Below are 72,089 nucleotides of genomic sequence, written 5' to 3' on the forward strand. Positions count from 1 at the left end.
ATCCTTTCTTACTGTCCACTGACCTTTATCATTTCACTTCTTCAAACTGCCTTGTATCCTTTATTTCCGCTGCCCAAACTCAGGTGCCGCCGCCGTAGTGGTGGCAGATGCCGGGGTTAGCAAAAATCTTTTACTTGCCTTTATGTTTTTATTTTACATTAAACACTTACTACTACTTACTACCATTACGGTACCTGTTTCTTCCTTTCTTCTCTCAGTCCTTAATTTATGCCTCCTCTTACGGCGCGGTTCGGGTGTTCGCCGAAATGTGAGACAGATACTGCGCCATTTCCTTTCTTCAACAACCGATTTCTTTGCTACAGCGTGCCACAAAGAAAAAATAGGCAACGGGTCTGAATCAATCATAGCATTGCATTCAACCTATACTCATTCACTTTTGTCCTTACGTTGATGGTAAGCAAAAAATAACATTCCAAGACTCTGCCACGCTTTGGAAATGAAGAAAGCCGATTATAGATGGTTCGTACTTCGTTACTAGCCCGAACACAGTGGCAGCTTAGTTACACCAGTGGTACCATACACTATACGCTCCGCAGTGCCCACACTGGGGAGAGGTAGCATGCCCACACCACATGGTGTGGGCATGCCAATTTAATCCCATAGTTGACCCCATTCCAAACCCCTCAGAGGAACAGTGGGAGGCTATTCTGCTCAGCGATGATCCTCACCGTCAGCACTGGCTGGTGGGGAGGGCCAGCGCAGCAGCAATAACTATAGTGGACTACTGGACTAGGCGGCCCACCCAGATGTTCTACGAATATTCAGTAAATAAAGATGTGTTCAATCAATCAATCAATCAATCAATCAATCAATCAATCAATCAATCAATCAATCAATCAATCAATCGTTACTAGCAGCCGAATTGCTTTGTGCGCGATGAAGTTCGTGATGGTGATGTATGTTCATGTGGCTGAGCCGTCGAAACATAGTGCCATGTGTTATCCAGGAGGTGCTTTCTAGAAAATACGGATGAATAGTTAGTTAGCTGCATGATCTGTATGTTACGCCCAAAAAAATTCTGGGGGACACTTAAGTCTGCTTACGTGGAGGAATGCGAAAGTTGGAACTTTCTAGAACGTTCTCCTACAGCGTCTTGCCTTAGACCTGCTAATATCTCTTACAGAGACCTGAACATAGCGCCAGAGCAGCGTTTCGAAACGTTTGGCGGCGTCTTTCTATCGTGCTAAACAACATCGGCACAAGAAACACGCAAATATCGTAACTTAAAAGCATTAAAATTCATGAGAAGTTCTAGTTTGTACATTTGAATCCCTGAAGTTGGCCTGAAAATTTTATGCCCATTTTATTTATTTCGGCATTTTTTCCGACCTTGGGTCTCTTCCACTGTCTCACCTTGCCCTAACCCGTGGCTCTAGCAGAGTAGCGTCGGCAATTTCAAATACGCTAGCTAAACATTATTTTCGTCAAAAATAGTAAATGAAGAAGTCCTTGTTTCACTCTGAAAAACAAAAAAAAAACAAAAATATCCTAGAGAAAGCAGAGGGGTCCACGCCCACATTTTATTGTCCCACCAAAAATGATTCAAATGATAATTTAGCCGACTGCGCAAGTACCATAAGCTGGTGTTCTCGATAAATGTTGAGGGATATTGTTCTCGGTGGTGCTATAAAAAAATGTTTACTGCCTGCTACTATACCCTTCTACGGAATAAGAAATTTTGGATCTCTGTCGCTTGTTTTTCTTCTAGACAGGAAATTACTAGGAAAAAGATGGGATCCGGACATCGGACTAAGACCGCATTAGTGGCCGGAAAACAATATCTGACGCTTCCGCTTTCACATCATAGTCTACTAGAGCAGCGGACGAGCATAAGCCTAGCGTAAAAAAGAGATAAACCGACTTCTTTACGTACGTAACCATTTGAGAGGAATGAAATCGCAAGTGACGCGGTTTAACGTCAGAAAGCGACACATTTGCTGTGAAGGATGTCGCAGCGGAAGGCTTCGAGCTACCTGATTTAGACTGCCGGCGGTTCATATAACGTTCGCTGAGAGCGCATAACACACGGGCTAGGCGGAAAAGTAGTGAAAACCCATGGCGTTGGACAACAAGGAGAAATGCACACAACTATGAGTGGAGTCGTAGTTGTGTGCAGTCCTCCTTCTTGCCTCTTGCCTTTTTTTACAGTTTTCTGCCTATGTATCAACTGGCCCAGACCTCAACTCTTCTGCAAAGCGTTTTCGTATTTCGTCTCCATCAAATTAAGGGCACAGGGTAAGCCCTATACTTCCGATGCATTTTAGGCCATGTTGAGGTACATGTTTCTCACTAACTGATAACAGTAGCCTAATAATACATATATCATTGTTTGCCAAATTTTGTGCTCTTTGTACTGAACTAGAATATTTGAAATGTGTTGAAAATTCGATTTTTAATAAAATTTTTCCGGTAGTACACAAATCCGGCCTTTCTTTGCGCATTTCAAAATTCATAACAGAATAACTGCTCAGTGAAATTGCTTAATTCTAGTTCAGTAGTTGGCAACACTTATGTAGATGATTGCAAAAAAAAATCAGCCGTCTGTCTTGAAAGGCATTGGAAATAATGGTACCTTTGTAAGAAAAAACACTGTTTTGAGATAATAGAGCGTAAAGATAAAAAAGATGTTAAAAACCATTTTTTATTCGCAGAAACGCCTCCATAGTAATTGGTTTAATAGCCCCCTGCTTCGTAGTCACTGTCGCCGTCATTTCTTCGCTTTTCGGCTTGTCGTTTTGACTGTCGGGCCTCTTTTGTAAGCTGTCGTGTTGCTCGGTCCGCAAAGTACATGCGCTTATGGTCAGCTTCCCTCAGCCACTTGATGGCGTTGCTCCCTGGGTTCAATCCACACGCCTTCAAAACGTTGGCCCGTGCGATGCTACCATCATTAAATGAAAGAACAGCATCCAGTGTTGCCATCCGTAGGGTCCGAAGCCTAACAAACACATTCTTTGGCGCGCGTTCCCAAACAACATGGTTGAACGACTCATTTGCATTTTGAGTTCGCCCATGCAGGCACTTTTCTCTAGGAGCTCAGCCTTCGATAGCTTCCTATAAATGGGTTTGATAGCCTCCAAGACAGATGCAGGCAAACTCTCCTTGTGGAAAAATGGCTTGCCCTCTGACTGACTTCTGTTGAAGGCACACCACGTATCAGGTCCCTTTGGGCAAAGTCCATGGCATGGGTCATCGTCTGTGGCCGATAAGTGGAAGAAGGTTGCCCAAACGGCCTTTCGCATTTCATCCAGGTTTCCTACATTTCTTCTGATGGCCAAACCATAGTACGTCTGGAGCTTGTCTATTACTGCATCAGTCAGTCGGCCTCGGCCTGAGAGGCTCTTTCCATCAGAGAGTTTTCCTGCTTTGTTTCCTTTTTTTAGCCTTCGTAACCTTGTGCCCATCCTTTTTTGCACGTGCCCTATGCACACAACCTTGGATATTTCAACGGAATCACCATATGGCATTTGTGCCTTCACAGCCATAAAAGCCTTGCTGTCACCATCCCCAAGGTATTTGACGTATCGAACGCCGTGAAGCTCCTCACTCCTGCCGAAAATTTTCAGTGCTCCTGCGACTTCCATTCCACCGCTGGTGCCTTGGTAGTTGCTTTGGCACACCTCTCTATGAAGGGGGTCACTGTTTGTACCCTTGATGCTGCACTTTGGACAACGTTTAGACAAAACCTCCACATCCAGCACTTTCCCAGAGTCTACACTGGTCGCAGAGACTATGCCGTTATTGGAAGTATGGCCTCGCTTCTGCCAGCTTCCATCAAGAGCAACTGCGATGTCTTTATCCCCCTCATTCAGCTGCACAGCTTCGTCAGCTGCCCTTTTCATCGACTCCTGAGCAGCAGCTTCGATGTGACCTAGAAGCTCTTGATTGTATTTCGCAAACCTTGTCGGCGGCTTAGGAAGGTTTAGCATAGCACAGAGTATATTTCCTGCAGCCATTCCCTTACCAATGGACCTCAAGGCATACACTAACCTGAGGTTGGCTTCATAGAGGTCAGAAGTAGTTTTCTTCGACGTCTCAAATCGTTGTGCGGCACTACACACTTCACAGTTCAAACTGTAAACGCTTGCAACACCTACCCGTTTTGTCACAATTTCGATGAGCTCAACACTTCCACCGCACTCTCTGCACACACAAATCTGTGTAATTGCGGCACAAATGCCGTCCATGTCCATTAAGGCATATTGGCTGCTGCTCTGTAGCACATCCTCTTCCTGGAAGCACAGAGAAAATCTTGAAAGCTTCGATGTCGAGGAGCTGGCGCGTTCGGCGTTCGGGATCTCATTCGGTCATGGACATCCTTTTGCTTTTTCACGATGAGCGTAGCGGTTGCCGTGAAATTCACGCCTGACGAAGGCCTTCTTTGCCCTGGGCATCTCAACTTATCAGCAGCAACCAACACCGGCACAATTTACAATACTGATCGAAAGGGATAGCACTCGGACGCAGCTGCATGAAGGTTGCAGAAACGTGGAAAAAACGTGCAAAGCGTCTCAGGATTGTCTTGGCTAAAAAAGTGGAGCTGTACAATAGTTGCCAGACAATTTTTAATATGTAGCTGATTTTAGACAAGTTTTGAAATCAGGTGGTGGACTTTTTGGTTGAAAAAATTGACGTTAATCCTGAAAGGGGGCTTGGCCGCTCACTACTTGGTTTCGGAAAAAGCGTTTTTCAGCCGTAAATATGGCTTTCTGAGGAAAGTGCGATCATGGAACATGTGTAGAAAGAATTGAACTTCTAAAATTCCAAAAGAAAAAAAAACGATTTTTTTCCTAATTTTACCTTACTCTGTGCCCTTAAGGCAGCTGCGACCTGGATCGAACTAACAACCTTGGCATCATCAGCCGAGCATCAATGTCATTGAGCCACCGCGATGGGTTCATTTGCCAGAAAAGCTACTTTCTTGTTCCCGGGTTTGAACCCGGCAGTGGCTGCTGCGTTTCGATGGATGCGAAGTGTAAAGGGACCACATATATGGTATGCAATATCAGTGCACGTTAAAGATCCCAAGTGGTAGAAATTATTCCGCATCCCTCCACTACGGTACCTTTCATTATTTCTTCTTTCAACCCCACTCTCCTTTCCTTTACAGCGCGGTTCGAGTGTCCACCGAGGTGTCAATTACTGCACCATTTCCTTTCCTCAAAAATTAAAAACCAATCTTGTTGAGAGCAACTATAAACGTTCTATTCTCCCGGGACATATGAGCCAAATGCTTTGCAGATGTTACCACATAAAATACTTTTCACTATAGCAATAACACGTAAACAGATTCTCTGTGTGACGCAAAACGAAGGAGAAGCGCAGTCATCATCAGCCCGATTACGCCCACTGCAGGAAAGAGGCTTCTCCCATTTCTCTTCAATTAACCTTGTTCTTTGCCAGCTGCGACCGCCCTATATATTACCACAAAATTCTTAACTTCATCCCCCAACTTAACTTTCTGTCAGCCCCTGCTGCGCTTACCTTCCCTTGAAATCCAGTTTAATTACCCTTAATGACCAGCGGTTATCTTGCCTTCGCATTAGATGCCCTGCCGAAGCACAATTCTTCCTCTTGATTTCGACTAGGATGACATTAGGCCGTGTTTGATCCCTGACCCATTATGCCCCCTTCCGGTCCCTTAACATTACACCTATTATTTTGCTTCCCATAGCTCGTTGCACTGACCTTAGCTTCATTTGAAGCCCTTTGGTTAGCCTTCAAGTTTCTGCCCCATAGGCGAGTAGCGGTAAGATACAACTTATATACTTTTCATTTGAAAAATATTGATAAAATGCCATTGATAATCTGAGAGAACCTGCCAAATGCGGATCTGCCAAATGATTTCGCCAAAGAACCTAACAAGTGATTAGGAACAGCAGTCACTACCAGACCTAGGTAGACGTATTCCCTAACCACTCCCAGCTCCTCGCTACCATTACCTCGTTACCACCTTCTTTCCCAGACCGCAGAAAACTACTTTGGTTTTCAGCTTATTAATTCTTGACCCACACTACTGCTGTGCCTCTCTAACTAATTGATCATGTTTTACAGTTAATCTGCTGAGTGACTCAGCAAGGAAATGTTTTTAGCGAATCGCACATTACTAATTTATTCTCTATTAACTATCATCCCCAGGTGTTCCCATTCCAGGCCTCCGAATACCTCATGTAAACAGGTGGTGAATAGTTTTGGCGAGGTCGTGTCTCCCTGCCTGGCACCCTTTCTTAGTGAAATTTTATTGGTGACTTTATGGAGGACTATGGCAGCTGTGCACCCGCTATGAATATCTTGCAGTATTTTTACGTAAGGCTCTTCTACACCCTCTTGGCATTGAGCAATGCATGTATGATTTCTGAAGTTTCGCCTGACTCAAATGCTTTCTCGTAATCTATTAAGGCAAGGTATAGAGGTTGGTTATATTCTGCGCATCTGATTGATAGTTTGAATATGATCTATCATCCAGTACCCTTTAAGAAGCCTGCCTGATTATTTTGTTTATTGACGTCTGAGGTTATCCTGACGTTATCAGCGATTACCTTAGTAAATATCTGATAAGTAACGGGCAGTAAGCTGATCGCTCTTTAGCTTTTTGATTCCTTGATATCTCCTTTCCTATGGATTAAGATGTCAGCGTTCTTTCAAGCTTTTGGTACGCTCAACCGCAACAATGCAGGTTTAGAAAATAAGGAGCGTCTAGCTTCGAAGCTGCAGACTGAAATATGAGCCGATCATTTCTGCATACAAATGCTAGCCTTGATTATGTAACATATTACTTGCTTTCGTTAATCCGGGCACCACTTGTTAAGTCACACTTTCCTCTGCCACGTGCTGCCTCTCACTTTTAGCGAAGAAGTCGAGCTCATTTACATTGCTTACATCAATTTTCGTTTTATTCTTATGTTTTTTAAGCAATACGCCCCGCCGCGGTGGCTCAGTGGTTAGGGCGCTCGAATACTGATCCGGAGTTCCCGGGTTCGAACCCGACCGCGGCGGCTGCGTTTTTATGGAGGAAAAACGCTAAGGCGCCCGTGTGCTGTGCGATGTCAGCGCACGTTAAAGATCCCCAGGTGGTCGAAATTATTCCGGAGCCCTCCAATACGGCACCTCCTTCTTCCTTTCCTCTTTCACTCCCTCCCTTATCCCTTCCCTTATGGCGCGGTTCAGGTGTCCAACGATATATGAGACAGATAATGCGCCATTTCCTTTCCCGAAAAAACCAATTATTATTATTATAACCATAAATAGGTGCCATCTTCATTTTGTTGCAATTCCTTTCTAATTAAAGAATGCACTGATTAATGAGAAAACGTGTGAAGATGGCGATGGTGCCCTTTTATTATATTTAAATGGCATTCTCTTCCTTGTGGCAAAAAAGCAGGTATTCATCATAGCCTGTTTCCTTGAACCATTAATGAAAGAAAGAAACAATGCAATTTATCCACCTTTCTCGTGAGCGCATTGTGCTCACAGAATAGATAGGCGTTCAAGAAAGAAAAGAAAGCAGCTGCGCTATCTCTGACGCACGGACTTACGGCGTCCTTGTTAAGCGTCAGTCAAGTACCGGGCCGGGTTTCTGATAACACTGTGCCATGCGATCTGCTTTTGCATCCAACTGGCGGTTGTTTACTTAAGCCGCACGTAAAGGGCCCTGAATGCACTTCGCAGCATACCATCAGGTTTGTTGAGATTGTTAAATTTCTGATTAATAATTAAGATTTATGAGGATGACCGGGACAAAGAAAATGGAACAGATAGAGGCTGTCAAGCAATGGCGAAAGGCTCCTGCAGAGGCTGCGTAAGACACTCCGTAAATTTATTCTACGGGAATGTTTCATGAGATAAAACAATATTAGTGAAGAAAGTAAATGAAAAGCTGAAGGCCAAACTTATAAAGATGGTGCTTCACAACATTACCTCTATTTTAACCGCGGACCTAGAGGCTGTAGATAGATAGATAAAGAGGAGGAGAGAAAGGCAGGGATGTTAACCAGAAAGGGGTTCCGGTTGGCTATTCTGCACTGGGGAAGAGGGATTAGGGGACTAAAAGGGGGAAGAGAAAAGGGAAAAAAGGCATAACACACACACATGCACAACGCTATCACAATTTGTCCCTCAATCCAGTCGCTCTCAAGTAGGCAAAGAGTGCCTTGTATGCCTTGAGGGCAGTCGACTGCTGTGGCCACGGACAGGGGATCTTTTGCTCTGTTAATGGGCGAGGATCGAGGCGGTCCAGGGCACAACAAAGTGTATGTCTTGCACTCGCAATGCAGGGCAGTCACAGAGAAGATGAGCGATGGTCTCCTCAGAACCACAGCTCTCACAGGCAGGGCTGTCGGTCATCCCCATCCGGAAAGCATAGTAACTAGTGGCTGTAAAGCAGTGATGAAGGGGTACAGGTACAAAATTTGGAATGCAGAAAACAATATCATTCCCTTCATGGGAATAAGGAGGCGCCTCCTAGCAAGGTTCAGTCGCAGGCGTAGGGAGAAACATAATTTAATACAGTTTTGAGTGTTGTCCGAGGAGCAGCCCGGCATTTCCACCTGCACTGAGTGACACCGAGGAGCACATGTGCCAGTTATTAGCACGTCATAAGACACCGTGGTTGTTCTATGACGTCACCGCCATGTGGTGGTTCTAACAGGAACAACGCCTTGGCGGAGACGCCGACTTTATCAGCAATGTGGTAGTCCAGGCTGGCCGGGCCACTTTTCGTCTCCCAGGCCTGCGTGCCGGGGGCGGGAAGTAACGTCTTTTCTGGTAGAAATTAAAGCTGTTTTCTCTCTCTCTCTCTGGCCGGGGCACTGTGACGTCACTATGAACTTCATCCAGCACTGGCGCTGACCGAGGCCGAAAAGGCTGGTGCAAAATTGGTTGTTATTTGTTAGTAACACCAGAATTGGGCATTGGACCTCAGAAATCTGGACCTCACCTCAACCTCAAAAAGAATTTGCTGACCTTACTCAACCTCAACCTCATCAGTTGAGGTTGAGGTCTCCTTAGACGCCCTCACCTCACTTTTCCTGAGGCCACTGCTGACCTCACTCAACCTCACCTCAACCTCAAATTGTGAGGTGAGGTCGGCTGCTCAACCTCAGAAAAGAAACGAAAAACAAAACAAAAAGCGATTAAGAAGTTTTTCAGTAAAAAACAATTCTGGTAATCATGTGAGACAGGAAAGCCAAAATGATGATGGTATTATTTAATTAGTTGTGTACAGGCACTATTGATGTTCACGCTATAGGAGAAGCTTATAATCTGGGATGAACTCTAAGAGAGTATATGGCCTGCGGGCAGGGGTGTCTTATACGCGGTTACCACTAGTACGTCGGTGAGTACATGTGTCAATAATTGGCAACCTGCTTCGTGCATACTTGTTCGTATTAGAAGCCTCTAGCTCATTCACGCACGAACCGAAAATTGACAAACACAGCCCTTCTACACCATCTACCAGAAATTGGGAGGAGGGGGAAGTATTCACGATACTCTTTTCAGGCTTGAGAATAGTTACCGAATGTAAAGAAACTGGTCGTCGATGTACTTTCCAATGCAACGGATATGCAGACGCATACCAGAATATTTCGATTTTCTAGCTCTATCCGGCATAGCGAGAATGCTCTTTTCAGTCCTCTGTATGTTGCCTTCGAAAACACTTAACAAGCTTCGACTGTAGTACACCAACAGAGGCACGTTGTATTTATGTCTGTGTAGAAGCGAGCGGCTTCTGTTATTAGAGCGAAAGCATTAGATGGCCCACTTTCGAGGTGGTGGTGGTAGTGGTTTTATTAAAAATAATAGTAAAAAGGAAGGAAAAGATTTTTGCTAGCCCCGGCATCTGCCATCGATACTGAAGCACCTGAGCTGGGGCAGCGGAAATAAAGGACAGCAGGCAGAATGGAGAAAAGAAATGAAAGAGGTGAGGGGACAGGAAGAGAGGATAGGGGGAGTAGCAATATGTACAAACTATTTACACCATAAAAAATGTGTCCAGGTTGTGCGCGTGATTAGTTCATTTTAGAGGAATTAAATCACACACGCGCACAGCACTGTGCAGGTTACAACTGGAGTGGGGCGTCCAGTTATTAATCGTTCAAGGTAGAACTCGCGGAGCGTTCGGTCACTGCGTGTAACTACCTGACGGAGATCAGACGGGACGTCAAGCCCGTGTGTTCTAGGAATGCACGGAGGCTCACCAAAGCTCGCTCACGAGTGCGCGCACTGCCTTGCGGCCACAATAGCGTCTTGATGGAGTCTGGTAGTATGCCCAGCGCCCTATAGGCCGCGAGCATATCCCGACGAGCATCGGCGAACGCGGTCATATCCGCAAAAAAGTGCCCGCAAGTGCGTATGAGCCGACGAGTCACGTGACGAATATGATGACGACACGTAATTAAGTAATGCTAATTAATATAATTAGGCAAAGCTAAGGCCAATTAGTATAATTATTGATGCCATCATGTGAGTGTGACGTCATACCAGGTCAGGTGACAGCGATGTAATGTGCCATCAAACCTAGTCACGTGATGACGCTTTAATATGACATCACACCTACTCACGTGACAACGATGTGATTTCTCATCACACCAGGCCCACATTCGCACCCCTTCCAGCCCCATTTCAAGATCCATATGAATCCCACATTACTACACATGCGCGCATGACGCATTACAAAGAGCGCCCACAACCCGCTCCACATTAATGGCATTCGGGTTGTCCAGCAGGTAAACGCGCCAGTTCTCATGTATGACATACTGCAAAGATCATGCCTTTGACTCTTGAGATGATGGCAACGATGATGATGCTAACAGTGTATCCTTATGAGCCCGGGGAAGTCTGATATACCACTACCAAATTAAATGTTGCCAGAATATTGAATAAATATTGTACATTAGCCAGCAACCGAAGACAATTATTGTGCGTGAAAATAGGAATACCTGCAGCTAATAATTAGGGATGATGATGTTGATGTTCCTTAGAGGTCAGGACCTTCCCCCGTTTCCGCCACTTCCCTCGGTGGCGATGGTGATGGTTTCGAAATCCTGGGAATTCTCAGATGACTCGGTGAACCAGCGGCATTTTGCAAGAAAGGGCTAGATTACGTCTTCGAACACTGTGATATTCTGTAGTTTTTCTGTCTTTGGCGAACCGCTAACGAAGTCAATCAGTTAGGGCATTGAACCCTAAAACCTGCCGTGTGTGCAAATGACTCCAACTTTTTCGATAAGTGGAAACGATCAGCGGTCGGTTCATTTTCATAAATATGCCGAAATAAAAGGTTCGTTCATAATAGCGTTTATCACGAAAATAATTATTACGAAGATATGAAACAATGGCTATATTGTTCCGCTGTCTGAACAGAGTCGGTGACCTATGCAAACATGAATTCTGAGAAGTACATATAGCATGCTCAGGCCGGAAGGCAGTTTTGGACTGGAAGAGTAACTGAATTTGGCAAAGAACATTTTTGTTTCTGCATTAGCATCCTGCTTTAAATCATTACAGAACCAAACGGACTCATTTTGACAGACAAAAGTTCCCAGAGCTCGAGTTACGAGATTATAATAAACACTTTTCCGGGTAATCGACCATGCTGGTTCTCGTTTGTAACTTAACCATTTCGTAGACCTTGAGGCTTTTCACACATATCTGTGCTGGGGTTAAAAACAAACCTGTACGAAGGCTTCTTTACGAAGCACTTTTTTTTCGTACAGCAACAAAAAGGAAAATGGGAAAGGAAATGGCGCAGTATCTGTATCATTTATCTCGGTGGACACCCGAATTGCGCTGTAAGGGAAGGGATAAAGGAGAGAGTTAAAGAACAAAGGAAGAAAGAGGTGCCTGTACTGGAGGGCTCCGGAATAATTTCGACCACCTGGGTATCTTTAACGTGCACTGACATCGCACAGCACACGGGCGCCTTAGCCTTTGGCCTCCATAAACGAGGAATTTGATTGTTTTACTTTCACGCCTTAATAACCTTTCGATCCTGAAGGCGTCCACTGAGATCTCTCTGCCAGCAGCTGATGCGAAAAAATCTGGCATTCAGTGAGAGGGAGAACATGATGCCTTTCTTCTCCGAAGAACAGAATTTTTAGATCCTCGTTTCTTGAGCCTTTAAAAACGCTTTTAAAGTTGCTAGGCAAACTTTAGGCGTCAGTCCTAACTTCCCGGATCTCGGGGGCCGAAAAAATTGCGCTCAATAGGAAAAGGATGGTAAGGGTCAGTAGTGCGCCAGTGAAGTGGTGATGTGTGGAGTTTATTCACACAGATCCAGATTACGGGACCAACAATAGCCTGATACTTATACGGCAGGCTTAAAGAGGCTGAGGGTGTTCGAACAACGCACATGAAACAGCGCCGAGAGTAAACTTTATTATCGAACAATGGACACAGTCTGGAGTGCCTCTAAGAGGGACGTTGCACCACAAGAGCACCGCACCATTTGAGATATGATAAGCTGCAATATATGAGATACGGCAGGTGGAGTGCAAAATAATCGGCTGGAAAGCACTTCACAGCTATACCTCATTAAAGAAAATATAAACCTTCCCTAATCATTTGTTGCTGTTTTTTTTTTGAAAAAGAAGCTATTAGGCTTCAACTCTCTGAAAGCAGTATAAGATTTTTCGATTAGATTTGCGCCTTCGAAAACAGGTCTCTGTCTTCAGCAATGTTTTAGACTTTTTTAGTAGTTCTCTCATTCAATCACGAACTATAAACAAAACTTCGTCAGTGTAGAAAAAGACTAAACTGCTTCAAGAGTGATTGTTCTTATAAACGGAATTTTGTCGCTATGTTAATGAAAGACAGGACAAGTTTGCACAACTCCCCCTGCTTGAAGCCGCCGCGGTGGCTCAGTGATTGTGGCGCTCGGCTACTGACCCGAAAGACGCGGGTTCGATCCCGGCCGCGTTGGTCGAATTTCAATGGAGACGAAGTGTTAGACGCCCGTGTACTGTGCGATGTCAGTGCACGGTAAAATACCACAAGTGGTCGACATTATTCCGGAGCACTCCACTGCAACGTCCCTCATAGCCTGAGTCGCTTTGGGATGTTAAACCCCATAAACGCATCAACAATCGCTTGAGCGCGGCGTATTTTTTCAAAACACGTTGCACCGCAGCTTTTATCTTGTAATATTATCGGACACTTTTATCGGACACTTCATATATTGTCGGATATTATTGGAAACCTTTGATGAATAATAAGCGGTGAAATAAGGAAAAATATAGAGTCAGTGACCTGTCTTGAAAGTTTGATTCCGTCAAACAACAAACCACGATACAGTTCCTAAGGTCAGCACTGAAATTGGTTCAGTATCTCCGGAAACCGCTTTCATATTAACCCCTGCGATCCTGATGCGCATTTCTTTGCTGTGTTAATTTAACCCCAGACTGACGTGTTGGTGCGTTCCCCCCCCCCCCCCCCCCTTCTTCGCTTAACGTTTACTTTAGCGGTAGTCGCTCGCCATGCTTTGGTTTTGCTCTTTCTTTGTGACCTGCTTAAGAAATGGCCACCAATTGTAACCGAATGCAGAGTTTTCTAACTCTATGAAGTTGTTAGTCGTGCTCGCATTTGCCTCACATTTTCGTTCAGTGGCAGGTGCTGTGGCGCGCCCCGCTCCATAAACCCTCTGACACAAATATTTTCTCGCATAAAGGTTGCTGGTGTCGCCATAGCCATAGTAGTTCTAAAATTTTCAGCTCGGTGCGACTATAGAATCTCTCTTCTAATAGAAAAGTATATTAACAACTAATCACCACGCGGGTTCGATCCCGGCCGCGGCGGTCGAATTCCAATGGAGGCGAAATTCTAGACGCCTGTGTACTGTGCGATGTCAGTGCACGTCAAAGAACCACAGGTGGTCGAAATTTCCGGAGCCCTTCACTACGGCGTCTCGCATAGCCTGAGTCGCTTTGGGACGTTATACCCTCATAAACCATAAACCATAATCTAATCACCATTCCCGTTCAGCTCATTTATTCGCGCTGTTCGCAACACAATACAACAGGACACGCTTCACAGTAATTCAAGTTACTTATAAAACGTAAAAATAGATACGCTGAAGGTATGTTGAATTTATTGGGACGAAGGCCTGGAATATGTATCCAATAAAAATAAAGCTTGCCGGGAATTATTGCTTTTTTCGAAGTTATGTTTTTGTACAATCAAGTAAGGATGTTATTTTCATGTTCTATTTGGCTGTTTGCATTGTCTTTGGATCTAGTGTGATATTTTGTTCAAGTGTTGCTTTGCATTTTTCTTACGCGGTTGCCCAAATGCAGTGTTTTGTACCAGACACCAGATGATTTCGTTTTTTTTATGTTGCAGTGCTTTGTAGCAGACACCAGATGATTTCGCTTTTTTATGTTGCTATTTGCATTTTGAAGAAATCTTAACGCATTTCTTATGCGGTTACCCAAATGCTTTGTTTAGTATTGGGCCGAATACTAGCAACGTAGGCTATTAGTGCAAATATTTTGGTCAAATTTTCCTTGAATCAGCAAACAAAGTTTCCTTTGATTGAATGATACCATGTGGCTCTCGTTAAATGCATAGCAGTGCCTCAAATTGCGTATATCAGCAATATATAAATAGTATTTGACACATTTAGTTTCTTGGATCAAAAATATATTCATTAATGGCTTTCATAAATATATGGCAGAAGCGAATATTTTACATAACCAAAATAATTTAATCGTGATCAATTTTTGATCTTGCATCGTCTGGTTCTACTTGTCGTGTATATTCATACAAATGAGATCTTCTTTTAACAATGCAAACTTTTTCTGTGCCTTCAGTACCTTACAACTCGATTTAGACTTTCTGGTTTTAACCCGCCGGGATGGCTCAGCGGTTAGGGCGCTCGGCTACTGATCCGAAGTTCCCTGGCTCGAACCCAACCGCGGCGGCTGCGTTTTTATGGAGGAAAAACGCTAAGGCGCCCGTGTTCTGCGCGATGTCAGTGCACGTTAAAGATCCCAGGTGGTCGAAATTATTCCGGAGCCCTCCACTAAGGCACCTCTTCTTTCTTTCTTCTATCACTCCCTCCTTAACCCCTTCCCGGCGCGGTTCAGGTGTCCAACGATAAATGACACATATACTGTGCCATTTCCTTTCCCCCAAAACCAATTATTATTATTATAATTATTACTTTCTGGTTCAAACTGAAAAAAGGGGAAGTTATATTTATATTATAAAGTACACCGGATTCAGATCTGGAAATTCGGTTTCAACCGATGAAAGTGATTATTTTTACATGCCCGCAGCAGCTAGCTGGCTATCGAGTAAGAGTTTCATTGAGTAAAAAAAAAAAAACACACAAACTGCGAACGCCAGGAACTCGCGAGAGAATGTGACGTACTGCTGCGGTATCCTACACTCCTCTGCAAGGCCCCATCTCGTCGCCGATTATCGTCTGCTAGCGTGGTGCTGCACACTGTCACCACCTGTGTTGTGCTGTTGCTTGTAGCAGCTTTCTCCACTCGATGCATGGACACTAGATACCATGCATAAGTGTTATGAAAAAGTGTCATGTTATGGCTACCGCAGCAGTTTAGCGGCAGTTCCCGTGGGCAATATCCTCGGGCAAAAATTCTGAAAGTTGGAAATTTTAAGGTACTCTTATGGAATACTGTAGATAATGATGCATTCTTCGAATATGTAGCAAAATCTTTAAAGCGTTTCCATCAATCGCATCGAGCAGCTAAGACTGCCGTAGAAAACCAATGGGGAACGCTTTTGACGATAGCAAGAATGTTAATAACAAAAAAATGTAATACTGCCGTCGGGTGATCTGAAGATAACCTGACTGTTAGAGTGAAATCTTACATTACATGAAAAAATTGCGTTCATATATGGTTTCCCGCTCAAAAATGGTTGTGCCCAGAATTATTCGGTATGCATTGAGTGGTCGACTTGCAGATCATGCGACGCCCCACCCTCTCCCTCAAGATAGCTTAGCAACCTAGTGCTAAAATATGCGAACCCACCTCTTAGAAATGAATTTTTTCTATAGGTGTTTGGGGAACTAAATGACGCAGCATCTGTATCATATATCGGCGGACACCTGAACCACGCCGTAAGGGAAGGTTTGGTTGATGGGGGTCTAACGTCCCAAAGCGACTCAGGCTATGAGGGACGCCGTAGTGAAGGGCTCCGGAGATTTCGACCACCTAGGGTTCTTTAACGTGTGCTGACACCACAGAGTACACGGGCCTCTAGAATTTCGCCTCCATCGAAATTCGACCGCCGCGGCCGGGATCGAGCCCGCGTCTTTCGGGCCAGCAGCCGAGCGCCATAACCACTCAGCTACCGCGACGGCTAATAAAGGAAGAAATAAAGGATAGAGTGAAAGAAGAAAGGAAGAAATAGTTGCCATAGTGGAGGGCTCTGGAATAATTTCAACCACATAGGAATCTTTAACGTGCACTGACATCGCACACCACACGGGCGCCTTAGCGTCTTGCCTCCATAAAAACGCAGCCGCCGCGGTCGGGTTAGAACCCGGGATAGAAATGAACTTCCACTTGCGTTTTAGCCGACAACTTCCACTTGCGTTTTAGTCGACAACATTTTCATCTGCAATTAAGCGCAGCTATGAATTCTTTAATTTGCCAGCACTTGGCGACAACGTTCAGCTAATTACTGGTAAATAAAATACTGAATGCTTATATGAAAGCCAAGATAAACTCTGACTTTTGTCTGCGCAAGAATACCTAACTATATCACCGAAAGAAACAGGTAACTGATGCGGTGAAAGTTATATTCGCCGAAAAAAAATATCGAAAACGGTTTTCTGATTTAAACGCCGCCCCGCCGTGGTGGCTACTACAGGGTTAATGTAGACGTGAGGGTATCCTGGGAAAGAAAATCTAGAAGGATGAAGTAAATAGCGGCTCGACGTGAAAGCGACCTTGGCGCTTACGGGCGATTTCCCAACTGTCGCGCACCTTTGCGGAATTCTCGTCACGTGTAGGACGCGTAGCCGCATTTTTTTTTTTTGCAGTGACGTCATATACTCTGCGGACTTGTTTTTGAGGCGGGGTATACTGTGTGACAAACGGTCACTTGTCTCGCATGGCTGCTTACTTTGCTGCTTGAGAACACCAAAACGTTTCACGTTTTTACTTGTCGACCCGCCGCGGTGGCTCAGTGGTTAGGGCGCTCGACTACTGATCCGGAGTTCCCGGGTTCGAACCCGACCGCGGCGGCTGCGTTTTTATGGAGGAAAAACGCTAAGGCGCCCATGTGCTGTGCGATGTCAGTGCATGTTAAAGATCCCCAGGTGATCGAAATTATTCCGGAGCCCTCCACTACGGCACCTTCTCTTCCTTTCTTCTTTCACTCTCTCCTTTATCCCTTCCCTTACAGCGCGGTTCGGGTGTCCAACGATATATGAGACAGATACTGCGCCATTTCCTTTCCCCAGAAACCAATTATTATTATTATTAAAATCAATAAAAACTGGTAAGTCCAGCCTCTATGAGTTTTCACAAGTAATCATTGGGTGATCGCTCAGACTAAACCTCTCAGAATTGAGCGAAAAAGCGTGTATTCGTACTTAAAACGATGGAAAACATCGTTTTAGAGCGAAACGAGCCAGATTTAACCCCTTTGTTCCACGTCACTGTTGGCTGTGGGCTGAAAAACTGTTCATTGCTGCGAAATTCCCTGTACGATGTTTTTCGAGTTTTGTGTACGCATGCCATTCATGTTTTCCTTCACCCTCAACGCCCCTCGTGATTAAGTCCAGGCATGCAGTATTCTATGAGTAATAATAGAAAAATAAGCACTTCTCTGTCTTTTGAACAAAGCCTCATTGTGCTTGTCTTTGCTATTGCGAAGATGGAAATTCGTAACGTTTATGTCGCCTATTGTAAGGCCCGTATCGCAGCGAGGCACATCGAAACGCCCCTCGTCATAGACAACCGTCCTATACGCTTTCCCGGATGGGAGGAGGCGCGGTCGGCAGTGGCGTCTTGTTCGAGCAGATAACGATGTGGCGGGCTCGGAGGGTTGGATAAAACGCGGAGTTCCCGCTTCCTGCTCCGTGGCAGCTCGAGAAACTGAGTGAACTAAGAGCGTTTCGCTCCATTTTCGAAGCGGACACTCAGGGTGCTTGCCACGCAGCAGCGAATGCGTGTACGTTCCGAATACGTGAAGAGGAAAAAAGTAATAGTTTCTGGCTAGTCGAGGCAACGTTTTGAACAATTATCGAGACCCTGGCTCTACTGCTTCATCAGGTAAGACATGCACGTTTTATGGTCTTGTACTGAAATAGCAGGATTGGTTCAGAACCATAACTGCAGGCATTATCAAAGAATAGAAGACAGAGAGGAAGGGTCATGATGTCTATGTCTCTTGTTCTGTTTACTTGGAATATATTTTAAAGTCGTGGCGAAAGAAGCCTTTTCTGGCCACTCAACTACAGGCAAAGAACCAGGGATGGCTGAAATGGCGTATAAAACATTAAACTCTTTGCACTTTTGGTGAGTACAGGTGCGTTTGGGACAAGGCCATTCTTGCACAGTAAGCTGCCCATTTGAGATCCGATATGTGGAGCGCTTCTGGACCAGCCCAGTGGATTTGTGGACTATTTTTTTCTGTTAGTAAACAAACTGTACAAATGATGATGACCACAGCTTCCCAAAAGTTTTCTGGCGGAAGAGCTGCAGGAAAATTTGGCGCGATTTTTTAATTCGTTCTAGTAGGGATGCGACAATGTTTGCGCCTTCCCTTTTTTACCCTTACCTTTGTTACCTCCTTAAAATCTTGAGTAAACATTTCAAGCTTCCAGAGAGCCAAGCTCAGAAGCGGGAGCGTAACAGCAAACGGGCCTAGAGCCTTGAATTATGCAAATCACTGCTGACAGTTAAAAGCAAGGAGTAGTGGGGAACCGATCCCCGCGTTTGAAGAGAGTGCGGACATCACTGTCTGTTATACAGTAAGCGCGGCTGTAGATTAACAGACCACCGTCTGACTGCAAGCGGCGGTTTCGCGTCGCCAGTCACACCTCTTCTTTCAAGTGGGCTGAGCAGTAATGCTCGATTGGATACCCATAAGGGCTCCAGCGTAATCGACTGAAACTGTAGCTCCTAGCTTGGCGAGCAATAATAATAATAATAATAATAATAATAATAATAATAATTGGTTTTTTGAGGAAAGGAAATGGCGCAGTATCTGTCTCATATATCGTTGGACACCTGAACCGCGCCGTAAGGGAAGGGATAAGGGAGGGAGTGAAAGAGGAAATGAAGAAGGAGGTGCCGTAGTGGAGGGCTCCGGAATAATTTCGACCACCTGGGGATCTTTAACGTGCACTGACATCGCACAGCACACGGGCGCCTTAGCGTTTTTCCTCCATAAAAACGCAGCCGCCGCGGTCGGGTTCGAACCCGGGAACTCCGGATCAGTAGTCGAGCGCCCTAACCACTGAGCCACCGCGGCGGGTAAGCAATAATGACAAGCAATAACCGACACGAAAAACAAAGCATTCTTCCGTTATTAGCCGCCTTTATCATGCGGAAATATGGAGCGTGGTTGTGCGTTCTACAGAGAAACGGATGCAGCAGTCGTTCTAATCAAGCGAGTGAAACTTGTCCAAAGTAAGCCAGCCAACGAAAAAGGTGCGGCAGAGATCCCTATATTTTCTACAGCAAGCGCCTCAAATAGTGGATACCCATTTGGCGTACCCATATTCAAAGCGGAAGTTGTTTGGGAGCACGATTACAGTGTTGCCAGACCATGAAGTGCGTCGTCAAAAAAATCGATAAATGGCTACGTCCGGTATAGGGTACTTGAAAGGAGTATTCTTCCCAGCTGCACGGAGGTGAAGCTAGCACCGCTTTTTTATTTTTTTAGGCAGACATGGCTAGAAAGTGATGTGTACGGTTTGTTGAAAAGGAGAAATCATGGCAGTGGTGAAGATTATACCAGTAAAGGCGTGCACATTCATGCTTATTACGCGCAGGCACGTTGTAGCTGCAACTACGGGTGAGCGCCATTTGTTATCGTTACAACTCAGCTCTATTACTGGCGCGTTCAAAATTGGCCTCCCGCAGTTTGCCTTGTACACAACAAGCATAGAGGGCGCTTACATGTATATAGAAGAGCGTTTATTTGGTCTTCACAGTATGTTCTTAGTACGTATGACTGGGCTCACTGCCTCGGTAGCGTTGAAAAAGTTTTGGCTATGTTTACGAAAGCTCGACTAATAGAGAAAAGTGGTCTTTTTTAGCCCGGAATAAAAATGGTGCGGGCAAGGTTGATGAATCTCGGCACGAATAAATCTTCTTATTCACTTCGAAAAAAAAAGAAACTACCGTAACTTTTATGGTCTCCTACTAATTGCGTCTTATTTCTTAAATATTTTTCCTGATTTCAGAAGCATGTTTTCCAGTCCTGCTTCATATACTTATTACTCGCTATGCTCTCAAAGCATTCTCGAGTAATCCGTGCTGCTCGAATGAAAGAAAAATAGAGATATTTAGGCGCAAGAAAATAGACACTATAGGCGTCGCTCTAACGTATTTCTCATTCTATCCACAGCCGATAAAGCATAATGGGGAAGTATGGAACAGTGCTGCTGTGCGTAGCATTCTTAGGACTTCAACTGCTCATCGAAACGGCCGGCAGTCCCCGAAGGAATAATCGACCGTCCCAGAAAAGGTACCTATTATGAATGATTGAAAGTGTTCTAGTATGCTCTATGCTAACACGCAGTTGAATGGAATTTTTTAAGAGCCACGGTTTCAAGATGTTGCGCTTCCTTCAGTGTTCTTTTAATTTGTTTTCTGACCAAGATACGACAAAAAAAGAGCTTTGACACTTCGACGACATATTCTCTGTTCTTTTTTAATACTCTTGATTCTTGTTCCGTACGGGTTTAAAATTATCTCCTTTTTTTATTTGCACACACTACACAAAATTTCTATTTTTTATATCAGCTGAAGATTTGCTTAAGTTGTGGGCAGCTAATAATGAGCACTGCCCGCAGCAGCCGATTACCACTGCCTGAATTCTTCCTGGCTTATATCTAGCAAATTTCACTTTTACTAATATGTTCCCAGGGTGAAAGTCCCAAGTGCTTCTGCGAAGCAGCCACAGCAAATGATGCTAGAACAGGGGCCGGAACATCATACCCCACTTTCAAAGACACGGATCTTGGGTGCCTGAATGGCTATTAGTACAATCTGACAGTAGCGCCTAATTACTACGGGAGACAACGCGTGATTTGTTATGCTGCGAATTGAACGCGTCGAGCACTCGGGACAATCGATTAATCAATTCGCATATGGCGCAGTTTATACATGAATACACGATAGCAAGGAATCGGTGCCAGATTTTCTGAAATGTTTTGACATGTGCATTTCAGATTAAAGCCGAGGGCACAGGAAAGCTATACCACCTGTACACTGCGCTTATTCCTGTTTACCACCTTCTCTGCCTAAACTAAAGCAAGACAAGGATTAATATATGACGATTGCTTCCTTGTCGCAGCAAAACTGAGACTTGCTTTTTCCTCTGTAATAGTATTCATTTTGTGAATGGTGTCTCATTATTTGTTGGCGTGTGATAGAAACATATTACATGATGCAGTGATGTCACAATGGGTGTGAAGAGGTAGAAATATTTCGCATGCTTATAGCGCAACTATTATTGTGAAACGGCAATCTTGCCTTCCGTCAGTACAAAATACATCGCTTACTCAAATAATCTGCAGGCACACCAAGAAAATATTTCACTTACCGCTGAGTGCCCAGAGAAACGGAAACGTAAAAATAATAAGTATAACCTTATAATTTTGCAAGAAAGGTTAGCAGGCCATTGAGATTATCGCGCTTTAAACTTACTTTCAGGGGTGAAGACGACAAGCCATTGTTCCTGACGCCGTACATTCAGAATGGAAGCATCCAGGCAGGTCAGAGGCGAAGCCAAGTGGAGCTGTTCAAGAGTCGCATTGGAGCCAATGCGCACTCTGGTTACATTACGGTGAACGAAAGCACCGGAAGCCATTTGTTCTTCCTCTACATAAAGGCCAAAAGAGTAAGTGCTGCCAAGTTGAAACTTCAATGTGTTTCCTGTGCGCACATCTCTACCGATGCAGTAAACTTTGATTGCGAGTTGACTAGCTAAGCCGTGCTGGTTTTATGGTTTGGTTTTGGGGGATTTAACGTCCCAAGGCGACTCATGCTATGAAGGACGCCGTAGTGAAGAGCTCCAGAAATTTCGACCACCTGGGGTTCTTTAGTGTGCACTGACATCGCACATAACACATGCCTCTGGAATTTCACCTCCATTGAGATTCGACCACCGCGGCCGGGATCGAACCCGCGTTTTTCGGGCCAGCAGCAGAGCGCCATAACCACTGAGCCACCGTGGCGGCTCTAGCTAAGACGGCTGAGACCAGTAGACTTGTACAAAGCAGGCAGCTGACCATATTAGGTGCTTTGCACATTCGTTTTTAAGAAACGGCATGCTCGTAACAGCACTGATTTCCGACCGTTGTGTGTTTGTCCGTGCATAGATGCCTAGCACGAAGTGCACCTATGTGAAACCAAATAGCTGAGCACCGTAGAAGACTAACAGGTACGCTTAATGTTCTTGAAATTGTGAATGTGCCTTAGGTTCATGAAAAACTTCTGGCTTTCAGAAGGGGATAGATCAGTGCAGTAGTTCATACCATCAGCTCAGATTTCATCCCCAACTATGGCTGTGCAATTAGATTTGAGCAGCCTCTCCAGCTGCTGAGTGCAAAACACTTGTGAGGTCTCCGGCTCCTTGCTGGTCCTCAAATTTCAGTTCAAAGTGCGATCATATAGTATATATCCCCAGGTGGTCGAAATTATTCCGGAGCCCTCCACTACGGCACCACTTTCTTCCTTTCTTCTTTCACTCCCCCTTCATCCCTTCCCTTACGGTGCGGTTCAGGTGTCCAACAATATATGAGACAGATACTGCGCCATCTCTTTTCCCCAAAATCCAATTATTATTATTATTATATATTTTGAGCAAAAATCAAAGTACATTTAAAACATAATGCCAGCAACATCTCCGGTCAGTGGTGCTTTGATCTGCACATCTTTACCGAGCAAAAATAGCGAAAAACTAGATTGTTTTTGCAGCGAATCAGCGAGACTTGAATATAAGAATACTCCGCGCATAAAGAGAAAAAAACATGTTTCTACCTCTCTAAACTTTGTCGCTGTATCTCAGGTGTTTGCCCACTCCGTTTCTTTCCTTCCCTCGAAGGATCCCCGAATGGAAGCGCCTTTGCTACTGTGGCTTGAAGGTGGTCCAGGAAAGTCGGCGCTATTCGGTCAGTTCCTGGAAGGAGGACCGCTCGGAATAGCGGCAGACGGTCACCTCTATCGGCGGCAGCTGACGCTGCAAGAGGAAGCGAACATTGTCTACCTCGACCAGCCCGTGGGAGGCGGCTACAGCTTCACGAGAGACCCGCGTGGCTTTGCCCGCACTCTAGACGACATCACCGGTTCTATCGAGGAATTCCTGCGCCAGTTTCTCGAGCTGTTTCCCGAAAACAAGAACAGACGCTTCTACGCCATCGGAGAGTCGTACGGAGGTAAGCGTCCCAGCCAAAACTAATTGAGCAGAAAGAAGGGTTCAGAGCTATAAAGAACTGAATCAATGAGCGATGAATGAATGGACCAAATGGATCAATAACTAATCGAACTACTTACTGGTTAAACTTTACATGCGCTTAGTGAGTGAAAAAATGATGGAGGCCAAAGCTCATTGAACAGAAAGAAGGGTGCAAAGCTCTGAAGAGCGCATAAATACAAGAACCGAATCAATCAGCGAGCAATGAATGCACCAAAAGGATGAATAACTAATCGATGAATTTACTGGTTAAACTTTACATGCGCTCAGTGAGTGAGGAAATGATGTAGTGAGCGTGCAAAACTAGATATCAGTCGATTCACCGAAATAAAAGTAAACAAATAAAGTTAGCGCAAAACTTATTCAGTGCCTACAGAAGGCGCTCATGTTGCAGTAGACGAGGCGTATCGTTGCAATCTTGGAAAAGGGTGCGATAGAAAGCTTTATTGAACGTCTGAGATTCGTGTTAAAAAAAAAAAGAAACGAATGCGTTAAACAGTGTAAAACAATACTTTGTTCTCCGAGTCGATTCGAACAGAATAACTTGAAGAATGTGCGAACGGTTAAATCATACACACTTTGAAATGCCTATATTTATAATTATAGAGACCACCAGACCGCCTCAAGGTGCCACAACATCTGCAGGAAAGGACTTGAATGTTAAAACAATGCTCCCAGATTTAAGCCTTTCAGTGAGGCCGGGATAACTGCCCCACTTGATAAATGTGTAAAGCGATACTTTAACGATCGATCGAGTTTTTAACGGGAGCTTTCTTATGTTTCATATTTTCAGGTCGCTCAACACTCGGGATTGTGAACCGGCTTCGAGTGAAGGGGAGTTTGCCGCTTAGAGTCTCGGGAGCGATTCTGGGAGTACCTTTTATCGCCCCTCTTCTGGAGCTGATGGACTCCTCGGATTACCTCTACAACACTGGGTTGCTTGACGGCCGGGGTCACGAGCTTTTTGCCGAGCGCTTCCGACAGATCAAGCAGGTTGTCGAGGTCAATCGCACGATAGCTGCAGGCCTGCTGCTCAAGACTGTGTTCAACGCTAGGATAGACGACGAACCCAGCCTATACCAGCAGCTGACCGGTTACACGGACCACGGAAGCGTGCTGCGAATGAGGCCGGAACCGGAAGCACTCAGATACGCGGAGTACGTCACAAGCGACGCCTTCAAGAAATCCATACACGTAGCAGGCGGAGTTTCCCTAGAGGCGCAGAGATTCCACTTGCAGGTAGGCCTCGCACAGGAAGACTACTTTACAGACATTAGTGACACGGTCGCTAAAGTTTTAGACTCGACCAGGGTTCTTTTATACACGGGACAGATGGACACGGTATTTCCGGCTGTGAACACCGACCGGTACTTAAGGCAGTTGGACTGGAGCGGACGTCAGGATCTCGAGAGTGCCGAGAGGGAACCGTGGTATACCTTCGTGGACACCCGCACGCCCGCCGGTTACGTCACTCGCGCGCGAAATTTGACTTACGTGCTAGTTTCTCGGGCTGGGCATCAAGCGGCCTTCGACGAACCACTTGCTGTGTTCGACCTGATGTACCGTTTTATTCACGGTAGGACCTACCGGAGATCTAGGGCGCGAGGTGTTTGAGTCGATGCTCCTTTTCTCTCCTTTACTTCCTCTCCTCCTCTCCTTTAGATTCTCTCCTTTACCTGCACGTCATGTATCGCCATAAACCCATAGCAGAGTTCCGGTTTTAATAAATTTATCTGTCATCAGTTATTACAGCTTTCCGTCATTCATAATAATAATTGGTTTTGGGGGAAAGGAAATGGCGCAGTATCTGTCTCATATATCGTTGGACACCTGAACCGCGCCGTAAGGGAAGGGATAAAGGAGGGAGTGAAAGAAGAAAGGAAGAAGAGGTGCCGTAGTGGGGGCTCCGGAATAATTTCGACCACCTGGGGATCTTTAACGTGCACTGACATCACACAGCACACCAATTATTATTATTATTATTATTATTATTATTATTATTCATTCAGAGTCCCTTCGCAGCCGGTTGTTATATTACATTAAACGGCTAAAAACCACGAGCTTCCCGCTGCAATAATTATGCTGCGAAACCAGGGACCAGACTTAAGTTACCCGAACTTTTTCAAAGCGGCATTCAAACTTCCACTAAATAATATCAGGATAAGCAATGTTTTATTTACCATTCTTGGATTGAAAAGCATGTTTTAAAAGCAGGAACCCAATAACACAACACAGGAAATTTGTGAGGAGTGCGTAAATTAAAGAATGTGGAAACGTCGCAAGTGATAGTGCAGGTAAAAATTAAAACAAAAAGGAACCAAGAACAAAATAGAAAGGAAGATCTTTATATTCAGTTCCAACTCGGCCTCTTTCGTACAGCAAGAAGCATGACTCATGTATACGACGAGTGTACGGCACACTTTCTTTAATAGTAGGAGGTTTGCGAAAGTCACTCAGTCGGGAAACCATAGTATTAAAGAGTGTCTTTTCTGCCAAGGCTGTCTGGCGTCTGCGTGTCCTCCTTGGGAACATTGATCAATCTATAGTGACGCGCTCGTCTCTGATGATGAACGTGCGCATGTCTTGGCTGGAGAATTATACTGTGACGGACTTGAAGACGATGAAGAGGGCAGTGGAGTGTGCAGGAGCGTTCGTGCTTGGCCCACAGGCATTAAAACATATCAGCGCCATCTGTGATCACGTCTAGTTTTTCGGCTTGCCGTCACGTAACGGCACGACCAGACAGATGATAAAACAACTTTCGGGATCACCGGATGAAAACAATGAAAATACCAAGCTCGTCCGCTATAGACCAACTCCTCCCCCTCATCTCTGCTTTTTAGGCACGCCATCTTATGCAATGACCTGAGACATCCAGCTATTTTCGTCTGTAGAAATATTGCGAACCTCAAGCATACAGTATGGCAGTGCCCACACATTCTGTTGCACCATCTCCCGCACAAACCATTTCCACAGCTTGGACGGTACAACTCACCAATACCTTTCTAGAGCGAAAGCTCTACTTCAAGACAAAAGCTGCAAAAGCCGGGCCACCGCTGTAGCCTTGACCTTGGCCTTGAATCAATAAACATTACCGTGACTGGGATTCGAACCGAATCGGTTCGAACCGACTCGAATCGAGCCAATTCGAATCGAACAGATCAGCACCGCCGGCCACTACACCAGAGCACTATATGCTATCGCCGCAGCCGACCACGCCTCGCGTTAAACTGCAACACACTCTCGCTTGTTGTTGTTGTTGTTGTTGTTGTTAGCCTATCAAAAGATGGCACATACCCACACTGGGGGATCGGCCAAGAATCGGGTTGCTGTTCACCTGAACGCAGTTAATAAAAAGGAAAAGCACGTGGGAGCGCACCACCGGTGAATTCTTCCTCATGAACAGAAAAGGGATGAGAGTTTTGATTTCATAATTGTAAGAATAATAATAAAGAGAGGGATGAAATAATAATGATTAAGTCAAAATGTAATAATTGATAGAAAAGAAAATTTTGGAACACTTAGCAAGGTAGTCGATGAGATTCTATCAGGAAATTTAGAATAGCGGTACAAACAGATCTGTGGCTGAACCCGAATGTGGTGGCGCCAAATGATAGCAAGAGCGAGATGCTGCAAGGGCTCCTCCAGCAACCTTTTTCTCAGAGAGTTGAATAGGCGACAATACAGCCAAAAATGTTTCATAGATTCAGACTCACGGCAAAATGCACAAAGGGGAGAGAGCGCCAAACCCGACCTGTAAAAAATAGAAATTTAGAGGGGGGATGTGGCAGCGCAGCCTCGTCAGTGATAATTCAAGCTGCCGAGAGCAACAAATTTTCCTGTTCCAATAATATTTAAGGTGCTCATAATCCGCCGATGTTAAAAGTGTTGTGTCTTGCGTGCTTAAAAACGCACGTCGCCGAAATCTAGATGCTCTAATATAGGCTGTAGCCGGGATGATTGGCAACACGGGGCCGCTGAGGGAAGCCTTTGCGAGATTGTCAGCAATCTCATTTACTGCCACACTGCTGTGACCGGGAACCCATACTAAATGAACAAGGCTCAATTGCGGAGGAAGTACGGATAAGAAAGTTGTTAAAATGGGACCGTCAACATGTGCAGCGAGGGAGGAACACAAAGATAAAGAATCAGTAATTACTGCAACTGCTGTAATAGAGGGGTCTAGCTTGCGTAGAGCAAGTACAACTGCTAAAAACTCTGCTTGAAAAATAGAGGTGAAATTTTGAAGGCGCAGAGAAAAGGACCAGTCTAAATGCGAGCAAAATATTCCCACACCTGCTTTTTCATTGCATTGCGATGCATCAGTGGCTATTGCTATATCTGTAGGTAGGGTCCTCAGATGATCTTCTAGAAGACCATTTAGAATACTCGGTGGCCAAAGTTTTGCATTTTTTGGGAATATGTCGTCGAAAACAATGTAGATAGCGGGCCCATTGCGAAGCGCAGGAAGGATATCATAAATGTTTACATCTAAAGGCTGAAGTAATCTTTGCACAAACACTACCTGAGGGGAATTGAAACGAGACCAGGGGACACCAAAAAAGGAGGTCGGCTGACAACAGAAAATGCTTTGGGAACGGTGGAAATGGGATTCATAGATCCTGAGGTAAGCTTGCACAGTTAAAAATTGAAGTCGTGATAAGAGAGGCGGATTGCGGGCTTCAAGGTACAGCACATTGGTAGCCCCAATTTACGGAAGGCCGAGGCACATGCGAAGTGCTTCCCTCTCTAAAAGGACGAGAGGACGAAGTTTATATGCAGCCGAGCCTGAAAACAACACTGATCCAAATTCTAAAATTGACCTGACATACATTATGTAGATCATTAATAGCGCATCTCTGCGCATGCCGTACCCGTGATGACATAATCTCCGTAACATGCCCACGGCACGAGCCCCTTTCGCCGCGACATGGTCAATGTGAGGTCGCCAGGTGAGTTTGTTGTCATAAATGACCCCTAGGTATTTTAGGGATTGAACCTGCGGTGTTATTTTCAACTGGCAAGTGAGAGAGACCACTACAGGAGTGTATAGAGGGAAAACAAGAGTGGCGCACTTGCCAACATTTAACTTCAGGTGTAATGCGCTCAACCAGTGCTCAAGTGTATTCAAATATGACTGCAACAGACCATACAGGGAATGTATATCCGGCGCAGCAGCAAAAAACGCAGTGTCTTCCGCACAGACGTAAGTGCGTACATGGCAGTGGAGAGGAATTGAGCTCAACAGAATATTAAAAAGCACAGGAGAAAGAACAGCTCCTTGCGGTACACTCTCGCGCTGTGAATTGCACGTCGTCATCTTCATACACTTCCATAGGCGGCCCGAACAGATCACCCATGCAGATCGCCTGAGATTAATATCATCGCCAGACGTGCCGACGGCCCAGAAAATCAAAACCACGATCTAATCAGGCTAAACACATGCTTTCGCACGTCCACAGTGTTTAATTGCGTTAAACTCTTACCATTTCCCACCTCCACCCAGTTAACCTGTGCGTGATAGACAGGGCTGAGGTAGGCTAAGGTAGGGGCTCTGTATTTTAGACTGGATGCTCGCTTTCATGCTTCTGCATGTTTTAATATTTTCCTTAAATAAGGCATTTACGAAGACTGCTAAAACATCGTCTACGTAACGTTAACGTAACGTAGCATTCAACGACAGCAGTTCCCGATGGGGAATGAGCTGTTTGGGAAGCTAATTGTCGCGAAACGTGAATATCCTTTTCGCGGAGTCAAAACCACAGAAAAAAGCTGCAAGTAGTTGTATATTTTAAAAACTTGAACTAGACACCAGAGGAAAACGCCAGGTTGAGGTGAACTCTGAGGCTAATTCTTTAAAAATCTACCAGTGTCCTTTTTGAATCGCATAAAGATTACGCAGAATAACCGTGACCAACTGAAAGATCAATTTCCTTCTCTTTTACACCGACGCCAGCACTGGAACAAGTGCTTTGATTAGAGCACAGATAAAGGGAATTAATAAAACAATGGATAAACTAAGAGCCGATGTCCCATCATTTTGACACGAATACTGGAATGCTCGTGTCAGAACCCAGAGTCTGTGATCGGAAAGTGAGTAGGAAGCGCCGCTGTTACGTATAAACGAATGAAGCCCGCGAGCCTCTCGAAAGCGCATGCATTTTGTCGCGGTGCAGACAAACTTTGTTGGGACACAGTGCCGAGGGCAACCGTGTTTTCGAAATTCTAAGAACTGATATAGATATTACTTACGGTGCACTACACGCCCATCAACCTACTTGCCCAATCCTATACGCTTCTCAATAATTACAGAGCATAACTGCAATAGTTAAACATTCAAGTGTTCAATATTAGTTAACCAGCTTGCTAATCAGCATGTCTTAGCTATATTCGGTTTAGTACACCGCTGATAATGCTATGACGAAAAAGGGCTCTTCTAACTCAAGAAGCTTATTTTTAAAAAAATTGAGTAAAATCTTAACTGAAATACCCTGTACAGCTGAAACGTGAGCCCTGTGGTCTGAAAACTTCTGAACAAGGGCGTACATGGCCAAATGCCCTGCACAGGCATGTAGATATGACTGTCCATGCTGGCTGCCTCTCGCTTCCGACCTGGTACCAGTAGGCATCCAGCACTTAAAAGGGATATTTTTAAGCAGGTTGTAGCATCTATGCAACTTGATTTAAGTTATGATTTCCTGTTTCCACTGCTTAAAAAAAATGGCAGGTAACTGCATATATTGGCACGCTTTAAAACGACCTTTATTTTGTACTTCAGATAGACACACACCCACGCACAAAAAAGCGGCAGGCTGAACCCCATTGAGAAGTTGTGCCTGGAAAAAATCTGCCAGCGTTCTTTTTAGTGCCTAGAAATAAGTGAGAAGATTAGAGGTGAAGGCAAACAACGTTTGGTGCTCACTGTTTACTAACACGGCCAACGCGGGACCACTTATGTCGACCTATGCATGCTGAAATTGCTACAGAACCACACGAAGAAAGCAGAAACACGTGCCCTGCGTTGAATTCTCCGCTTCAGTCATTTTAAGGGCATGGGAGAAGTCAGGCCAACGTCACCGAGGTAGACTAATACGACGGTCGCTCGAACCGCAGATTGCGATATCGGCTCAGTCAAAGAAATCAGCCATCGGTTTTATTTCCGATCAACCACGAGCGGCCATAAACATCGCCTTACATAGGGCGTAGATTGCACTGTTCTTCACAATGAAGCACAGGCGCAGGAGTTCGGAAGTAGAAAGGTGGCCAGAAGCGCCAGCACTGTTGGGAAGAACGGGACAAGAAATCCCTACAGCGCCGCACGTCGGAGCTTCGTTCCTTTGCTGAAGTACAGTAAAAAAATAACGTGCTCCTTTACAGCTTTCTGCCTTTTTAAGAGCGTTAGCTCTTTCTCATCATGTTTCGAGATTTTGTGGGGTCTGCTATCACCCTGAGATCACAGCGCCATCTTTGGCAGCAACTACTCATCACGTTTCGAGACTTCGTGGGGTCTGGTACTACCCTGAGATCACGGCGCCATCTGTGGCCGCAACTACAGTACATCTCGCACTGAGACTTGTAGCGCCATCTACATTGTATACATTCGTTCCGCTATATATACTCCGAGAACAAGGGACAGCCATCCGGGGAAAGAAAGTTGTGTACGGAATTTGGTATGCAAATAAAACCCTATGGGTTGTGGTATGGAAACAAAACCACACTTAAATAATAAATAAACATTGCATAAATGCAATTACTAATTGAAGCTTTACTATATTGCAGCGCAAGCCGAATTCTAGGCCCACCTTGGCCCCCCAAAACGAAGAAGACGTTTTAAAGGACAGTGACGAGAACTCTATCAATATTTTTTTTGTTAGCAAAATCTAATATTTCGGCATTTCATGGGTTTGTTGCCGCTTGTCCGGGAGCAAAAGATGCGTTTATTTCAAAGAAATTTGGATTCGAAGTTGAAAAAGTTTTTCCCACCGCTCCGATTCAAACTCGAGGAACTCTTATGAGGTCATAGTACGGAGTAACGTGAAACCTGACGTAAACGCAGACTCCGTAATTTCTGGCGGCTAGCGGTGCGTCTAGCAGCAGCCTAAATGAAAGCTACCGCCGCAGCACGTTGAAGGCATCTATCGGGGGTCGCTACCGTCACTTTGTTTACGTTTGCGCCGGCGTCTTGCCAGCGTTACGATGGATCCCGTTTCCGAACCCTACGACGAAGTTCTCGCAAAAACTCCGGCCTGCATTTCAGCGACCTCAGCCCTACAAACCGTGCGATGCTTTTGAAGGAGCGCGGTTAGGTTAGCCGCTGGCGGGTCGTTTCTCTCTTCCGCCGTGAGCAGCCGTTGCTAATCAGATATCATAACCCCAGTGCGGGGAGTTGCGAGGGGCCAGGACAAGGTCGGCGCGTTGCGCCCATCGGAGGGTGGCCGGGGCTTTGGGGCCTATGGATTGTGATTCCTTGAACGGCGCGGTTGCACGGTGCAGCAGGCGGCGTCGAGGAGGTTTCCCAAAGTTGCAAGGGCCAGGTTATTTATTTATTTATTTTTCCACAAAAAACGGATGGGTGCTCAAGGGCGCTCGCGTTTAAAGTTGGCGGCTTGAAAGTAAAGCCGGCGCACGACGCATCAACAGGTTTCGTGCATTTCCGGAGGTACGGGTCCACTGGGTGAGGCTCTCTCGCCCACTTTCATGTACCTTCAGATGTCTACTGTGAATGGATTAAATTAGCCGAGAGCTAAAATAGAACAACTCGAGATCCGCCCAACTGCCGAAGCTATTGAATGGAGCCACAAACAAACGAGTTGGAGGAGAGCGGAGTCACGGTCTCTGCAGGTTCCAAATCTCTTTTTCTTAACTGCCTTGTATCTTGTCTCCCGTCCCTAATAAACGATTTCCGTTAAGTAGTTCGAAGTGGACTGGCACAGCTGGCACGTTTCGCCGGGCGAGCGTACGAAGACACAAGTGCTCTTTATACTGCGAACTGCCTTGTACGATCACCGACCATTGTGCCATCATAGTTTTTCATCGACCGTGGCGGTCATCTGACCAGCCTTGACAGGCTCCTTCAAAAGTTAACTAGCCCTTGAAGCGTCACTTGGAGTCCCTCTGCTGTTCGACGCTTGTAAATCGAGGCGCGTCAAAAACAAAACCACGCTGCACGCAAAGCTCATAGACGCGAAGGGCCATAAAAAGTCGAAACTCTCCTGGCCGCCTGTGGCCCCGCCAAGCATCGGTTTTCTTTGCTTCCAACATTCACGTTATCTTTTGTCTGTCTTCCTTGTGCGATAAAAGTGCACTATCGGTTTCAAAACGAAACTTACTTCAATATTTTAACACGCAACCTTCCTTTCTCAGCCTCAAAGATTCGCGGCTACATGTAGGAAGGAAAATTCCTACAAGGTGGCGTCTCTTGTCCTATGACGTCAACACGCTTGTACTTGCGACTTGCGAGATTGGCGTGTGGCGGCGATACCTGTATTTTGGTTCTTGCTATTTTCTACCTTACAAGAGCTTTGTTTCCAGTAAGAGTGGCGTTTTTGTGATCAGGAGCTGGTATTGCATCGATACAAGCCTACTTCAATTTCTCCTCAGTGTCCGTTTAACTAGACAACGGGTAGACGTGCATCGTAATTTCTCTGATAGATGGCGCTAGGCGTGCATTGCTCCGCTGGGTGGAAAAGTTGTTACTTTTCCTAACCGCTCAAGGTTTTCTGCACTGGCCCCGCTGGATGCGGAAATACTTTCGTTTTACGCATGGCCAATAAAGCTAAAGCTGGTTACTTCAACGTCTTCCAGACGGTGGCAGCCTTTTTTTTTATGCACGTTCATTTACTTCTTTACTACAAAGAACATACATGTTCAAAGCGTGTGTTTGCTCCTTAGAACAAGAAAAAGGCTCTCTATAGGAAGTTATTATACGGCTGCTTCATATTCTGAACACATGCATGTTTATATTAGCAGCACTGGTTGATTGACAGTTGCCTGCGTTGTCTCTGGCATTTAGCGCATTCTCTAAAATTTACTTGCATATCTGTGAAGAATAAACCATGTAGAGCCGCTTCTGACATTATAATGATAGATTCCCCTTTGACATTATGATAATAAACTCCATGAGGCCAAGCATACTTGTTAACATTTAGAAGCACTCGCCAAGCTCGCTATCTTCGTGCTCTGAATGCGCATCCACGAATCGGCACGAGGATAGATTTCCAAGCGGGTCGCGGTGAAAACTTTATTATCGTTTATTGGCAGGTCTTACAGAAGCAAAAGTAAAGCTTTTCGCAGTAGCCCCCCCCCCCCCCCTCCCCGCCCCGCGTTTACCGAAGGCACAGACCGGTTTGCCGTCAGCATTATGTCCCAGCGTCTGTTGTTCTGGCTACAATTCCAGACGCGAGACAGGGACGAGTGCCAATTTAAGAAGTGTGTTGTTTTCGCGAGTTATTGGCAAAATGGGTCGAAACCTGTATTTCCAGGAAAGCAGAACCTGGCGTGATGCCAACCGCAAGTCGCGGCTAGAGTGATCTTGTAAATTTATCGTCTAGAGTGACTTTCTAGAGTGATCAAATTTTTTAGAGTGAACTTCCACAGTGACGTTCTAAAGTGATCTTCTAGTTCTTCCAGCTGATGATTAGATGTTTCCCCGAAAGTGTCGAGAGTTGGCGACACGGACGCAATGAAGATACATCGAAACCTGTAGTTGTCACTTGTAGCCTAGTGACGTAACTTCCGGTGCTGGGAATTATGGGACCGACGGCGCCTTCATTCCCCAATAACGCTCCTAGTGCAATTGCGTAAAAGCGATGGCACAATAAACTGGACAGAGAAGAGAGGAGAGAACACGTGAGCGTCTGCCTTTCACCATGACTTTTTTTTCCGCCCAGCTTCTTTTTCGTGAAACCATGTACCAAACTTTCCAAGTTGTCATACATTGTCATACTTCTTCCGCAAAAGGAAACCACTGGAACTTACCCATAGTGCTAAATCGATTATAGTGGCATGACCGCTACAGACGTCTCTTACCTAGAGTAACTATACACTAGGACTTAACATTTTCCATCACCCTTCCTGTCGCTGAAATTTGCACTGTCACAACGGTAAGCGCCCAGGAACTTTTTACCCTGTACCGTACAGAATCTCTATGTGCTTGCGTTCAAGTCCATAAGGTGAATTAGATGATGCAGTTACCCAGAGGTAATCACTGAAGATATGACTTCACCTAGAAAATAGGTAATAATGGAATTTCTGTTTAGCATCGAACACGGAAGCTTTGTTTGTTTCTTTTATTCCTTGCACCTTATTGTGTGTTTATAATATTCCTATTTCGCACCTTACACTATTGGTATAGCTTTAGGCGGACCTGCAGTATGCAGGCACAAACAAACCAACAAACCAAAATAAAAACAAAAAACAAATATAAAAATGTCACTAGCAGAAGCAAACCGACACGCGTTAACATAATTACGCGTGTGATAGGACCGAACAAGCGCCAAAACTCCCTCAGGTAAGCTAACACTGAAGATACGAAGCCAAAGGAAGAACGATTCACGCCATGACGCTATGTGGTTGCAGTGTTTTTTGTTTTTGCAGTGTTAGCCGTTAGTCGCGCTCTCGGCCAGGTAGCTTCATGCTGAAGCCATAGACTTTTATAACGTTGGCGTCACGTGACCGAAAAGCACTGTTGGGTGTGTGGATGAGTAGCCTTGAGCAGCCAGCGATAAAGCTGTCGAATACAAGAGCGCTCAAACAGCTGCGGTGTGCGCTTTAGCTGGGGGTCAGGGAATGCGTCAGCGCCCGAAAAGACGTCAGTGCTGAGAAATGTACTTAGAGAAATGCCAAATAGCTATCTCAAAAGACTCCACATGAAAGGCCAAGCCTTCAACTAACCATTTTTGCATAAATATTGATTTACCGAAACAGTTGCTCCCAACTCTTTATTGGTTCATGGAAGCAAACATAAATATGAATATAACAAAAATCGTATTAATAAAGTACCCCTGAAAGCTGGAAGTCACAGAAGCTCGACAGGTCTCAGTGGCTATGAAGGCATCGAGCCTCTGGGTGGGCATTGTTCTCGCGGGTAGCCTGCAGCTATCTTCAGGGTAAGCCCGTAGTTTACTTATTAGAGCATGTTTAGTTGAACGGAGCCAGTAACTAAGGAAAGCTTACTACGGGAATGTTAGTTAGGAGTGTTGATTAGGAGTGTTGAGGAAAACTAGGTGTCTAAATTTTTCATAGTTAATGATTTAACAGAGAATTGAAGAAAAGCAACGACATGCTACTCGAGGAATCCGATTCTGAATTTTGCATTTTGTGGTTGTACCAGCTGAGCCATGTGCTATCTTCAACATAGTGAACTGAAAGTTCATTGTATCACACATTACCAAATGTCATATAACTCATGAATCATAACCCTTTCAAAGTTCGTTTTATCAGGATTAAAAATACAGCTAGGGCAATGCAACTTCAATTTGTTCTTAATATGCCTGCAGGAAAGGCGTGTTTTAATGTATCAGTCACCCGGGGAAGCAACACGACAACTACGCTGTTTTAACTGAGTGAAATAAAAATAACTGAGATTTTTTGATGAGTAATGCGATCGTATATCGTACGTAATCTAGAACCCACACCGACACCATTCCTACAATGCTTGCTCACTGAATGTAGTTTTCTTGTTCAGTTCCACAGATCCGGGACCTCTATTTCTAACGCCCTTGATTGAAGCATGCAACTTCACAGAAGCAAAAAATAGAAGCAATGTGACACTCTTCAAGGAAGCAGGAATTAACGCCAATGCTCACTCTGGCTACATAACTGTGAACAAGACAGCAAACAGCAACCTATTCTTCCTCTTCATAGAGGCAGAAGTAAGTATTCTTGCATATTCAATCAGCGGCACTCAGTAACGGCACACTGCCGACAGAAATGTTAATTTTTTTGTGATTAATAAAGATCACGTTCTTCTATGACAAAGTAAGCGTAATATCGTAGGACAAAAGAGAAAATTTCTTTAGCATGCATCAACGAAAATATTTCTATGCAATATGAGTGAGCACAATTTATAACTTTTGCATCTCTTTGTGTAGTGAGGATTGATAACTTGAACTCTATTCTGGTCTTCATAAAGAAGAGTACATGAATTTTCGTATTTATGGTACTTCTACGAAGTGCTACTCGTACGTAGTCTATCTTCTAACTCAATAGATTCACGACTACATGGCTGTGGTATGAGAACCAGCATGGGTTTTCGGCAGCTGCTGATTTTATCATGGCAATGTTCAATGCCTGCAAATGTTAGTACAATACTACTCGAGGTATGCTTATCTGAGTTAAGCTTTTTAGTTGTAGTCTTTGATCGCTAGAAGAGATAGCTTACGAGTATGGCTGCGAGCCTGTCTCGCTCAATAGTATTCGCAACATTTTTCATGCCGTGGCAGTGCCTCATGTAGAGGAATGTTGCAAATTCAAATTTGATGTTTTAATAACCAAGTAATACTAATATTATTAATAATAATAATTGGATTTTGGGGAACGGAAATGGCGCAGTATCTGTCTCATATATAGTTGGACACTTGAACCGCGCCGTAAGGGAAGGGCTAAAGGAGGAAGTAAACCAAGTAGATGTTGTATCGACCTTTGGAAGGTTTTCTTCTGTTCATTCACTGCTAATTTTTGACTGTATCGCATCTGATTACAATGAAGATGATATCTAGTATGCAGTGCCATCAACAGTACAGGTCAAGTGCGGCTCGCTTTTTTTTTTTGTAAAATTGTATGCAAATTATAGCATCAGTTGACGTAAGAAAATAACGCAAGTAACTCTAACGCCTGAAAAACATTTTTCAGGACCAACCTTCTACAGCACCCCTGATGCTTTGGACGCAGGGTGGTCCGGGTTTTTCAGCCCTGTTTGGTATGCTCCTCCAAAATGGCCCTTTGGCGTTCCAGCTGCCAGCGAATTTGTCAAAAAGGGAGCACTCGATTCAGAAGAACGTGAGCGTAATCTACCTTGATGTGCCGGTAGGGGCTGGATTCAGCTTCACCAACGACACCTCGGCGTACTCGAAAACGCTTGCAGACATCACAAAAGATATCGTAGAATTCCTGAAACAATTTCTGAAGCTATTTCCTGATTATCAGGGGCGAGAGTTCTACGCCGCCGGAGACTCCTACTCAGGTGCGTACACATTACTTGTTCAAATTCTGAAAACCGTAGGAACTGTAAGTGTTAGGCTGATCTCGGTAACGCTATTGATGTGTTCATGTATAACTAAGATAATGCGACATATCATACAGTGCTACCTTCATAAATCAAGGCAAGGTCTCTAGGACGAGAGCTGCTGTCCGTTCAATGGTAGTTTCTTCTTTTTTTTTTTTTTGCTGTGCGCCCTCAAACGCAAACAATGGCCGATAAACCTATGTGCGTCTTCTGTAGTGTACGAGGTACCACTGTTATGTGGAGCGTCTTGGCAAACAGGAAGATGCATTAGAGCATGTGCGGGAATACTCCATATCACCAGAGGCGCGTACAGGCAGTAATTTGTCTATTCATTTTAAGAAGTGTCCTTCCCTTCTCGCTCTCGACGGAAAATAGCATTAACTCGACGGCTTTAAGTCTCCCGGTCTGCAGAAAATCCGGCGGCGTCCGTCGCAGTTGTTGTGAGCGAAAAATCCGGATTGGTCGAAAAGGTGGCTACGTCACACGTGAAGTGGCGAATTTGAAAAGTGAATAAATTATTCGAAAACTGGAGATTAGAAGGGACCCGCCGCGGTGGCTGAGTGGTTAGGGCGCTCGACTACTGATCCGGAGTTCTCGGGTTCGTACCCGACCGCGGCGGCTGCGTTTTTATGGAGGCAAAACGCTAAGGCGCCCGTGTGCTGTGCGATGTCAGTGCACGTTAAAGAACCCCAGGTGGTCGAAATTATTCCGGAGCCCTCCACTACGGCACGTATTTCTTCCTTTCTTCTTTCACTCACTCCTTTATCCCTTCCTTATGGCGCGGTTCAGGTGTCCAATGATATATGAGACAGATACTGCGCCATTTCCTTTCCCCCAAAACCAATTATTATTATTATTATGATTAGAAGGTCGCCACATGACTCAAACGTCATTAGGACATGAAAGTACATAAAGTAAATTAATTTCACTGAAAAGTGTGCAGTGGTTTTTTAAAAATAATAATAAAAAAGAAGGGTAAGATTCTTGCTCGCCCCCGCATCTGCCATCAATACTGAAGCACCTGAGCTGAGGAAGCGGAAATAAAGGATAGCAGGCAGACTGGAGAAATGAAATGAAATAGGTGAGGGGACAGGAAGAGAGCCACACTGAAAAGAAAAAGGTGTAATGAGTCGGGTATCAAACCCGACTAATTACGCACGCTACCTATACGCCACGGAGGCATTTTGTTTTCTTTTTTTTAGAAGAAGTTATCTATATGATGGGGCGGATGTGTTCCATGCAACGGTTCTGAGTTTCTCAAGTGAGCGAAACGCATGTCCGCTCCTGATATTTGAGGGTGGAGTGCAGAACATAATCTGTCTGTGACCCATTGTAAAATGTAGAAAGAGGCAATAAAGAAAAAAAAAGCGTCACACAGGCATTTCTGCACATCTTGGTTAAAGCGAGGCTTTATACGCATGTCGAGTGTTCTTTCGTATAGTGTGGAAACAGTGTCTGTGTCGGCGAGGGTAAGAGGCGCCGTTACCAGGAACGTTTAACGCTATCACGTCACGCCCTTAAAGGCGGACCTTAAGTGTCCCCCAAAATTTATTAGAAGGTGCCGAGACAAGCGCCCATGAAAGATGCACAAAGCCTTCGTCATTCGAAACCATGGCGGCACACGCGTCAGCAGCCCGTTCATTAACTTACAAAAAAAAGATCATCTACATGAAAAAGAGGTAACTGCGCGCCGTCTATGGAACAACTTTTCACTATATTCACCGCGTTGTTAGCGACCATACTCCTTCTTGTACAATTTGTACCGCATTTTAAAAACCTAGGATATCACCGCTCATACTTCGCTTTCAGTTTTGCAGTTCTTTACACCACTCAGATATTGTTAAATTTTATCGTTTTTTAAATGTGATCGCTTTTGTCAGACTTTAAACTGTGAGTAACGTTGATTCAGCTGATAAGCTCCCTGTAGACTATCTACTGTACGTGCACCTTCAAATAAACCAGAGTTGCTAGTCAGTGTCTGTGTCGTTTATCTTCATGGAACTGTATCCGCTCTGTTCCTTTCCGTCAAGTACCTGCATTATTGCGCGGCGACAAGTGCTATGGTCGATGACAGGTGTCAATAAATCAAACGGCAGTGTAAAACCTCGTTAATTCGACCCACCTGATTCAGAAGTCCAGATAATTCAGACTGCTGGCCTAGTACCAGCCAACGACTTTGTTACTATACTGCATCGGACACTCGTTAAATCGGACGCAGCTGAGCTTATGCAAGTTAATTCGAGATGGTGTGGGTGCCATAGTGGGGTACCATGGTGATGTATACAGGCACGGCATACATTCGTCCAGATGTTCCCCTTCAAATTGTAATTTCATGATGTGAGGTTAATTCTTCATGGATCTCTGAGGCGCACCCAACACCAGGCGTGAACTTGGAATTCGGTACAGCGCAAAGGCAGCGCCTTCACCATGTTCAGTTCTGCGTCCGCTTGTTCATACCCCGGCCTGTCTCGAGGGGGGCGCGCGCGCTCTTTCGTACGGCCTCCGCATTCGCCGCGGAAGCAGTGCGAGTTATTCTCCGGGAGCTACGCCGCCTGCCGCCGCTAGAGGCGCGACGACCCTACATGCTGGCCCCACGCCTGCATCTGCGGCGGCGGGTGGCTTTTGCCTGGTTTCACGCTGTACCCCCTGGGTTATGGTGAGCGCAGCACCGAAATCAAAGAAAACAAAATGCAGATGCTTAAGCTGCGTATCTACAACACAGTCCACGTGTGCACAGATTTTTCATCACAAAACTTTCCTCGATGAAAACATTTAAAATGGGGCATCACTCTCCCATTCCTCACAAGTAAGTCTAGCAATTGGGGTTTTAAATCCAGAAGGAAATACTCTGATCAGTTTCTTTCGTATGTCCCATGGTCAGTGAATAAATAAAACGTTCATGCTAAGGGGAATGGAATGAAAACTCAGAGAGGCGAAAGTTTCTCGCTCATCCTATAAAAATGCACTATATCGCGGAGAAAATTCTCTACGACGCGTGAGCAGTCAATCCGATAGCGCCGTAGCTGGCAGCTTGAGATGATACTTGTGGACTTGAAAGTAAGACTCATGTACACTAACGTTGAGCTGTCAAATAAATTGATTGCTGGGAGATGCATATATAGTGCCTAATTACGCCGATACCGCTTTTCGCACGTCTTGAATGTACTTATTTTCACCGTCATAAACGTCACAACTTCTTAAACGAGAGGCCATTATCGATACCACATAACGATGCTAATTACTATTGTGCGAGAAAGTGTCAAGAAGCATTGTAATGCATTGTTCTCAGCTCGAAGCCAATGGAACGCGGCCTCTCTGCTTTTGTTTGTCAAACGAGAGGTCATCAGATTTCTCTGGAATGTCTGTAGCCGCGTGCAAGTCTCTTCATCTTCAAAATTGTCGCAAGCGCATTAGGCGTCTAAATTTTCAAGTTCCTTGTCACATTTAAATGTCACCTTTAACTGGAAGCGAGCGCGCGTTCCCCTCCCGCGTGAACGGCGGCGGAGCGGTGGGGCAGTGGCGACACCACCGAGGTGCGGCGGGAGGCGGGAACAGACCGCATTGCGAAGGCCGTAAGAAGAAAAGCGCGCGCTCCCCTCGAGACCGGCCGTGGTCATACTCCTTCCTTCTTACGACAGGAATGATGCCAACGTGCTACTTTTAAATATTCGAGGCCATGCGCCAAGTGGAGGCAGCCAAAGGAACGCACTTGCCCTGAATTCCTGGTTATGGTGGCCGAAGTTAGAGCTGCTGCATGGTTTCAGTTAGGCATTTATGAGCTTGCGTCTGTCGTTACGATAGGGCACTGCTCACTACTACAGAAAACCTTGTTGTTGCTACAAGAATTTTTGTTGTGAAGTCCCAAAGAACAATAGGAAAATCTGTTGTGACAACAGAAAATTTTCTGTTGGTGTTTTTCAATAGGGCTTGAAGTCCGAATTAGGGAGGTTGCACAGTACTTGTAGCGGCGACTTAGTGCCTATGACATTCGGCTGCCAAAGCTAAAAACAAGGGCCCCGAGCTGCAGCGGCCGAGTTTATTTGAGCCCTGCCCAGTTCCATCCGGAACCGCAAGAGGTCAAAATTATGTCCGGAGCCCTCAAATGGGGCATCTCCTATCCCTCGTGTGCAGTCTTGCGTCCTTAAGCTGCACGTACCATACCATATGCTTAAGTGTAGTGTCTAAGACGCGCAGACAGATAGAAAAAGGATCCTGTTTGTACATTCATGTACATTCATGTGATAAGTAATGTAATGTAATGTAATGTATGAACGTAACTGTACATTAATACTGCATTGGGAACATTACAGCTTTTAAATAAGCTTAAAGAGAGCCAAGTTTTAACCGCTTATTCTGGTGTCTATGTGTTTTATGCTATAGCTTAAAACGTAATAATAGAGGACCTTTAAAAACCTAAGAGAATGCGGAACTTAAGCTATGCTGTGTTTTTGTTGTGGTTTTTGCAGCTCGCTACTCTGTTGCTCTCGCCCAGGAGATGTTAATGTGCCCAAGGGACGACGTAAACTTGACGTTCGAAGGAACCATTGGAGGAGTTGGTTTTCTTGCACCAATCTTATACTTAGCGGACTCCAGTGACTTCCTCTATCAAGCATCGATGCTCGATACGAATGGATACACTGCCTTTAGGCGCCAGTTCGAGACAATGAGAAACCTCACCGCAACGGGCAACATTTCTTACTCTCCCTTGGTGATACACATGTTAGCGACCACTTTATTCGCTTCTGAACCTAAAACCCTTTTTCAAAACCTAACTTTATATAATAGTCAGGCAAGTCCTCTTTACACCGAGATGCCGTTGTCTATGCTTGCCTTCTTTGCATTCGCAAACACGAGTGATTTCAAAAAAGCCCTTCATGTAGGGGAGAACACCAACTTTGAATTCGCCAACCCTATCCTGCTGGTCAGCCTTGCTGCAGATTTCTTGGTAGATATACGTGAAACTTTAGAGTACGTGCTAAACGGGACAAGGGTGCTTTTGTACACTGGCCAACTCGATACACTATTCCCGTCGCCCAACTTGCAGAACTATTTTGAAACGCTGAATTGGACGCATGCAGACAAATATCGCGCTGCCGGCCGCCGTATTTGGAAGCCGTACCATGATTACTACGGAGCGGCCGCTTACTTGAAATCAGCGGAGAACTTTACTTCAGCAGTGGTACTCGGCATGGGTCACTATGGCGCTTTTGACAAGCCACTTGAAGTGCACCACCTCATGATGGAGTTTATAAACCGAAACTTATCATTTGCTCCTATATGAAAAGTGCGAATTATCATCACAATTACACAAGCAGAGAATAAAGGACATCTAAAATGATATGAGACTGAATTTATTTTTATGTGCATCCTTTCCCTCTTAGTGTTATTGCTTCAATGTGGTTCGCGCTTAAATAACAATTTCTTTATTGTACTTAATCTTTAATCACAATTTTGCCGTGACTAATGCTGACAGAGAATTAGAAACAGCCGTCATAATGCACATCTAAATATAAGGGTATACGGAGGATATATCAGGAGGTGCATCCTTAGTAGGACAAATTTAACTGTCTCATTTTAAAGACCACAATTTAGCACGGGTTCAGGGAGCCTGCGCTCACCCTTGAACATTTAGCAAGTTCGCTCCGTCATAAGTAGCCGCAGCACAGAACTATCTGAGATTACGCTAGATAGCTATAGATTTGGGGGCCAATGCGTGCCTCAGAGTGCCACCCAAAGTTTCTATTTCTTCATTTATTTATTCTTTGGGTGCTCCATCAACTGCTGTATTTCAAGCTCTAAAGGTGCCAGATTATGTCATTACTGGAAACCTGATTTTACAAATATGGGAGCGTCATGTTCTCGGACAATAAACGAATAAGAGAATGAGAGCTTCAGCTTTCGGCGTTCATACCCAACAATTCTGGACAAAAGCATTTCTGAGCGGGGAAATGTTTATGAACGGGATTCTTCATACAATTATATAATAATCGACAAATTCGCCAACCACCCGAGGGCAGTCTTCAATTTTGTTTGCTCTTGGCGTTTTTGTTATCGTCAAAAGAGTTCCCCATTGGTTCTCTACGGATTGTAGGATCACACGTGCCTCTATACTTATAAAGCCATGAAGTTTCAAATAAAATTTTAGTTGCAAGTACCGCCCTGTGTCGTCTTCTTTCTCTGTCCCGTGTTCGCTGCGGTGTCTAGCTCCTTCATGTCTCACCAACTGGCCTACACATCTACCCTCCTAAGTTATGAAATGATACGCACTCCGTGACGACGTAAAACAAAATGAGTCTTTCACATTTTGAGTTCACCTGTTTTGACACTTCCTTATAATCCCCAGCAAAGCTATTGCTGCAAAGCATGCCATATGGCAATAAGGACTAATCCAGGCGGTATTTGCGCACTTAAGACTCATGCATCATTTAAATCTTGTGTGAACACCGTGTGCCGCGATACTTCAAGAGAGCACAGCAGGCACAAGGCGCCGTTGGCGGCAGCAAATATGTGGAAATACTTTTAAAGCCTTAAGCACGCTTTGCTAATCGCCGGCTGAAAAGTGGATGAAACTCCCATAAGCAACGACGGGTTACGAAATATCGTGGCTGCGAAGCGGCAAGAAGAGCACACGGTAAAAAATGTCAGTGTTAAATAAGACAAGCTGTGCACCTGTATCATTGATGTTTATGAATGAGGTGGTCTTAGGAAAATTCCCAATGTTACTTCCAACATTCTGTGTTAAATCTATACTGCGGGATAGTGCGAGGTTCAGAGAAAATGGGCGTGACCATTTGCCGCTTGATTTCGAAATCGAAGCTTTGATCTCTTTCGACAAAACAAGGAAAAAAACATATGAGCAACTGCATAATGTTGAACTGCTCGTTATTTCAGACTAGTAAAAAGCGAAAAGCAAGTTTATTTTTATTTTAACGTACATACTTCCTTTCTTTGCAATAAAAAAGCTTGAACTAATTCACTGGCTTTTGTGTCTGCTTTTTGAAAGAATTCCCACACCAGAAAAACATGGCTCACAAGATCGTGACTGGCAGGACCTTATATGCTTAGGCATATTTGGCCTTTTTTTATCTTGCCAGTCACCCTCTTGTGAGCCATTTTTTTCTTGGGTGCGAATTCTTTCAAAAAGCAAGGACACAAAAGCCAGAGAATTAATCGAAGCTTTTTTTATTGCAAAGAAACGAAGCATGTGCATCAGCGACACGTCCATATCTTTGTATAAGGCAGAGAACAATTTTTTCCCTCGTTCGCAATATTATCAACCTTGAAGATGATAGCATTCCTGGCATGTACGATGGTAAATATTTGTCCGTGTTGCCTTCAAATAAAGCAGCTGTGAGTGGCGCTCCGTCTTGTCTTTGTACCTTGTGTTGTGTCTGTTTTCGCGCCTGTAACCAAAAATATGTAGTTACCAACTTGCCCAGCAGGACATTCTTTTAATACACATATATGGTTAGAAAAAAAGTATAAATCATCGCCGTCTACGCACCATCTCCCTAGGCACGCTTACGTACGCTAAACGCAAGCATTTTGCATGACGTTACACCATTTGTCACACTCATACTTTTAGTTCAGCGCATACAAAACGATAAGGCCAGCCTGGTGGCGTAATCTGGCGGTTAGAACGGAAAGCATTTTTGTCAACAAACCGACGCTTCCCTTCAGGGCTGAAAGCGACAGAATCGTCACTCTAAATAAAAAAATGAAGCAAATATGTGTGTTCACACGCTTTATTATAGGCGAGATTAGATGGAGTGAAAGCCCGGTGTCCAATTTGTGGCCAGTGAACGCACTGAAAACAGCAGCAACAACGACGACTTCAGTCCGAGGCGAGAGGTCCTGCTTCGAAGGGCGCCGCCAATTTGAAAACGACATTTTAGAGCACGCAAAAGTCACGCACGCAAAACTCGGGGAATAGCTTATGTGACGTCACCGTAGGTTAAGGCTCGATATGAAATAGTGTTTGGCGCATGCGCACTATAAAACAGGCTATCCCATATGCCAGTATGCGTGTTTTATACTGGCACTACATTCCGCAGCATCAGAACGATGCCTGTTCGCTCATCGCAGCTTTGGTAGTGCTGCGAGGAACTACTGGGATGGAGTATATCGTCGGTAGGTGAGGCGGGTTCACTCACCTACAGTGCCTCGATGCGCGTACTCTCTCTGCCAGTCGTCACTCAGGGTGGAGACACCCGTGTACTATGTTGGGGCGTCCGCCATTTTGTTGCCCACTCCGTAGGCAGCAAACGGGCGCCGAGCTGTTGCTTGTATAATTCCTCGCGACGAAGGTGTGCTGCGTTAAAGCAGTTCAGGAAAACAGAATAAAGCATCTACAATATATGAGGTCGACCGATTGAATTTACGCAATTATTATATTGAATTCGCAACCGTTATTACGTTGTTTTAACTCTGCCAAAGATCCGAACGGCTAACGCGGTATCGCATTGCTGTCGGCACCGTTGCCGAGCTTGCCTAGCCGCATTAGCCGTATAGTGCTTTACACAATTTTAAACGTAGGCTTTTTGAGTTAGAAGAGTGGTTTTTTCGACATAGCATTGCCAGTGGTACAGAATCATCAGAATACAGTTAACCATCGGAACACAGTTAAGACATGCTAACTAGCACGCTGGTTAACTAATATTGAATAATTAACTTTAAAGCTATTAGTGTTAGGAGAATTAATTATACATGCGTGTAGCCCAACGTAAGTGATATCCGTATCAGTTTCTAGAATTTTGAAAACGCGGTAACCCTCGGCGCTATGGGGCACCAAATTTTGGCTATGTTGACGAGGTATATACGTGACCTGGATAGGTTGCTATGCATGCAAACTTCTCGAAAGCGCATGTATTTTGGCGCGATGTAGCCAAAAAGTGCTTTACCACAGTTCCGAGCAAACCGCGTTTAATAATAATAATAATTGGTTTTTTGGGGAAAGGAAATGGCGCAGTATCTGTCTCATATATCGTTGGACACCTGAACCGCGCCGTATGGGAAGGGATAAAGGAGGGAGTGAAAGAAGAAAGAGGTGCCGTAGTGGAGGGCTCCAGGATAATTTCGACCACCCGGGGATCTTTAACGTGTACTGACATCGCACAGCACACGGGCGCCTTAGAGTGTTTCCTCCATAAAAACGCAGCAGCCGCGGTCGGGTTCGAACCCGGGAACTCCGGATCAGTAGTCGAGCGCCCTAACCACTGAGCCACCGCGGCGGGTCAAACCGCGTTTTCGAAATTTCCAAACCGCGTTATCGAAATTTTAAAACTGATATGGATATTAATAAAACTTAAAAAAGGGGACACCGACCAAGATTAAAAAACTTGTGAAACTCATTGTGAACAAAGTGAAAACATTGCGAACATGGCTCCCGTACGGGAGCCCAAACGTCGTTTTGTTGTTTTTTGTTTTAACTTTTGGTCGGCGTCTCCTTGTTTGAGCTTTATTATGACTGTCCCCGGCGAGACGAGTTTTCATCCAACTCTCGACTTGATATAGATATGACTTACCGTTGGCTACACCCCTCTCAGTAATCAAGGAGCACAAGAGGAATAGTAAGAAATTAACTATTTAATATTAGTTAACCAGCCGGCCAGTTAGCTCGTCTTATCTGTTTTCCAATTTCATAGACCGCTGACAATGCTGTGCCGAAAAAACGACCTTCTAACAGAAAAAAAAACAGTTTTCAAAATTGTGTAAAAGTCTTGGGTGAAACGTCCTATATACAGTACGAGGGTATTGGCAGCAGTACACCATCTTTAATTGCTGCGCCTAAGCCGTTTAGCAGCTGACAGTAAGTTAACTTGATAAAAAAACAACGCAGAGGCACGGGACACAAGCAGAGGCCACAGAACAGATGCCGTTTCCCGTTTCCTTATCTTCTCCAGTGACCAGTCAGCCCGACCATAGATCCTACATGATGCCGCGCTCAGTACAGATCATTGCTGGTGATATGGAAGTCTTGACTCAGCTGGCGGAAGAATACCACAGTGACGTCCCCAATTTAAGGCGGGCAGTTTAGCTTGCATACGAGCTGCAGCGAAGGTTACTATTTTTCCCGTGAAGTTATATTGACGTTATACTGGCAGCTTTTTATGTACCGTAATTTCGGGGCTAAATCCCGAGGACTACACATGTTTAAAAGGTGAAATTTTGCGTCGTGTGGAATATCTATGTGACCGGACAATACGTGATTTTATTTTCAAGATCGTTTGTCAGAGCCGGAGAAACATACCGGTCGCTATGAAGAAAAAATAATGTGCGTTGAGTGGGCGCCTACGACATGTTAGCTAGCTAAATAGCATAGCGTGCGCAGATGCGCTATGATAGCGCGCACACATCGCGGATGGTGTGAAAGCTGATCTGAACAAGACAGCCACTGCAACTGCCATAATATCAGGTGGCATGACTAAACACCTTCAAGCTTTGGATACCTCAGTGAACCGGGCCTTCAAGAACAATGATACTCGTAGAATGAACTAGGAAGCCTGCATGCAAGAAGGGGCTTATACGTACACGAAAAGTGGACGGATGCGCTGGGCATCTTGTGCGGAAGTGTGCAAGTGGGTCGTTGAATTTCGGCACACCGCCACAACAGGTTTTCTTCAACAGCTTCAGGCAAGCCGGGTTAAAAACTGTAGTGATACGGAAGAAGCCTATGTTGAGCATGGTTACGCATGGTTTGACGCCGAAGTCGGTCCGGCGCGCGCCTCATACATGGCGAGACTGAGCGGCCAAGCGCCAGCGAAGCCGCTGTTATACCACCGCTAGTCACGTGCTACAGAAGCGGCGAGGCTCAGGGCGAGCGCAGCTGCGGCGCCTATCCCCGACTAGTCACGTGGTATGACGTCACTTACATCTCCGCTCCGCCGGCACACCAAGCTTGACCTTGGGAGTTGTAGTGCGAAGAGTAGAGCTTTCGCTCTAGAACTTGTGCAGCAGAGGTGTCTGAATCTGACGGCGATGACGATAGTGACGAGCAATTCGTCGAATTTGACGCGGTTGACTTGTTTCATTGCGACAGCCACTGGGAAAGTGATTCCAACGGATTCTAAGACCGCAATCAACGTGGGCTAATAAAACGCTTTATTTCTTGACAATAAAATGCTTCCTTGCCCATCGCATACTTCTTGCGGACAATCTAAAAACTTATTTTCAGCCAAAATTCGTCCCTGCGGATTACACACCGAGTGCGGACTGTCTAAGCAAGGAAATTTTATTTTTATCCGAAATTTGCCCGTGCGGACTATGCACCGGGCGCACTCAAGTCCAGAAATTACGGTACACGGAATTTCAGATACCTTTTAAGTGTATTTGAGATGGGACAGATCATACAAACCGGGCTACGTATTTTTTATTTGTCCAGGTTGCTTGCCGGTACCAGCTTTGCAGCTCTGTAGTGGTTACATTAGTGAAATTCGTAATGACGCCTATTTTCGATAATAATTACCACTTATTTGAAAAGCACTGGTAGTGGTTAATTTTATGTCTACACGCTATGTGTATCTTTATTGTGTTTTTGTAAAAATTACTGTCATTTCTTCTCTTTCTGCCAGTAACTATTATTAATTCATTATAAAGGGGAATTTTCAGGGCGAAATCCAGTTTAACTCGAATTTTAATAAACGGGTTCCGGGGAGAAGAATCAGGTGAAATTAGGCTTTAAACCAATACGAAGGGCTCTGAGTGTAAATACTAATAAATGCTTTTCTCTGCATTGGGAAAGGGGCTGATGAAAGCTGATGTTAGTGTAAAATTGAATATTTGCTACACTCCTCCTACACAAAGTGTTACGAATTAAAAAAAAGACAACGAGGTGTATTAGCCCATGAGCAAGTCGAAGAGTGAGGACGCTTTGCAAGCCGTGAGTTGTCAGCATGTCGCTTTTTTTTTCTGGTGCTTCAACAGCACAGCAAAGGTTACTCCAGTGACAGCTGCAATCCTAAGCAGATTGACCCCCATGCGGTACGCTATCAGCTGCTATCGCTCCCCTAGATAAGTCGAAGCGATCGCAGGTGCAGCGGGCGGGCTAGCATTAAGAAACAACTGACCGCGCATACCGATTAGGAGGTGTAGCTGGTTTATCTGCCAGCCTACCTGATTCTACTAACACATTGCCGAGAGTGTAAGGCAACACGGTGCAAGCAGCTGACTGATAGTGGCCGATCGACGAGGAAGAGTATCGCGAGGGCACTTAGGATGGTTGAGTGGATTCCAGCAGAAGGCAGACGCAGCAAGTGGTCGCGTAGGGTTAAGTGGGCGGATGTGATTGCGAATTATGTGCAGATAAGCAGGCCATTGGCGGCTCTGAAGTAGGTAAATGGAAATAGTTGGATTGCGTCGTCCCTGACAATCTTTAAGTCGCTGCTGCTGTTGCTGATAACTGTCATGTGTGACACATCATCATCATCATGGTCATCAGCCTGACTACGCCCACTGCAGAGCAAAGACCTGTCCCATGTCCCTCCATGTAATCCTGTCTAGGTGCTGCCACCGTATCCCCGCAATGTTCTTAATCTCATCCGCCCACCTAACTTTCTGCCGCCCCATGCTACGCGTGTCTTCCCTTGGAATGCACTCTGTTACCACCGAGGACCAGCTGTTATCTTGTCTTCGCATTACGTGCCCTGCCCGCAATGCTCATAAGATAAATTACTGAGCTGGAGCCACAAAGTACGGAGGTGTTGCTTCAATTATATAGCAAGTATTTAAGAGAAAGCAGGTGCCAGAAGATTAGCTGCGCATAAGACTAATTTTAATGCACAAAGGCAAAGGCGAAAAGGCAAATATCGACTAAGATTGATGTCGGTCACGTCGTTTAGATATAGGTTTGCGATACCAGCGCAGGTGTTTCGACGACAATCTGCTTGTAGTGACGAATTTTAGATTTCTTGGTCTCGGTCTGGTAAATTTCTACGAGGAGTCTTGCGTGCGTGGCATCACCGGACGCACAGCTGTCATTATCCGATCTGCGTTTGCTGAAGGAGAAATTTTAGAGAAGGGGTTTGGTAGTATCAGACAAATAGTGATCCAAACTCTCGCTTACAGCCGCGAGTTTATCCAATAAACTCTCAGACGTTCCTGATCCATGACTTAACAGCACGGGTTATCGTGATGTCATCGTTTGGGCGAAACCGGTTTGTTTCGCTGTCCAGTTGTTGTCTTTTTACCTACTTTTAATAATGCTGCTTTTTCGAAAACCTTTGGACCGTGTCTTAAGTGACCCATAACTTTAATCAAATGACAGGAAATTTTGGCCCCAAATGTTTTTTAAGTGATTTTTTTACCTTTACGTTGTGCTCTCGTGTCAGTCTTCAAGCATATGCAGCAAATGTAATTTTAAACTATATCTAATGAAGTTGTGAAGTGCGTTAGTGGCTACATCAGCAATGCAGCGTAGTCTAGCTTGCTGCAAAACACGTACGTGGTTTTCTTCTCAAAAGTGGACGGCAGACTTTTTTTTATAAATATTGCTAATTTTCCTTCATGATCCTTAGTACTTTTCCGAAAGCCTTCTTGTTGTAAAGTTTATGGTTTAAGGGGGTTTAACGTCCCAAAGCGACTCAGGCTATGAGGGGCGCCGTAGTGAAGGGCTTCGGAAATTTAGACTACCAGAGGTTCGTTAACGTGCACTGACGTCTCACAGCACACGGGCCTCTAGAATTTCGCCTCCATCGGAATTCGACCGCCGCGGCCGGGATCGAACTCGTGTCTTTTCAGGCCAGCAGCCGAGTGCCATAACCACTCAGCCACCGCGGCGGCTTTTGTTGTAAAGTGCCAGGCGCTAATTTGTGCAAGTATGATTGTGGGAGGCTCCATGAAATCCAAGGGGCGTTTTATGGAAAATTCGATTTATTGACCTTTCCTGGAAAATATTTTTGCAGCATTTTTTTATCTTTATCACGCTGTAGGCAGACGCTAGATCTCTGTCTGACAATGAGCAACAAGTCTACTTGGGGACAACTTGAGTTACGAATATGCAGTCCTTCCCTTGATTGCAGGAAATGGCCTTTAAATTGACGGTATTTTTGCAGGTATGCTGCTGCTGTTCTTGGATAAGCGTTCGAAACTTGGTGTTTCCTATACTTACGCCGGACGATGAGGCAGGTCGAAGCGCTTCATAGCAGATGGTGCGATTATGTAGTGGCAGATTCTAGTACGCGCTTTCTGTTCTCGACCACCATTGAAGAAAGGATAGATCCGAATCGGCGGCGTTTACATGAACCCACAAACCGCTTTCGACTCGACCATGCCGAGGAAGGAAAGACAATACACACAAGTGTGCTATGTCTGCAAACAATCCTTCCTTCATGGACCTGTTTATTAGTGGGACCTTGGGGCCTTCCGTGTTGTAGTCTAGCGATAATAGATCGTTATGACGTCTGCATCACGCGCCCGATTAGGAAAGCTGCGCCGCAGGAGTGATCGATCTTAAACAGCGAAAATTGTTCGCTGCAAATACAGATTTAGTAGTGCGTATATATTTGGACATTTAAATCGTACAGTCACTCGGTTTGCGTCACTCTCCAGTACTCACAGATTCACAACCACGCACCACTCTACCTCACCTGGCTAAAATAGGTAGTGAAGAGATCTGATCTCTCGGTAGCGGTTGTTACCGAAGCGAAACGTAATGAACGTTCTTCGCATGTAGATCGAGCTGATTGTGCGTTAAATGGGCATGCACGCAAAACTTCGAGCGCAAACAAGTTCTGTATTTTTTTTATGGGAGTAATGAGGCGCCCTCTAGAAAGTTTCACTGGCAGGCGTTTAGTGAAACATCATTTATCAAAATATATAAGCACTACTAAATCTGTATTTTCCAAGAAGAATTTTCGCTGTTCAAGATAGATCACGTCTGCGGTGCAGCATTCCTAATCGGGCGCGTGATGCAGACGTCAGTCGTGCCCTAGTGGTCTGGGCGTCCGCTTCGGCTGCGGGAGGTGGTTGGTTCGAAACCCACCGCCGGACACCCCCACCGGTAAAAATGGGTACAAGCCACCTTTTTAGGGGGGCTTCTTCAGGGGTGTGTGCTTGGAGGAGGCTCCGCAAACCCCGCTGCGCCCCTTCGGGGGCAAACCCAGTTTCGAGCAACTCAACCTGCAAAGGTGGTTCGTGTTTCACTCCCAACTGAAGAGTTCGACTCAAGGCTTGTATGCTCTAACCAGCGTCAGGTTCAAACACTATGGTCCTTCGTCAGAAGCGATTCAGAGTATCACTACGGTCCTGGGCAAGTCCGATTTTTCCGGCTGTCAGACTTTGTGAGAAAAAAAAAGGGTCACAAATAGGCTTCTACCGCACGAGGCGGATTTAGCGTTGCTGTCCGCGGAAGTTATCGCTGATCCGTCAGAACAACTGTGGTCAAGACCCTTTTCCCAAGCATCTCCGCCTGAAGAGCCGAGAGCCAGGCTTATTTAACAGGCTTATGTCTTATTTAACACTGATATTTTTTGCCATGTGCTCTTGCCCCGTTGGAGCCACGATATTTCGTAACCCGTCTTTGCTTATGAGAGTTTCATCCTCTTTTCAGCCGACGATAAGCAAAGCATGCTTTAAGCTTTACCACTATTTTCACATGTTTGGTGCCGCCAACGGCGCCTTGTGCCTGCTGTGCTTTCTTGAAGTATCGCGACGTACGGTGTTCACACAAGATTTAAATGATGCATAAGTCTTTTGTGCGCAAAGCGGTCGTTTTGCGGGGCAACGTCATCGCCTAGAAGTTGTATCACGTCATTGTCGGGCTGATCTTCGTTTACAGTCATCTGTAATGTATGCGGCGTCTTTATTCGGCGTCGTCTGTAGAGGACCTTCGGCGTTTCGCTCGAGAGAAACTACACATTTAGAAGTTGCTGCGGTGGCGAAACACTGGCGGTGCACGATGGACGTAGCTTGTTCGCCAGAGTCCGTCATTTGGGGGGAGAGGGGGCATATTATAACCGCAAGTAAGAACCTCCACCATATGCCACAGATTGGCTACGGCAGACCAGCTGTCACAAAGACAGGGATAAGGGACCCAAAAGAAGTTCTGTTTCGTTTTGATACCTCTTTATATGTTCAATGTTAGACAGAAATTAGGCGTACTTGCGCTTACAAAGAACTGAACAACTCGGTGGCGGTCATAGCAGCAAACATGTTCGGCGTTGGACCAAGGACAGAATCAGCGTCGCTCTTAGCCGCACTAAGTTTGAAGCTGCCGACGAACTTCTGAGATAAGGAGCCAATAGCGGCTGCAACAATCTCAAACAATGTAGAATCAGATTCGTGCGGCAGCGATAATTCGAGATAAACCTGGTTGCACCTCGCGTCACCAAGTGAGGAAGTCGCCGTAACTTGGCTTTGATAATGAAAGAACTGTCAATGCTTCGGGGCAATATCGTAATGAAACAACTTTACAGTCCACATCAGAAGAAAAACCCGGCGTCTCGTGGAATGACGAAATTTCTTAATTGGTCGAAAGATTTATCACGTAAAATACGTGAAGTCACCAAATTGCAAGTGACGGCCAAAGGCGCCTTCACCAAGCAGGAAGTTTTATGACATGCGCAGTACTTTGTTTGCCTTATACCGGGAATTACAGGGAAAACTTAAATTTTCGAAAATAGGATTTTTTAGGTAAAAATGTCGTTTTGCGGCATCATATTGCCAGGCTTGGCGGACAGCAGAAAAGCGGTAAATCATTTAAAATAGTAAGGTGGTTAACCAATTTTTAATAATGAACTTTTTAACTATCACAGTTAGGCGCCCGGTTTCAATTAGAGGTTTGTAGCCGTTCGTTAGTAATTAGCCGGTCGTTCGTAACCGTCATATCAGTTCTTAGAATTTAGAAAACGTGAATACCCTTGACGCTGTTGCCCAACATATTTAGGCTACATCCTGCCAAAATACATGCGCATTTAAAGAGCATGCATGCAAAGCAACCCCTCCAAGGCACTTAACTTGTCGAAATAGCCAGATTTTGTCGAGCTACAGCGGCAAGGGTAATCGCGTTTTCGAAAAAAAAATCTGGTATGGTGGTTGCTAATGACCGGCTACAGATCTCTAATTGGAACCAGGCGCCTAACTCTAAGAGTTAGAAAGTTAATTATTATAAATGAGCTAACCAGCTAACTAGTTCAGATGATTCGCGGTTTTCTGGTGTCCGCCAACGCTGGCACTACCATGCCGCGAAAGCCATATTTTATCGCAAAAATCTTATGTTTGAAAAATAATAAAAGTTTTCCCAGTAACTCCTGGTATATACACCCCAAAAAAGAACACACCATTTTGCCCGGTGAGGTGTTTCTGCCCGAAAGGCGGTCGGCTCTAACATTGTCGCACATGTGCAAGGCTGCTCCGTTCTGATTTACGTGCTGTTTAAATGAAAATTGCTATCCGCAACTTGCATCAGACATAGGTCAGGAGTCGAATTGTCAACCAACACATGCATGAGCGCCTAAAGAAGCCGCCCTGTCCTGCGAGTAGCAGACCCCATCGCAAGCAGGATTGGGCCCGGAGGTGCCCAAGTTGCACTACTCTGTCTAATGCTGTAGCATTCTCCGCGTGTAACTCTTCAAATGTAATTAAGTCTCCTCATAATTTTTCTCTTCCAAGCATTTGAGTAGTGATGAGTTTTGCTCTCCCATGTTATCTCCAACTTGCCACCTCCTCTGCAGGAGGGGTGATTTTGGGAACAACAATCATCTTGCGCTACATGTCATTAAGTTTAGAGCAACTTGTGTATCAAAATATCTGAATTCCTCAGAATTTTTATTCTTAAGTAACATATATTTCCTGGCTGCTTAGTTTTTTTGAGCGTGCACTGGATACACAAACCCACAACACAGCGACTCGAGAACCATATTTTATTTGCGTGGTTAGCGCGTTCGTTTACAGATGCTTACTGAAGCTTTTGCGATTTGTCCTTGATACCGCACACGAGCTCACTAATGAGTTCTTAGTACTAAGCTCAAAAGTACGCTCAAAATCAACTCTAACGATTCCTGACTTTCAGAGAGTTTTAGGGGCGGTGTTACATCCAGTCGTAAAAAAATGTCTGAAATATTTCAAGCGCTCAGGTATGAATAAAAAGGAGTGCATTTAAGAAAGTCCTCGAAAATTTCTAGACAAGAATTTTTCACTTCATCTACTAGCTTAGCATTAGCACAGCTACTTGAAACTTGTCTTTCTTCATGCTTGTAGAACGTCTATAGGGTCTAAGCTTAGGGTTTAAGCTTAGGGTCGATAAACTGCGCATGAACGACACTGTATATATGTACGACGCTGCTTCGGACACTGTCAAACAATGTACCCGATAGCAAAAACGAAGAGCGGTTGTACACAATTCTGACTATCAGCCACAACCTTCATACGGCGGCACCGCCCACCCTTCCCTTTCCATATCTTTCACTAACATACGTAGCATCCTTCCAAAGCGCACCGAACTTTACTCATATCTTGAAGATAGTAACTCTGACATATTAACTTTAACAGAAACGTGGCTGCACTCGGATATAACTGACGACGAAATCTTACCTGACTCTCGTGATTTTGTTACTTACCGGAATGACAGACCTAATAAAAGAGGAGGTGGCGTGATGATGGCCATAAAAAAACACATTCCTTCCTTTCGTGTTAACATTTCGTCCCCTCTAGAAATTTTATGGGTTTGCATCATGTCCTCATCGCTTAAGTCTCTTCTTGGCATATGTTACCGACCACCAGATAGTTCAGACTCTTTCGTAACAAATTTGCATGCCAACCTCTTAGATATAAGAAGTAACTTCCCAAAGGCCGACATTTATTTATTCGGTGATTTTAATTACCCGAATATCAACTGGAATACCTTAACTGCATCGGCACAGGACTCACTTAATTTCGTTGAACTAACATTAGACTTTTCTTTAACTCAGCTAGTTTCTCAACCTACGCGCGACCTTAACATATTAGACCTTGTTCTCACATCGGCTCCAGACAATATAAGCCCGATCTCCCTCACGGATGGTTTCAGTGATCACAAACTGCTCCATTTCACTCTGAAAATGCCGTCACACCAACGCAGACCACCTCAGAAATATATCTTCGACTATAACAGAGCGAACTACGATGCCATTAACCTCGGCTTACAAACATTCTGTGATTCCTTTCTGCAATCCTTTCCTAATCAATCTGTTAACGAAAACTGGCGTCACTTTAAAGATAAGCTCACGCAGTTAATGAACACCTATATACCCCGCATATCTTTCCGTGCTAACTCATCTAAGCCGTGGTACCACAGGAACCTGCGTACGTTGATGAACAAAAAAAACGACTTTTTAAAACAGCGAAACGGCTCAAAACACCCGCATTATGGGAAAAACATAAAAACGCTGATACCGAATACTGCGCGGCCATACGGAAAGCTAGGCATAAGTTCATGGCTCACGATCTGCAATCCCTCCTTAAGCACAATCCAAAAAAATTTTGGAAAACATTATCACCTTCCGAAACTTCTTCAGATTTTACGTTGATTGATGAGGCTGGAGACCCCATTGCTCAAGACGAACGCCCTGAGACTTTCAATAACTTTTTCGCCAATATGTTCACGAAGGAAGACTATTCCAATATTCCATCGCCATCAGAATATGACTATGACTACATGAGCCCAATAGACGTTACTGTTGATGGCGTTGCGACATTGATTAACAATCTGAAATTAAGTACTTCATGTGGTATTGACGGGATTAATTCGAAAATTTTGAAACATACCGTGGCTCATTCCAGCGTCATACTCACTCATATATTTCGGCAATCACTTTCAACAGGCGAGATACCATACGAGTGGAAAATTGGAAAAGTTATTCCAATTTTCAAATCCGGTGACCGAACTGACGTTGCTAACTATCGCCCAATATCTCTGACATGTATATCTTGCAAACTTCTCGAACACATCATTGCATCTAACACGGCATTACATTTAGAAGGCAATGGTTTCTTCTTTTCAAAACAACATGGGTTCAGAAAAGGGTTATCATGTGAAACACAACTACTCGAATTTACTAATGAGCTTTTTCACGGTATGGACGAAAATCTTCAAATCGACTGTATATTCCTAGACTATGCTAAAGCCTTTGACCGCGTTCCACACTGTCGTTTAATAGCGAAACTCTCATCATTGCGCCTCGATTCATTAACAATTTCTTGGATAAGAAACTTTTTATCATTTCGAAAACAATTCACTTCTATTGATAACCATTCATCCCATTTATTTGATGTAACATCAGGCGTACCGCAAGGTAGTGTAATAGGCCCGTTACTTTTTTCTGATTTACATCAATGACCTCCCATTAGGCATTACCTGAACACTCAGAATGTTTGCAGACGATTGCGTTATTTATCGCAAAATCCGCTCCTTTAATGACCACATCGCCCTTCAAGAAGATCTACATCGCATTAATAACTGGTGCTCATCATGGCTAATGTCCCTTAACACTGATAAATGCCAGTTAATGACATTTAGCCGTAAACGGTCTAATTACCTTTTCACTTACTCGCTTAACAACAGTCCAGTCACTCTTGCGTCATCGTACAAGTACCTTGGCGTTCACTTATTATCTAATCTCTCATGGAAAACCCACATAGAAAAAATTGCTGCCAAAGCTAGCCGTACATTAGGTTATTTAAAGCGTAACCTCAGAGGTGCGCCTTCTTCCACACGCCAGCTCGCATATCAGACATTCGTCCGCCCTCAAATTGAATACGCATCTTCCATTTGGTCACCTCACCAACAGTACCTAATTAATTCCCTAGAGCGCGTACAAAATCGTGCCGCTCGCTTCATTTCACGCAACTATTGCCGACATTCCAGTATAACTAACATTAAGGCTTCGTTATCCCTTCCATCCTTAGAATCTCGCAGAACAATAGCACTTATCTGCCTCTTCCATAAAATTGTTTACAGCCATCATTCCTTCACACTACCCCTTACAAAACCGGTCCGCACATCTCACCGATTGCATAATCACCTCAGTTTTAAGCGCCTTTCGGGAAGGACCACTGCATTCAACTCATCAGCCCTGCACCGTGCAATCATTTATTGGAATAGTCTTCCTGATAACATTGTTCACATCTCAGATCATGTTATTTTCAAAGAAAAAATAAGTAGCATTTTCTTCTGAAGTGTGTTCTGTAGTGCGTTTTTCAATTTAGTTTTTCAATTTAGTTCTATTTTCTGGTTGGTTGCTTGTTCTTTGTATAACGATGTTAAAATAACCATGTTCTACTTGCTTCTTTTTCCCACCCCAGTTATGTAACCCCCCTCACATAATACTCCAGTCGGAGCCCGTGAGGTATTTGAATAAATAAATAAATAAATAAATAAATAAATAAATAAATAAATAAATAAATAAATATAGTATACCTGTTTTAGAGATTTCCATCTGCTATCGTAGGAGCTTATTAGGTGTTTATTATGTTTTGCGGTATGAGAGCCTCCTGACTAAGTCTTCCAGAAGGTTTACCGCATTGACTGGGGCCAGGTGTAGGCAGCATTTTGAAATGAGTACTGAAGATTAGTGTGCGCATTTGCTTAAACATACAATCCCCAGGATAACAGCCCTCCTGGGCAATCTCTAAAAGCGCCGCTATTGAACCGGCCATGAATAAACAAGATCCAAGATCCGGAACAACATGCATAAAAGTATAAAATCTTGACTGGCAGCCTTTGTGTTCACCACCTTTAGGTTCTCTGCGCCAAACTTTTGTTATGAATTTTATGTCTGCTTATCCCACATACTGGCATATTATCTTTCCTCCCCTCATCTGTGGGGATAGCGTGATAATTCAAATCCCTGTTTAGTGAGGCATCTAGAGTGCGCGAGCCACTCACCTCATCTGCTCCACCAAGCAAGCACTACAACTACGTCACCGGGGCAAAGCAACGTTAAGAAAATGGAATGTGTAGGAAAGTCAAGGAGCCGTGTTGTTGAATACTGCGTCTATACTAGATTATTACGTGCAACATTCTCGAACAAATACTTTGGATAGTGAAAAGTTGTAAAATACTGTTATCGAAATATTGATGGTAATGGTCCATTATTCTGACTTGTGAAAAATATTTCATTTAGCGTCGTTTCCACTGGTCGCACCGAGCAGTTAGAACTGCCATAGAAAACCAACGGGGAACCCTTTTGACGATAACAAAAACGCCAACAGAAAACAAAACTTAAGACTGCCGTCGGGTGGTTGGCGAGTTTATTGATTATTATATCATTGTATGAAGAATTTCGTTCATAAATATTTTCCCGCTCAAAAATGTTTTGTCCAGAACTGTTGGGTATGAACGCCGAAAGCTGAAGGTCTCATTCTCTTATTCGTTTATTGTCCGAGAACATGACGTCCCCATATTTGTAAAAACAGGTTTCCAGTAATGACATAATCTGGCACCGCTAGAGCTTGAAATGGAGCATTCGATGGCGTGCCGAAAGAAGTACAGTCAATAAATAAATGAAGAACTAGAAACTTTGGGTGGCACTCTGAGGCACGCAATGGCCCCAAATCTATAGCCATCTAGCGTAATCTCGGATAGTTCTGTGCTGCGGCTACTTATGACGGAGCGAACTTGCTAAATGCTCAGGGGTGAGCACAGGCTCCCTGAGACCGTGATAAATTGTGATCATAATATTGAGACAGCTAACTTTACCCTACAAATGATGCACTTCCGGATATATCCTCTGTGGACCCTTATAATTAGATGTGTGTTATGACGGTTGTTTCTAATTCTCTGTCAGCATTAGTCACGGCAAAAGTCAGATAAAAGAAGTATAATAAAGAAACTGTTATTTAAGCGCGAACCACATTGAAGCAATAACACTAAGAGGGAAAGGATGTACATAAAATTTAATTCAGTCTCATGTCATTTTAGATTTCCTTTATTCTCTGCTTGTGTAATTGTGATGATAATTCGTACTTTTTATTAAGGAGCAGATGATAAGTTTCGGTTTATAAACTTCATCATGAGGTGGTGCACTTCAAGTGGCTTGTCAAAAGCGCCATAGTGACCCATGCCGAGTACCACTGCTGAAGTAAAGTTCTCCGCTGATTTCAAGTAAGCGGCCGCTCCGTAGTAATCATGGTACGGTTTCCAAGTACAGCGGCTGGCAGCGCGATATTTGTCTGCATATGTCCAATTCAGCGTTTCGAAATAGTTCTGCAAGTTGGGCGACGGGAATAGTGTATCGAGTTGACCAGTGTAGAAAAGCACCCTTGTCTGGTTTAGCACGTACTCTACAGTTTTACGTATATCTACCAAGAAATCTGTAGCAAGGCTGACCAGGAGATCATAGTTGGCGAATTCAAAGTGGGTGTTCTCCCCTACATGAAGGGCTTTTTTGAAATCACTCGTGTTTGCAAATGCAAAGAAGGCAAGCATAGACAACGGCATCTCGGTGTAAAGAGGACTTACCTGACTATTATATAAAGTTAGGTTCTGAAAAAGGGTTTTAGGTTTAGAAGCGAATAAAGTGGTCTCTAACATGCGTATCACCAAGGGGTAGTAAGAAATGTTGCCCGTTGCGGTGAAGTTTCTCATTGTCTCAAACTGGAGCTTAAATTCAGTATATCCTTTCAAATCCAGCATCGATGCTTGATAGAGGAAGTCGCTGGAGTCCGCTAAGTATAAGATTGGTGCAAAAAAACCAACTCCTCCAATGGTTCCTTCGAACGTCAAGTTTACGTCGCCCCTTGGACACATTAACATCTCCTGGGCAAGAGCAACGGAGTAGCGAGCTGTAAAACAAAAACAAAAATACAGCATAGCTTAAGCACCACATTCTCTGAAGTTTCTAAAGGTCCTCTATTATTCCGTTTTATGCTGTAGCATAGCACACAAACACCAGAACAAACGCTTAAAACTGGGCTCTCTTTAAGCTTATTTAAAGACTGTTAAGTTCCCAATGAAGCATTGAATGCACGCTTATGTTCATTACATTACATTACAGGACTGCACAAACAGGAACCTTTTTTCCCATCTGCCTGCTCGTCTTAGACACTGAACTTCAGTATATCACATGGTACGTGCGGCTTAAGGACTCATAACCTCACTCGACGGATAGGAGATGCCGCAGTTGGGGGCGCCGGGCTAATTTTGGCCTCCTGCAGTTCCAATCACACCGGACAGGAACAGATTTTTTTCTCATTACATGCGGGCCGCCACTGCTCGTGGCCCGTGTCTTTGGCTTTGGCAGCCGAATGTCACAGGCACTAAGCCACCGCTACAAGTGCTGCACAGCCTCCTTAATTGTGACCTCAAGGGGCCGGAGAAAATGTCCGGATAGAGCGAAGGTCCAAGTTAACTACTGGCCTTCCAAGAAAAAGCTTTTAACCTTTTCCATCATGTTAAACCTGTTAGCTTGTTGCCTACTTTTCAGGTGCCAACTGCACCGAACAACGATTTTCAGCAGCTCCATGAAATGCTTTACAGCGTGCAATTGGTCAGGAATGCCGAAAGCGACCTCTTTCATGGAGTGACACGGTAGCAGTGGACCTTCCGAACAAGCAGCCGTGCTGTGCGTGTGAAGCCATATCGCGTAAGATGCGAACAGTGCATCACAAATGCATCGTTTCGACGCACAGTAATAACAGAACTACGGGGACAGAAGTGAGGGGAATGCTCATTGGCTCCGGAATGGGGAGATGGCTGTTAAGAAGGCAAACAAAAATAGAAATGATTCGCAACTACGAAATCAACTGAAGAGCGTTCGCTAAGTTGTTTTCAGTTATGCTATGTTTTCAGCTCATTAATGCCTAACAGAAACTATGCAGCAGCTCTAACTTCGGACACCATAACCAAGAATTCAGGGCAAGTAAGTTCCTTTGGCTTCCTCCACTTGGCGCATGGCCTCGAATATTTAAAAGTAGCGCGTTGGCATTATTCGTGTCGTAAGAAGGAAGGAGTATAACCACGGCCGGTCTCCAGGGGAGCGCGCGCTTTTCTTCTTACGGCCTTCGCAGTGGGGTCTGTTTCTGCCTCCCGCCGCACCTCGGTGGGGTCGCCACTGCCCCACTGCTCCATCGCAGCGACCGCCGTTCACGCGGAAGGAGAACGCGCGCTCGCTTCCAGTTGCAGATGACATTTAAAGGTGACAAGGAACTTTAAAATTTAGACGCCTAATGCGCTTGCGACAATTTTCGAACCCGACCGCGGAGGCCGCGTTTTCATGGAGGAAAAACGCTAAGGCGCCCATATGCTGTGCGATGTCAGTGCGCGTTAAAGATCACAAGGTGGTCGAAATTATTCCGGAGCCCTCCACTACGGCACCTCTTTCTTCCTTTCTTCTTTCAATCCCTCCTTTATCCCTTCCCTTACGGCGCGGTTCAGGTGTCCGCCGATATATGAGACAGATACCGCGCCATTTCCATTCCCAAAAACCAATTACCATTATTATTATTTTAATAAACCACTACTACTTTTCAGTGAAATTAATTTACTTTATGTACTTTCATGTCCAAACAACGTTTGAGGCATGTGGCGAAGTTCTAATCCCTAGTTTTCGAATAATTTATTCACTTTTCAAATTCGCCATTTCACGTGTGACGTAGCCACCTTTGCGACCAATCCGGATTTTTCGCTCACAACTGCGACGGGCGCCGCCGGATTTTCTGCAGACCAGGAGACTTAAAGCTGTCGAGTTATTGTTATTTCTCGTAGAGAGCCAGAAGGGAAGGACGCTTTTAAAACGAAAGGACAAATTACTGCCTTTACGCGCCTCTGGTGATATGGAGTATTCCCGCACATGCTCAAATGCATCTTCCTGTTTGCCCGATATAAGACGTTCCACATAACAGCGGTAACTCGTACACTACAGAAGACGCACATAGGTTTATCGGCCATTGTTTGTGTTTGACTGCGCAGACTAAAAAAAAAATTAGCATTCAACTGACAGCAGCTCTCTTCCTAGAGACCTTGCCTTGTTTTATGAAGGGAGCACTGTGTGATTTCTCGTACTATCTTAATTATACATAAGCACATCAATACCGTGACCGAGATAAGCTTAACACTCACAGTTCCTACGGTTTTCAGAATTTGAACAAGTAATGTGTACGCACCTGAGTAGGAGTCTCCGGCGGCGTAGAACTCTCGCCCCTGATATTCAGAAAATAGCTGCAGGAATTGTCTCAGGAATTCTACGATATCTTTTGTGATGTCTGCAAGCGTTTTCGAGTACGCCGAGGTGTCGTTGGTGAAGCTGAATCCAGCCCCTACCGGCACATCAAGGTAGATTACGCTCACGTTCTTCTGAATCGAGTGCTCCCTTTTTGACAAATTCGCTGGAAGCTGGAACGCCAAAGGACCATTTTGGAGGAGCAAACCAAACAGGGCCGAAAAACCCGGACCACCCTGCGTCCAAAGCATCAGGGGTGCTGTAGATGGTTTGTCCTGAAAAATTTTTTCGGGCGTTAGAGTTACTTGCGTTATATCCTCACGGCAACTGATGTTGTAATTTACATACAATTTTAGAAGAAAAAGTGAGCCGCGCTTGGCCTGTACTATTGATGGTACTGCATACTAGATATCATCTTCATTGTAATAAGATGCGACACAGTCAAACATTAGCAGTGAATGAACAGAAGAAAACCTTCCAATGGTCGATACAACGTCTACTTGGTTATTAAAACATCAAATTTGGAACATTACTGTACATGAGTCACTTCCACGGCATGAAAAATGTTGCGAATACTATTGAGCGAGACAGGCTCGCAGCTATACTCGTAAACTATCTCTTCTAGCGATCAAAGACTACGACTAAAAAGCTAACTCAGATACGCATACCTCGAGTAGTATTGTACTAACATTTGCAGGCATTGAACATCGCCATGATAAAACAAGCAGCTGCCGAAAACTCATGCTCGTTCCCATATCACAGCCGTCTAGTCGTGAATCTAGTGAGTTAGAAGATAGACTACGTACGAGTAGCACTTCGTAGAAGTACCATAAATACGAAAATTCATGTACTTTTCTTTATAAAAACAAGAATAGAGTTCAAGTTATCAATCCTCACTACACAAAGAAATGCAAAAGTTATAAATTGTGCTCACTCATAATACATAGAAATATTTTCGTTGATGCATGCTAATGAAATTTTCTCTTTAGTCCTTCCATGATATCAAGCTTACTTTGTCATAGAAGAACATATTCTTTATTAATCACAAAAAAAATTTAACTTGACATTTCTGTCGGCAGTGTGCCGTTACTGAGTGCCGCTGATTGAATATGCAAGAATACTTACTTCTGCCTCTATGAAGAGGAAGAATAGGTTGCTGTTTGTTGTCTTGTTCACAGTTATGTAGCCAGAATGAGCATTGGCGTTAATTCCTGCTGACTTGAAGAGTGTCACATTGCTCCTATTTTTTGCTTCTGTGAAGTTACATGCTTCAATCAAGGGCGTTAGAAATAGAGGTCCCGGATCTGTGGAACTGAACAAGAAAACTACATTCAGTGAGCAAGCATTGTAGGAAGGGTGTCGGTGTGGGTTCTAGATTACGTACGATATACGATCGCATTACTCATCAAAAAATCTCAGCTATTTTTATTTCATTCAGTTACAACAGCGTAGTTGCCGTGTTGCTTCCCCGGGTGACTGATACATTAAAACACGCCTTTCCTGCAGGCATATTGAGAACAAATTGAAGTTGCATTGCCCTAGATTTATTTTTATGCTGATAAGACGAACTTTGAAAGGGTTATGATTCATGAGTTATATGACATTTGGTAATGTGTGCTACAATGAACTTTCAGTTCACTATGTTGAAGATAGCACATGGCTCAGCTGGTACGTACAACAACAGAATGCAAAATTCAGAATCGGATTCCTCGGGTAGCATGTCGTTGCTTTTCTTCAATTCTCTGTTAAATCATTAACTATGAAAAAATTTGACAGCTAGTTTTCCACAACACTCCTAATCAACACTACTTAACTAACATTCCCGTAGAAAGCTTTCCTTAGTTACTGGCTCCGTTCAACTAAACATGCTCGAATAGGTAAACTACGGGCTTACCCTGAAGATAGCTACATGCTACCCGCGAGAACAATGCACACCCAGAGGCTTGATTGATGCCTTCATAGCCACTGAGACCGGTCGAGCTTCTGTGACTTCCAGCTTTCAGGGGTACTATATTAATACGATTTTTGTTATATTCATATTTATGTTTGCTTCCATGAACCAATAAAGAGTTGGGAGCAACTGTTTTGGTGAATCAATATTTATGCAAAAATGGTTGGTTGAAGGCTAGGCCTTTCGTGTGGAGTGTTTTGAGATAGCTATTTGGCATTTCTTTCAGTTACTTCTTAAGCATTGACGTCTTTTCGGGCGCTGACGCATTCCCTGACCCCCAGCTAAAGCGCACACCGCAGCTATTTGAGCGCTCTTGTATTGGACAGCTTTATCGCTGGCTGCTCAAGGCCACTCGCCCACACGCCCAACAGTGCTTTTCGGTCACGTGACGCCAACGTTATAAAAGTCAATGGCTTCAGCATGAACCTACCCGGCCGAGAGCGCGACTAACGGCTAACACTGCAAAAACAAAAAAACACTGCAAGCAAATAGCGTCATGGCGTGCATCGTTCTTCCTTTGGCTTCGTCTCTTCAGTGTTAGCTTACCTGAGGGAGTTTTAGTGCTTGTTCGGTCCTATCACACGCGTAATTATGTTAACGCGTGTCGGTTTGCTTCTGATAGTGTCATTTTTATATTTGTTTTTTTAGTTGGTTTGTGCCTGCATACTGCAGGTCCGTCTAAAGCTATACCAATAGTGTAAGGTGCGAAATAGGAATATTATAAGCACACAATAAGGTGCAAGGAATAAAAGAAACAAACAAAGCTTCCGTGTTCGATGCTAAACAGAAATTCCATTATTACCTATTTTCTAGGTGAAGTCACATCTTCTGTGATTACCTCTGGGTAACTGCATCATATAATTCACCTTATGGACTTGAACGCAAGCGCATAGAGATTCTGTACGGTACAGGGTAAAAAGTTCCTGGGCGCTTACCGTTGTGGCAGTGCGAATTTCAGCGACAGGAAGGGTGATGGGAAATGTTAAGTCCTAGTGTATAGTTACTCTAGGTAAGAAATGTCTATAGCGGTCATGCCACTATATTCGATTTAGCACCACGGGTAAGTTCTAGCCTTTTGCGAAAGAAGTATGACAACTTGGAAAGTTTGGTACATGGTTTCGCGAAAAAGAAGCTGCGCGGAAAAAAATATGGTGAAAGGCAGACGAGCGTGTTCTCTCCTCTCTTGTCTGTCCAGTTTATTGTGCCATCGCTTTTACGCGATTGCACTAGCAGCGTCATTGGGGAATGAAAGCGTCGTCGATCCCAAAATTCCCAGCACCGGAAGTTACGTCACAAGGCTACTAGTGACAACTACAGGTTTCGATGTATCTTCATTGCGTCCGTGTCGCCAACTCTCGACACTTTCGGGGAAACATCTAATCATCAGCTGGAAGAACTAGAAGATCACTCTAGAACGTCACTGTAGAAGTTCACTCTAAAAAATTTGATCACTCTAGAAAGTCACTCTAGAAGATAAATTTAGAAGATCACTCTAGCCGCGACTTCCGGTTGGCATCACGCAGGTTCCGCTTTCCTGAAAATACAGGTTTCGACTCATTTTGCCAATAACTCGCGAAAACAACACACGCTTCCTTCTTAAATTGGCACTCGTCCCTGTCTCGCGTCTGGAATTGTAGCCAGAACAACATACGCTGGGACAGAATGCTGACGGCAAACTGGTCTGTGCCTTCGGTAAACGCGGGGCGGGGAAGGGGGGGGGGGGGGGGCTGTTGTGAAAATCTTTACTTCTGCTTCAGTAAGACCTGCCAATAAACGATAATAAAGTTTTCACCGCGACCCGCTTGGAAATCTATCCGCGCGGCGACTCTTGGATGCGCATTCGGAGCACAACGATAGGAAGCTGGGCGAGTGCTTCTAGATGTTAGCAAGTATGCTTGGCCCCATGGAGTTTATTATCATAATGTCAAAGGGGAATCTATCATTATTATGTCAGAAGCGGCTCTACTTGGTTTATTCTTCACAGATGTGCAACTAAACTTTAGATCTCACCGAAAAACAGCGCGCTTACACGGGACACGAGAAAGGATACACGCACACACAAGCGCTGACTTACAAAAGCAGGTTCTATTGCATTGCTCACAATAAATACTAGAAAGGAAAAAACAAAAACCGTGGAAGGCGAGGAAGAATTCCTTCTGTCGCATCATGTCGTCATAGTTATTCAAGATATTGAATCTCTTTTCTTGTCAATGCCATCGATGGTGTGCTAACGCATGACGCGGCTTTCTTATCTATGATGAAAGCTTCATACAGCTCGCGCTTGTGCTGGTGATTATACCGCCTCAAAATCTGGCTTCGTCCAAAGTTAGGTGTGCAGTGACAGCCAGACACGTGTTTTGCCAGCGTGCTGCCGTATACCGTGCAGATGTTAGTGGCGTGCTCTCGTAAACGGTCGTTTATGCAACGTCCACTTTGATCCACATAAGATGCACCGCGTGATAGCGGGATCTCGTAAATTATCTCCGTGTCACAGGTGGCGAACATTTGTTCATGCTTCTTACTGCACAGCGCTGGTTTTGGGGCATCTTCGTTCACCAATCTGCAAAGCAAATTGAGCTTTCTGGGTGCAGTTAGAATCAGATCCACTCCAGCACGCCCTACTATCTTCTTCAACGAGTGGCTGGTCCCGTGTAGATACGGCACAACAGCCTTCTTCTCTATTTCTTTCCGTGGCTTCTTCGGGTGGCCAGATTGGCGGAGATCTTTCAGGAGATTGAATCCGATCCCTGAAATGAGGGCATCCGGGAAGCCCGCTTCGCGTAGACGTTTCAGCTGGGACTCTGTGCTAGCTTGCTGACGGTGATGGCACGATCTTTTGAGGGCATTCTTCAAGGCGCCCAAGGCTATTGCTCGTTTGACAAGCTTCGTATGCGAGGAAGAGTAAGGCAAAAGGCTTTTCTTTGACCTCGGAGCATAGCACCAGCATAGATTATCCTCACTTGGAAACAACCGCAGGTCAAGGTACTGAAGTTGGCCTTCATCAGGCAGTTCTTTTGTCAATTCAAATTCTCCTAAGTTTTCAGAAAATACCTTGAAAAGTGCCTCCACGTCCTTGCCTGGGTCCTGATCAGACGTTTTGTAGACGATGAGGAAGTCGTCGACAAAACGAAAAACCCTTATTACGTTGGTGTTGAGTAACGCTTCTTTTAGCCGACGATCCGCCTTTGCAAGCAGAAGATCGCTGAGTAGAGGTGCGACACAGGAGCCGATGCATACGCCCTGCCTCTGTACGAACAGTTCATTATTGAAGCTGATAAACGTCGACCTTAGGCAAAAGGCCTTAGCTTCGAGGAACTTCTCTGTGCTGATTCCGCAGGCGTTCTGAAACCGTACGGTACCCATTGCTTCAATGTCTTCTCTAACCGCATCAAACAGAGAGGGGTGCGGTAGTGAGTAGTAAAGATTCTTTCCATCGATGGAAAAAACACTCACACCTTTCGGGCATGAGCCATGAAGGAAAGCAGAGACCTCTTCAGGCTTCTTAACCTGGAACGAAACTTCCACGGCTATCAAAGACAGTGAGTCTTGTAGAAACTTGACCATGGAGTGCTGCCAGGAGCCTTTTTCCGACACGATCACCCTGAAAGGCCAGTTGTCCTTATGTGTCTTCACCGTGAAGAACGCACTTAGGCACAGTCCTTTGCTTTTTCTCACTGCTGTACCCAGCTTTGTCAGGTTGAAGGCATCACAAAGAATCTGGGCTTCTTTCTTCACAGCTTGCGGCTTGACCTTATTGAGCTTACGGAAGTTCTTCATAACGGCTTTACTTGCCTTCTCGCCAAAGGTCGACGCAGGCAAAACTGCAAATCCTCCTTCTTTGTCCGCTACCAGAAGTCGAAGGTTCGCCTCTCGCAAGGACAATGCCACCTCATCAAACCGTACCGATGTTCTCTTCTTTGGTGCCTTTTTTAACACATCGACGCCCACACTGATGCATCTGCCCGCCTCTTCAGCGTGTGCTTTGACCGCACTCCTAACAAAGGAGAGAAGCTCGACCTTGTCAAGCCGAGGTTCGATGCAGAACTTTGGTCCTAACTCAAGGACACGAGGAGCTTGAACCGGTACTTGCGTGTTGCCAAAGGCATGAACTGTCTGCCGAGGACGGCCTTGGCTATCTTTCTTGGGAATCGAGCCTAGAACCTTCTTCCAAAAGAAGTCCGCCAATTGTGATGCATTTCGAAAGGCTTGTTGCAGGCGTTTCTCAGCTCCACCCGGCGGGGCTTCGCGAAAGCAGGCTATTCTTAGGCACTCCTTGAAGTACTCCAATTGGTGCCAGGCCTCGGAGCGAAGAAGACGGCATAATCTGTCGCCATGCTTCCCTGACGGAGGTAAGGGACCCACTATGCAGCGAACTTCGTGCGGGACAAAGTGGCGTTTGAGAGAAACTGAGTAGAGGCGCGCCTTGCACGTTGCTGCTACGACGAGAGAAGTGCAGACAGAAGAATCAAGGAGAAACCACTTAAAAGAGGCGCCCGAAGTATAAGAAATTAACTGCATTAAGGACAGTTGCCGGGCCAGTTGGTACATGATCTCACCGAAAAATTATTGCATATGATTTTGGCAATGCTAGTTCTGAAATTGTGCTTCGAAACCTGGTATTCTCGGTGGTCACTAGGTGGATGTTAACGCGGGACAACGCGCTTCTTAACTTTCTTAGCTATTCTTTCCTCGCTATGTACGTACGCTCAGCACTTCGTTTGACGTTGCAGGTGTCGTCATTAAAGTTGCTGACGTAAGAACTTAGACTTCTTTAGAGAACCCTGTAGCTCTTCGACAATTGTGCTGAGCTTACTGCGAAGCGGAGCAAGGAAGGAAAGAATTATGGCAAGAACATGAAAATGAAATATCGATAGTTCTTTCCTGGAGCACCGGCAGAAATGCGCAGTGCGTAAGCTGCCCTGCGCTGTATGGAGATTTTGAGGATAAATCAACCAGGAGAGATGAATATCAAAGTAAGCGCTATTACGGTGACTGCCTTAGCACCTGCATCGTTGTCGAATACGACGTGGTTTTACGGATCGGATGAAGAAACCTACAGCTGTCACCTGCCATCGATATATAGTGTTGAAGGCAGCACCACTATTGTTCTCCTTACCGGAAACATGTGAGCATCGCATGGCGACATTTTTTTCAAACTGATTTCTTTTAATTTTAGTTCTACTTATAAAAGTATTCTTGCTAAAGTTAAGCCTCATCGCTGTTGGTTACTGTGGTATTCACATTGCTACTCTACTGCATGGAATACATTGGGAATCTCAAAGGCTCGCTTAATGCGAATCTTGAGCATCAGATTAACGACCTTCACATCTGAGCAGACTTAAAAGGTAGTCCTAGAAGTCACAAGCCTCTTCTATACATAAGGGCTGCTTACGATTATCAATAAGGATTTCTTGTGGAGGTCACTCATCGTCTCTACGAAAAGACAGGGAGCACTCTAGGCCATACCAACGCAGTTCCTGAGTGCAGAGGAGAGCTGACGAATACAGCCTGCAAATACACTTCAGCGTCAACCTGAGAAGACTTTGTGCCATTAACTTCTCTGGTGACTTTTTCCCAGCATTCTCTCCCTTCTTCCTCCTCCTCCTCCTCCTCCTCCTCCTCCTCCTCCTCCTCCTCCTCCTTTTAGCAATTCTGGATGCAGTGTTGCTTTTGAGAAGAGTTAGCAAGAACATAATTTGGATGCGTGGCGCACGCTGGTGGTCATCTGTCTTAGCAAGAATGACACCGTTACCCTCAAGGACCAGCGGTTATCTTGCCTTCGCATTATACGCCCTACCCAAGCCCATTTCTTATCACCTATCATTTTTCGTTCCATAGTTCGCTGCGTTGTCTTTAACTTAAGCTGAACCTTTTCTTTAGCCTTCACGTTTCTGAAAAAAAGCACACACAATGCGAAAATCAACGCCTTGATAAGGAAGGCATATCAGAAAGCTCTTTGCGTTACAATCCGCGTGTGATCAGAAAGGCTGATGAAGCTGGGAAGTCTGTATATTCAGCGAAGAATTTTCGCTGTTCAAGATCGATCACCCCTGCTGTTGCCTTCCGCCATTTATGCCATAACGAGCACCTTTTTTCATTCCATTTGTATGCTTCCTACACCAGCTGCGACGTTTCTACTGAA

General features: G+C 44.7%; 3 protein-coding genes across 3 annotated transcripts in view; 2 read left to right on the forward strand and 1 right to left on the reverse strand.

Moving 5' to 3' along the window:
* The first annotated feature begins 18,069 nt into the window (after positions 1-18,069).
* Positions 18,070-25,389, forward strand: LOC144106251 (putative serine carboxypeptidase CPVL). The gene is made up of 5 exons (XM_077639010.1): positions 18,070-18,266; positions 20,572-20,691; positions 21,882-22,068; positions 23,275-23,605; positions 24,437-25,389. The coding sequence occupies exons 2-5, from the start codon at positions 20,585-20,587 to the stop codon at positions 25,255-25,257; spliced, it is 1,446 nt and encodes a 481-aa protein (XP_077495136.1). The 5' UTR covers positions 18,070-18,266; positions 20,572-20,584; the 3' UTR covers positions 25,258-25,389.
* A 9,388-nt stretch (positions 25,390-34,777) lies between these two features.
* On the forward strand, positions 34,778-44,022 carry LOC144106165 (putative serine carboxypeptidase CPVL). Its single transcript, XM_077638903.1, has 4 exons — positions 34,778-35,750; positions 36,329-36,515; positions 37,495-37,825; positions 42,334-44,022. Exons 1-4 carry the CDS (start codon positions 35,689-35,691, stop codon positions 43,146-43,148), a joined length of 1,395 nt encoding a protein of 464 aa, XP_077495029.1. The 5' UTR covers positions 34,778-35,688; the 3' UTR covers positions 43,149-44,022.
* A 9,896-nt stretch (positions 44,023-53,918) lies between these two features.
* LOC144106249 (putative serine carboxypeptidase CPVL) overlaps positions 53,919-72,089 on the reverse strand; it is a 22,424-nt gene continuing 4,253 nt past the window's right edge. The window contains exons 2-5 of the mRNA XM_077639009.1: positions 65,122-65,308; positions 63,941-64,271; positions 59,256-61,621; positions 53,919-56,073 (exon numbers count right to left, since the gene is read on the reverse strand). Coding sequence (XP_077495135.1) covers positions 60,810-61,621; positions 63,941-64,271; positions 65,122-65,308 — 1,330 coding nt within the window. The 3' untranslated portion in view covers positions 53,919-56,073; positions 59,256-60,809. The remainder of the gene's footprint in view (positions 56,074-59,255; positions 61,622-63,940; positions 64,272-65,121; positions 65,309-72,089) is intronic.

This window comes from Amblyomma americanum, chromosome 10 (genome assembly GCF_052857255.1).
Source record: "Amblyomma americanum isolate KBUSLIRL-KWMA chromosome 10, ASM5285725v1, whole genome shotgun sequence".
Taxonomy (NCBI): domain Eukaryota; kingdom Metazoa; phylum Arthropoda; class Arachnida; order Ixodida; family Ixodidae; genus Amblyomma; species Amblyomma americanum.

Coding starts and splice junctions, on each gene's coding strand:
- LOC144106165 (XM_077638903.1), top strand. CDS start 35,689: ATGAAGGCATCGAGCCTCTGGGTGGGCATTGTTCTCGCGGGTAGCCTG. Junction 36,516..37,494: donor TCCTCTTCATAGAGGCAGAA/GTAAGTATTCTT, acceptor AACATTTTTCAG/GACCAACCTTCTACAGCACC. Junction 37,826..42,333: donor CGCCGGAGACTCCTACTCAG/GTGCGTACACAT, acceptor TGGTTTTTGCAG/CTCGCTACTCTGTTGCTCTC.
- LOC144106251 (XM_077639010.1), top strand. CDS start 20,585: ATGGGGAAGTATGGAACAGTGCTGCTGTGCGTAGCATTCTTAGGACTT. Junction 22,069..23,274: donor TCTACATAAAGGCCAAAAGA/GTAAGTGCTGCC, acceptor CTTCCCTCGAAG/GATCCCCGAATGGAAGCGCC. Junction 23,606..24,436: donor CATCGGAGAGTCGTACGGAG/GTAAGCGTCCCA, acceptor TCATATTTTCAG/GTCGCTCAACACTCGGGATT.